At 39.1% G+C, this 72,089-nt stretch overlaps 1 protein-coding gene across 1 annotated transcript; it reads left to right on the plus strand.

Annotated features, from left to right (window-relative positions):
- The first annotated feature begins 36,995 nt into the window (after positions 1 to 36,995).
- On the plus strand, positions 36,996 to 39,905 carry nanos1 (nanos homolog 1). The gene has a single exon (XM_028801520.2). The coding sequence runs from the start codon at positions 37,165 to 37,167 to the stop codon at positions 37,885 to 37,887; it is 723 nt and encodes a 240-aa protein (XP_028657353.1). The 5' UTR covers positions 36,996 to 37,164; the 3' UTR covers positions 37,888 to 39,905.
- The last annotated feature ends 32,184 nt before the right edge of the window (positions 39,906 to 72,089 follow it).

Consider the following 72,089-nt stretch of genomic DNA (forward strand, 5'->3'; position numbering starts at 1 on the left):
TTTTGCATTCCATATAAGTAAATTATGTCTCAAAATGAAAATTCAGATTCACTGTTGTCATTTGTCTTTGCTATTTCATTCAAGTATTGTCATTTCATTTAAACAGATTTGCATGCTTTATGATGTGGTTTATTCAAATGATAATGAAAGCCGGAAAATTAAAATGTGTTTTTCAAAATACATCATTATGTTTCATGTTCTTATGTTGAGTAGGAAGTGTAAATTCAAATATAGCAATACATTACCATTTTACTTATTTCTTTTTAATCTGAATTTTGCCAGCAACATACTTATGTAATTTAGTAGAATATGGTGATGATTCTCATTTACACACAAACCATGTTTTTTCTAATAGGTCTGCTTTAGTATTGTGTTTCTAAACTCATACTCTTGCACAATTGTTTTCTAGCTCAAGTACTTCTTTGTCAACAATTGTGATAATATCAGAGACAACAGCAGCTACTTTATAGTAATTTGTTGTAATATTAACCTAACATTTACATTAACAAAAATCCATGAAAGTATCTGGTGTACTGGACTGCCAAATGAACTAGACTGTTGCATACATGAACTATAAGAAGTATAGCAAACTGAACAATGTTAGGGTAAATGAATAAACAAGTGTCGCTTGCAAACCAATTAGCCCTTTTCACAAATTTTTAGAAGGAACGCATCAACAGGAAACCCAAACTTCTTTTGGTTGGATTGTATTCATGCCAGTACTCTCCATTCAATTCCAAGAGTCAATTTTAGCAGTGAAAAAAAATATTGTTAAAAATACAAAGCATTAAAAGTGTACTGTACAATGGCTATAATTTTGTTTGTGAAGATATTCCTTTATAATTAGGAATGGAAGTTTGTTAATTTTCTTATGGCAATATAACAGTTTTGTCTAGCCTGTTTTTTTTTGTTAGCTTGCTGTGTTTTGACAGTTGTCAGTATATTTTAACACAAAGAAATTAAGTAAATTATCTTTAATCAATAATTGAAATGTATTTGAGCTATGTTAACCTAGTGACCATTTATCTTTGTATTGTTTCAAAAGAGTTTTCGTGTTTTTTTGTATATGAGTTATTAAGATACTGCCAAAAATGCACAAACTTACAACATGGGTAAAGGTTACGATCAGACATAGGCAGGTGAATGAGCCTATGGTGTCCTGGATAACTGACTATCTGTGGGGCAGACCACAGTTTGTGAGACTTAAGGGCTGCATTTTTGATACAGACGTGAGCGACACTGGAGCACCACAATGAACAGTCGTGTCTCTTTTTCTCTTCACTCTGTACACCTCAGACTATAAATATAACACCATGTCATGTCACTTGCAGAAATATTCAGATGATTCTGCTCTTATGGCGATGTATTGATAAAGTGGATGATATAGTGTAAAGGAGTCAGATGGAGAACTTTCTTAAAGCATAAAGAATTGTCTGCACCTTAACATCAGCAAAACCAAAGAACTGGTTATATACTTAAGCCACACCAAAGAGACTCTATGTCTGGTTGCTGTTCAAAGAGTGGTTGTAGAAGTGGTGCATTGCTACAAGTACTTAGGAATCCACATCAATGACAGGTTGGACTGGTTTTGGAACACAGAGGAACTATATAAGAAAGGGCAGGGTAGACTCTTCTTCCTTAGGAGAATGCATTCCTTTAATGTGGAAAGTGACATCCTTAGCATCTTCTATAGCTCTGTGATGGCCAATTGCAATTTTCTACACTGTGGTAACATCATTTCAGGAGAGGCTCGGTTATGGGACACACTCTGGATCCCCTGGAGATAGTAGCAAAGGAGAAAATTGAAAGAAAACTGAGTACCATTATGAACAATGCTGCACATCCTCTCTCTGACACACTAACACTGAGGACTTTCAGCCAACAAAACCTTCAGCAGAAGTGTGTCAAAATACACTACTGGTATTACTTTATAGCAGCAGCAATACATCTGCATAATGCCTCACTGTGACTGTGACAGCCAAATCAGAAGTTTTCTTTTCTTTCTTTTTAAATTTTTCTTCCTTTCTAGTCTTTCTAATTTGTGTTCAGACCATAATGTGCGTGAATATAATTTATCTGTCTATTTATGAATTTATTTATTTAAGGAGCTTCTCTAAAAGGCCAAATTTCCCCTTGGGGACAAATGAAGTTCTATCTATCTATCTATCTATCTATCTATCTATCTATCTATCTATCTATCTATCTATCTATCTATCTATCTATCTATCTATCTATCTATCTATCTATCTATCTATCATGAACAACAAAGAAGAATCTGCAAAACAAAAGTCAGTCAGAGCCTGGAGACGTGGCAAATATCAGAGAACTGGATAAATGGAAAACCTGGTAGAGTATAATTACCATGAGCAGCATAACATGACATTCTCACACTTCCTTAATCCACGTCTGAGTACAGGGTGGCTTGGGCCAATTTTGGCAGCACTGGGCATAAGAGAGAAACTAGAACTGAACACTCCATTTCAGATCCCACACATGCACACATCCATACTCACATTCAAATTGGGCCATTTTTAACATGAGACATGATAATAACCTGCGCATCTTTAGATATGCATAAAACAAACAAAAAAAAACATATCACCTGGAGGAAAACCAATGCAGACACAGGAACAATATGCAAACTCCTGCAGCCGGGTGCAGCACTTGGACCCAGGATGCTGGATCAGTCAGGCAGCAGTGCCAACCACTGCATCATATCCTCATTCCCATAAATAGATTTTGAAGTATAAAGAAAAAGACAGATGAGCTCTAAGCCTGTAGACAACATCTTTTGAGTGTGGTCAGTCATGTCTGAACTGTCTTTCAGAAAACTGACTAACAGTGACAGATGCTGATTCAGGCAGGGATGGAGAAGAGTACATATTTATCCAAAAGAAATACTGCAACCCCTCTCATATTACAACAAAGCATAAAGTTCATACAAATAACACTGAACGTTTGTCTCTTATGTTACTTTATCTGTAGACACTGAGACACTCTGTTAATGTTTTTAGAAACTGTTGTCTATAGCTGAAGCAGAAGCTTTGAATGCAGCCATGTTAATTGTGGGAGAATTTAATCGCTGTATCCTGGACCATCAACTAGCTTTTGTGCAATACATTACATGCTACCTAGAAAATCATGCATCTTATAATGTGTTATGGTAACTTTTGATCATGCTTACCTATCAAAGGTTTCAGAAATATGAACTATAATAATATAATCCAGCAGAAAAAAAATGAAAACTAGACATTGATCTCTTGAAGTGATTGAGATTCTTCTGTGTTGTTTTGAATCCTCTGATTATTATCTCAAAAGCAGCAGAGGATATCAGTGACTTAAGGACAGGCCTTTCCGAATATATACACATTTCTGTAACAATTCAATTTAAAACAAAAAAGTGCTCTAACAATACGTGCCCAGGCCTGAGTTGGTTCCTGCCTCTGCAATACTAAACTGGATTCATCAAGTCTCATAATGTATAGATGGATGGATGAATGAATAAACCATGAATTACTCTATATTTGGAAGAACATGTATATTAGACAAAAAAATAAATAAAGTTAGAGATAGCAGGGAGGAAAAGAAAATTATGCATAAGTTGATTAAGAGCTAGAGTAAGCATGCAAGGCAATCTATAAACATAAGCTAGAAAATGTTTCATTAATTATGCAAAGAACGTCTGGCAGGAATTACAAAAAATTACAAGTTATAAGCCCAAGAGCTACTGTATGACTACAGATAATAACCTTTTTTGTTCTTTTCATGTGTAAAAACAGATAAAGCTCATAGTTCAGATAAAATCGTTTGTAAAGCCTTTAATACAGTACCTGTCCAGACCAGTTAGCAATCTCTTTTTAGAGAGTATTTCAGTGGTTAATAGATAGTCATCCCTGACCTTGAAACACATTAGTAATTGTTCCAGTACTGTAGCACAACAGACAAAAGGTAATGAATAATCTATGTCCCTCTTTTCTAATTTCAGTACCAATTATGTATTTTCAGCAGATTATGCTGAAACAACTTATCCCTTTGGTCACACCACTTTTCAGTCCAAATCAGTATGTTAACCTGTCATCAGGGTTTGAAGAATATAGCCCATTAATCAGACTAAGCAATAGCTTTGAACATATAGAGCAAGCTCAAAATTTAGTTTTAACAATACTTTCTTTCAGCCTCATCTTCTCAGATGTTATAAAATGTGGAATTCATTCATTTTTATTCTCTGATTGTTCACATTTCTTATGATTCACAATAACATTTACTCTTACAGATTTTTGACACAAGAGCTCAACTAGTTTGTGTTCTCAATTCTATATTGAACATTATATATATTATATGTATGTTGTGGCAGACGGCCGAGTGCCTTGCCCAGTTGGGACGCCTTTCTGATGACAGCAGTACATCGCCCGGAACACGAGAGGGCAGCCCCACAGGATGGCATCGGGGCCACTGACTTGTAGCTTGTAAGCTCAACCCTGCTGGGGTCCGTGGCCACCACCCGTGGAGCTGCCAGAAGAGGATCTGTGTTCCCATGCAGCACTTCCGACACACCTAGAGTTGCTGGAAGATGATCGGGGAGCACCTGGAGCACTTCCAGGTGCGGGATAAAAGAGACCGCCACACTCCATTTGGGGAGCCGGAGTCAGGAGGCAGAGGACAGAGCTTGCAGGAGTGGAGTGGAGGTGGCAGAAAAGAGATAAAGAGAGAAAAGGACTGACTTTTATTATTGTAGCTGATTGGTGATTGTGCACGAAGGCTAATTCCACAATGTGTATATATATATATGTGATACAATCTCTGCCAAATAATACAAAAAGTATACAACACGTGTTCCGCCCTAGCCCCAATAAGAAAGGACTAAGAGGATGTTGCAGATGTTAGCTGACTGGCCGACCAACCACAAGTGTTACCTGGCAGGTAACCATCTAAATAGTCAGATTGCAATTCAGAACTAGAACATACAGTACATACTGTATATATACTGTGCATTCCGGAATTATTATTATTATTACTATTATTCATTATGTTGCAGGCTTATGCAAAAATCATTTAAAATAATTTTTCCCTCACCAAGCAACACTCAATATCCCCAGAATGACAAAACAAAGCAATTTTTTGATCATTTTTGCAAATTTATTAAAAACAAAATCTGAAATAACACAAGTACCTTTGCTGTGACACTTGACAATTGGCTCAGGTGCATCCCATTTAATTGATTATCTTTGAGAGGTCCCTACACCTTGTGTGGAGTCCACCAGTGGTTGATTCACACAATTGGATGTGATTAGGAAAGGCACACACCCATCCACTGTGTATAAGGTCTCACAGTTGACAGTATGCATCAGAGGAATAAGAGGTTAAAGGAATTGCCTGTAGAGCTTAGAGACAAGATTGTTTAGCGGCACAGAGCTGGGGAAGGTTATAAAAAATTTTAAGTGTTGAAAGATCCCAAGAGAACGGTGGCCTCCATAATTCTTAAATGGAAGAATTTTGGAACAACCACTATGCTTCCTCCAGACCAAACTGAGTAATTGTGGTAGAAGGACATTGTTAAGAGAGATGACCAAGAACCAAATATTCACTTTGGCTGAGCTTCCCTGTGTTAGAATTGGATTCTTTCTTTAAATTTTCTCTAACTTTCTATAGCATTTCCCAGCAAAGTATACAATGTTTCTATGGTTTTATACTCCAAAGAATTCAAAATTGTCATTAATAACATTAGATTTCTCCTTAGAAATCTGTATATTTTTTCATGTTGTTCCACGATGCTATTTTTGTTTTGGTGCATTTGTATCCTTGTTATTTTGACGATGCTCCCATCATACATCGGGAGGCTGCCACTGCTGATGTCATCATCCATCCATCCATCCATTGTCTCCCGCTTATCCGAGGTCGGGTCGCGGGGGCAGCAGCTTGAGCAGAGATGCCCAGACTTCCCTCTCCCCGGCCACTTTTTCTAGCTCTTCCGGGAGAATCCCAAGGCGTTCCCAGGCCAGTCGAGAGACATAGTCCCTCCAGCGTGTCCTGGGTCTTCCCCGGGGCCTCCTCCCGGTTGGACGTGCCCGGAACACCTCACCAGGGAGGCGTCCAGGAGGCATCCTGATCAGATGCCCGAGCCACCTCATCTGACTCCTCTCGATGCGGAGGAGCAGCGGCTCTACTCTGAGCCCCTCCCGGATGACTGAGCTTCTCACCCTATCTTTAAGGGAAAGCCCAGACACCCTGCGGAGGAAACTCATTTCAGCCACTTGTATTCGCGATCTCGTTCTTTCGGTCACTACCCATAGCTCATGACCATAGGTGAGGGTAGGAACATAGATCGACTGGTAAATTGAGAGCTTCGCCTTGCGGCTCAGCTCCTTTTTCACCACGACAGACCGATGCAATGCCCGCATTACTGCGGATGCCGCACCGATCCGCCTGTCGATCTCACGCTCCATTCTTCCCTCACTCGTGAACAAGACCCCGAGATACTTGAACTCCTCCACTTGGGGCAGGATCTCGCTACCAACCCTGAGAGGGCACTCCACCCTTTTCCGGCTGAGGACCATGGTCTCGGATTTGGAGGTGCTGATTCTCATCCCAGCCGCTTCACACTCGGCTGCGAACCGATCCAGAGAGAGCTGAAGATCACGGCCTGATGAAGCAAACAGGACAACATCATCTGCAAAAAGCAGTGACCCAATCCTGAGCCCACCAAACCGGACCCCCTCAACACCCTGGCTGCGCCTAGAAATTCTGTCCATAAAAGTTATGAACAGAATCGGTGACAAAGGGCAGCCCTGGCGGAGTCCAACTCTCACTGGAAACGGGTTCGACTTACTGCCGGCAATGCGGACCAAGCTCTGGCACCGATCGTACAGGGACTGAACAGCCCTTATCAGGGGGGCCGGTACCCCATACTCTCGGAGTACCCCCCACAGGATTCCCCGAGGGACACGGTTGAATGCCTTTTCTAAGTCCACAAAACACATGTAGACTGGTTGGGCAAACTCCCATGCACCCTCCAGGACCCTGCTAAGGGTATAGAGCTGGTCCACTGTTCCGCGACCAGGACGAAAACCACACTGTTCCTCCTGAATCCGAGGCTCGACTATCCGACGGACCCTCCTCTCCAGGACCCCTGAATAGACTTTTCCAGGGAGGCTGAGGAGTGTGATCCCTCTGTAGTTGGAACACACCCTCCGATCCCCCTTCTTAAAGAGGGGGACCACCACCCCGGTCTGCCAATCCAGAGGCACTGTCCCTGATGTCCATGCGATGTTGCAGAGGCGTGTCAGCCAAGACAGTCCTACAACATCCAGAGCCTTGAGGAACTCCGGGCGTATCTCATCCACCCCCGGGGCCCTGCCACCAAGGAGTTTTTTGACCACCTCGGTGACCTCAGTCCCAGAGATGGGGGAGCCCACCTCTGAGTCCCCAGGCTCTGCTTCCTCATTGGAAGGCATGTTAATGGGATTGAGGAGGTCTTCGAAGTATTCCCCCCACCGACCCACAACGTCCCGAGTCGAGGTCAGCAGCGCACCATCCCCACCATATACAGTGTTGACACTGCACTGCTTCCCCTTCCTGAGACGCCGGATGGTGGACCAGAAGCTCCTCGAAGCCGTCCGAAAGTCATTCTCCATGGCCTCCCCAAACTCCTCCCACGCCCGAGTTTTTGCCTCAGCAACCACCAAAGCCGCATTCCGCTTGGCCTGCCGGTACCTATCAGCTGCCTCCGGGGTCCCACAGGACAAAAGGGTCCTGTAGGACTCCTTCTTCAGCTTGACGGCATCCTTCACCGCCGGTGTCCACCAGCGGGTTCGGGGATTGCCGCCACGACAGGCACCGACCACCTTACGGCCACAGCTCCGGTCAGCTGCCTCAACAATAGAGGCACGGAACATGGCCCATTCGGACTCAATGTCCCCCACCTCCCTCGGGATGTGGTCGAAGTTCTGCCGGAGGTGGGAGTTGAAGCTACTTCTGACAGGGGGCTCTGCCAGACGTTCCCAGCAGACCCTCACAACACGTTTGGGCCTACCACGCCTGACCGGCATCCTCCCCCACCATCGAAGCCAACTCACCACCAGGTGGTGATCAGTTGACAGCTCCGCCCCTCTCTTCACCCGAGTGTCCAAGACATGTGGCCGCAAGTCCGACGACACGACCACAAAGTCGATCATCGAACTGAGGCCTAGGGTGTCCTGGTGCCAAGTGCACATATGAACACCCCTATGCTTGAACATGGTGTTCGTTATGGACAATCCGTGACGAGCACAGAAGTCCAATAACAAAACACCGCTCGGGTTCAGATCAGGGGGGCCATTCCTCCCAATCACGCCCTTCCAGGTCTCACTGTCATTGCCCACGTGAGCATTGAAGTCTCCCAGCAGAACGAGGGAGTCCCCAGAAGGTATGCCCTCTAGCACCCCCTCCAGGGACTCCAAAAAGGGTGGGTACTCCGAACTGCTGTTCGGTGCATACGCACAAACAACAGTTAGGACCCATCCCCCCACCCGAAGGCGAAGGGAGGCTACCCTCTCGTCCACCGGGGTAAACCCCAATGTACAGGCTCCAAGTTGGGGGGCAATAAGTATACCCACACCTGCTTGGCGCCTCTCACCGGGGGCAACTCCAGAGTGGTAGAGAGTCCAGCCCCTCTCAAGGAGATTGGTTCCAGAGTCCAAGCTGTGCGTCGAGGTGAGTCCGACTATATCTAGCCGGAACCTCTCAACTTCGCGCACTAGCTCAGGCTCCTTCCCCTTCAGAGAGGTAACATTCCACGTCCCAAGAGCCAGTTTCTGTAGCCGAGGATCGGACCGCCAAGGTCCCCGCCTTCGGCCACCACCCAACTCACACTGCACCCGACCTCCTTGGCCCCTCCCATAGGTGGTGAGCCCATGGGAAGGGGGACCTACGTTGCCTCTTCGGGCTGTGCCCGGCCGAGCCCCATGGGTGCAGGCCCGGCCACCAGGCGCTCGCCATCGAGCCCCACCTCCAGGCCTGGCTCCAGAGTGGGGCCCCGGTGACCCGCGTCCGGGCAAGGGAAAACGCCGTCCAAAATTGTTTTTCTTCATAGGAGGTTTGTTTAACCGCTCTTTGTCTCATCCCTCACCTAGGACCAGTTTGCCTTGGGTGGCCCTACCAGGGGCATAAAGCCCCGGACAACAGAGCTCCTAGGATCATTGGGACACGCAAACCCCTCCACCACGATAAGGTGACGGTTAAAGGAGGGGCTGATAATTAAATGGCCACGTGAGATCCCTCTATATCCAAGATCTGTATTCTAAAAACATATTTTGGATTTTATTTTTGTTTTAAATCTTACTGGTTCCTGAAACTCTGCTTGGTTTTATTTACTTTAATTTTCTGGTTAGCATTTAGGATTGGTGAAATATTGCTTTGTCTTTCTGGATTTCAACTCTGGTGCATATTTTTGGCCATGTCTCATTCTCCTGGCCCTTTTAAATAAAATCTCCAGTCTCTCATTGAAAAGAGAGCAATGGGTGGAGATGAGAGAAGCTTCAAGAAGGGCAATTATCACTTCAACACTCCACCAACATGGACTTAATGTCCAGATGAAAGTCTTTTCTCAGTTTAGAGACATATAAAAGATGCTTGGAGTCCGTAAAAAGGCACCCAAAGAACTCTAAGACTGTGAGAAACAAGATTTTCAGTTGTGTTAAAATCCAGCTATGTGAAGCTTGTCACATCATACCTAAGAAGATTCCAGGATGGAATCACTTATAACTAAGAACTGAATACTTGTGTCATTGTGATATTTCAGTTTTTTATTTTTAATAAATTAGCAAAAATTTCTAAAATTCTGTTTTTGCTTTTTATTTTCTGAGGTATTGAGTGTGGCATGGAGAGGGAGAAATGAATTTTATATGATTGTAGCACAAGGCTGCAACATAACAAAAAAACATAAAAGTGAAGGGGTCTGAATGTTTTCTGAATTCACAGTATGTACGTGAGTGCTGACCTCTATCTCTGACTCACATACTTTTAAAATATAATGATGAGAATGCTGCACTAATAAGCCCTGGGACAACTCTTAAAGTATATTAGGCACAAAGAATTAAAGGCTGTGTAAAAAAAATTTAAACTAGCTATTTATGACAAAGACAAACTTATCTATCCTGGTATAATATTTTACTTATTTTGATAATTAGAAAATAAGTTCATTTGTGCATTGCTGGACTTGGCATCAGTAAATCACCGGATATGCCTAAAAGCATCCACCAACATTTTCCCAGAATAAAGCTTATCCATGTTGTACCCACGCCTCGTAAGTACCCCTGTTTTGCATTGCCTTTTGTATTCAACCCACACCAGCCAAAAGAAATGAAAGAGGGCTTTGTTAGCGTTAATGAATTATAACTTGTTGACTTTGCATTATTACAGGAATCAAATGCTAGAGTAAAACAATTAACTAAACAGCTTAGAACGATGCATGGAATAATTAAATAATGAGTTTTCACACAACAAAATAAAACAAGAAATGGCAATGAAATAAAAAATGTAGGTTCATAGTACAGTATTTTTTCTGTAGTCAATATTACAACTATGTATAAAACCAGTTATTAGCACAAACACACACAAACATATATATGTATAAATCTATATACATAGTAATGGGAACCATGGGGTGATCAGTGACCCATCCGAGTTGGTTAATGTCACCTTTCCTTGGCAGGTGATGAACACTGATTTTAACAATAGGCATTTTCCCACACATGAACTTTATTTTCAAGAGATAATGAGTTCCTGTATGATGTAGGCTCTGAACTGTAACCTTTGCGCAAAAAAAGTGACATGCAAAGAAAAGTGATGCAATAATGGGAAGTGAGGCCTATGTGAGAATTTGCAGCGCACCGGGAGGCAGCTATGAAGAGTGACTTGGTGTGAAGTGTGGAGCGATTGGTAGTTCACAGGAGACCCCTGAACCTTACTGATTTGAAGTGATCACAGATTTTTTGGGAGAGAGTATTGCTTTAATGTGGTGCATGGCGTGCCACACCAGGGAGACGCCTGTGAAGAGTGATGTGGTGCAACGTGTGGCCCTCCATCTTCACCAATAACTCTCCAAAGTCCCAAGCTCTTGCAGTGGGAATTCTACAAAAAGTTCCTGAGTTTCTAAAAAGTATCTGTTCCTGTGATGGGAAAAAGTCTAATATGTTCCCACAGGGCTTCCTGAGAACTGCAATTGGGTCCTGCATCACTGTTGAGGACCATTAGGTATTGCTTGCAGGAGCAATGTGAAAGTAGCCTATTTCTCCAGTGGCTTTGCCTAAGTCAAAAGCAGTTCTGGGTGGTATTAGGTATTGTGGAAGTGTTCCAATAGTATCCTTTAAAAAGAGAATTTTGCCCAGCCAGTCTAAAGTTGGAGGTTTAGGAGTGGTGAGAGCTTACCTGGTGTGAAGATAAGAGGAAAAGGAAAGCTTTGTAAAGACGTCTGTTATAGGGAGATATTTATATAATAAAAGACATTTACATTGTTTATTTGGACTGGTTCAGCTATGTCTTGGGATAGCAGTACAGAATGATCCCTACAGTTCATAATACATACATATATACCATATACAATGAGAAGCACTGGGTATAAGTGTTAGGGTGCTGTCTTAACCTACACCTCTTTGAGGGTGTTGTGAGGAAACCAGAGTACCCAGAGAAAAATCCACAAAGACATTGGGAGAACATTCTAAACCAAGAATTCTGTATGTGTGAGACAGCAATGATAACCACAGCACCAGTGTGCTGCCTTCATATATGTGAATTAAACACAATATTACAATACACTGTACATGATAACCAGGCAGGAGCTACAGACATTTTCATGATCTTGGTTTGTAACTTATACCTGTTTACTATGTCTTAATATTTATGGCATTCATATTAGCTGTTTGCCAATTAAACGATTCCCAAAGCTAAATATCTGCTATTTATTAAGTATTTGCATAAATATTCCATTTTAATGCCTACATTAGGCTTTGCACTTATTCCCAGCTGAAACAAAACATTATAGAGAAATGGCTAATTGCATTTAAAAACAGCTAGTCAAAATGAGCAAGGCAGTAACGTATTAATTAATACCACATTTGTGTAAAACTACAATGAAAAAATAGCTAATCCTCTTGAGTTATAATTTTCATTATGGGCTTCTTCATTCTCTTTCATCTCCTTTAGAGTTGCTGAAGCTGAAATATGCCTCAAAACTTTCTTTCACGCAAATATAAAGTAGTTGTTAGTCAGGATTGACTGCAGTCTACAAATTGGTGTTTATCATCTTTGTTAGATGTGCAATCCCCGAGCCAGTTTTAGTTACAATTTGGAGTAGAAAAAACTTAAAACAAAGTAACTGAACATTTTTAATTTCCAGAAGTATTGATAGAATCTGAATAGATTGATATCTGTTAAGGAAGAATCTCTTGCAGGGTTTCTCTACAAATTTTTATTGTTATAAACATATAATATATATTGTGTATGTGAGAGAAGAGACAGAGAAAGAGCAAGAGACTTTCATATAGTGTATAGTAAATGGTGAAGGGAGTAAGAGGTAGCATCACGATAACAGACAACGAAAAGAAATTGTCACTCAAATTTAGTCGGATGGAAGTTAGGGTTTAATATAGTGTCAAATATGATTAAACTGACAGGAAAACCAACAGATGAGAGAGACATTGGTATCCATGGTGGAGCTATAAAAGCTGTTTTGTTAGGAATATATTTTTTGATTTTAAAGTTACGGGGTAAATTGTCAGTATGGTATAAAACATTAACATCTTACTTAAAACAGATCACCCCGCCCCTTCCTATCTAACCAGAAAAGAAAGAAAGAAAGAAAGAAAGAAAGAAAGAAAGAAAGAAAGAAAGAAAGAAAGAAAGAAAGAAAGAAAGAAAGAAAGAAAAAGAATTTGCTGTTAGATGAAGACTGAGGACTGCATAAATAAATGTCTGACAGATTCTTAAGATATTCTGGGACTCTCCGTTGTAAAGTGAGATTTAACTTTTCTAAGTTTTAAGTAAAATAAAACAGTGTTAGGTTAGGTGGTTTAAGTTTACTTCTTGTTGAGCAATATAAGATGGCTAGTATTGTACTGTAAGTTATTGAAATAGGTTTTTCATTAAGCATTAATGTCCCAGTGAGTATTACCTTAAACAGTGCTGTAAGTAGATTGGGGATTATTGTGATTCCAAGACAGGTCTGAGCAGGAGACATTCCCATTAATGTAGCTATGTGAAGAAGGTGTTTAACAACAAGACTATAGATCTCAATCTGGGTATATTTTTAGTCTGCGATAAGAAAGATAGGTGTGATATACAGTTTTGATCTAAATTTGAGTCTGAAGAGATTTCTCCAAGCTGCTAGAACACTTTGGACTCAGCTGATGACAGGGAAGCTTGTTCATCTAGTTAAAAAGTGTAACAGAGAAAGAGAAAGCGGACACAGTGGGGTGCCAAAATGGGTGTTTATTCTGGTGCCAAAAGTGGGCCACTTGACTTTGAGTATACTGAGATTAGAAAACACAAAACTGTTCTAGGTAAGAGAACCAAATAAGTGTAGAGTCAGGAGGACAGTTGCTGTGAGGACTGGTGGAAGAGCCACCCCATCAGACACTTTTGTATTATAGGCTTTTACTTTATGTAGCAATTCTTTGTGTGTTTATAAATAAAACAAAAGTTTTGATACTTTTTTGCTTCCTAAGCATTATTCCAAGTATGGTGATATTATTAAAGGGAAACCTCTCCTATTATAATATATTCATTCATTAATTTAATTATGTTACCCAATCCACTTTTTCACAGTCATGAGGAAGCAGAGTCCATATATACTACATATATACAAATTTACATACTGTGCATTGTGAAAATTGGCCCAGTGACATTAACTTTTTCTTGTTTAAACCTTTTGTTTTCTTGCCTACAGCAGTTGAATAGTTTACCCATCTGGGCACACAAATTGATTATGTCTCTCTTGTTTCATATATTTACAAAATATACAGTATATTTATAATGTGACAGGTATGTAAAATGGGCAGGAACAGAGAGCTAGTGACTGCTTAGTGGCTGCTTGCAGGATGTTCATGAAATGGGAATATTCTTGAAATTATATAACAGGATGGTCCAACTCTTGACAGGTTGTCAGCCATGTATTTAGGAAACTTTGAACTTTTCTGCTGAAAGAAATCAGGTGATAGGACTCAACTTGCATTTGGTCAAGCTGAACAGAAGTGCAGTGTATTCAGGGAAAGATGGAAGGCAAAGTAGGATTCAGAGTGTTTTCGCATAGTTAGAGTGTGTAGCTTTTGTGTCCCATGGTAAAATAAACTTAAACTTGATGATAATGATTCTGTAACATTTTATGTATATGTGGGGGCCTATCTAATGTAGCTCTAAATTGGTTTTAAGTCTAATCTAACAAGGAGAAGTTTCTTTGTAAATCTTAATGACTGTGTATAGGAAACAAATAGCATTGAATATGACATCCCTCAAGGATCAGTTCTAGGTCTGTTACCTTTCATGATTCACAAGCTCCCTATAGGCCAGATAATCTCAAAACACAATGTAAATTATCACAGATATGCTGATGACAAATAGTTTTATTTATCTATTGCCCCAAATGAGCCAAAGGCACTAGACTATCTGACAAATAAACAGCATTATACAGTGGCTAATTTTCTTAAATTAAATAAGGAAAAACTGAACTACTTTTTATAGGCCACAATAAAAAAGTGTAGAAACTGAAAGTAATTAAAAAAATAGAAATACGAAAATCTGATGTAAAAAAAATCTTGAAGTTATTTGACATTCAGAAATTAAGTTTAAGTCTCATATTAATTATGTCACTAGAACCACATTCTTTCATATAAGAAACACAGCATTTGATTGGTCCTTTATGTCCTTAGAGAATGCTAAAAAAAGCTGATACATACCTATGCCTTTAGCTATTTGATTTTTTCACTGCTGAAAGGTTTGAACAACAAGATTGAAATTGATTACAGCTGGTTCAGAATTCAGCTGCAAGAATCCTAACTAAAGGGATGAAATCTGACCACATTGCTCCAGTATTGGCGTCTTTACATTACCTGTGTCTTTCACAATCAATTATAAAGTACTGATAATAGTTTATAAGGCTTTGAACAGTCTTACTCTTTAATATATCTTGGAATGTTTGTCTAATTGAACTCCCAAATGTAACCTTAGATCTTCCAATTCTGCTTTGATTGCTATTCTGAGTGTAAAACATAAAATTATTGAAAACAGAGGTCCTGTCCCTGATGACATCCCTGCAGGTTGATTCTCTCTATTATGTATTTATTTATTTGTGTTGTTTATATCTTAGATATATGATAGAATGCCCAGTGGGGCCTGGGTGCAAGCTTTTAGTCAAAGAATCCCTGAGGTTTTTTTTATTTCTCCACTGATTATCTGACCCGTAGTATAATTATTTATTATATTAATTATATTATATTAAAATTTATAGATTATTTGATTTTTTTTCCACTTATTACCATTTGTAAAGTACCTTGAATTATACTTCGCATTCAAAGGTGCTATATAAATAAATGTTATTTTTGTAAATACTTTCAATATGTTTGGAAAAATGTCTGTGCAATCTGCTAACGGAGATGAAAGCAAGCAGGCCAGGTGTTTCATATGTATGCTCATCTTGTAAATGAAGAAACTTTTCAGTTCTTTCTCACCTGCTGTACAGACACTTTGCACTTTTTAATTAAAGATATATAATCTGTAACTAAGAAAATGTACACCTGATGTGTTGCCGGCATCGTGCTGTTGCTAATGAAACTGCATGAAGATTCAATCCGCTCAGGTTGTATGATTCTATCCATAGTTTTATATTTGGTGCTACTGATTTTGATGCAAATAAATACAGTTTTAAGTAAAAGCAGTAAAAGCATGGACAGTAATACAGGTAAGAGGCTACAGGTAACAATTGCATAACTGGTTTGACATTTCTTTTTATCCCTTATTTTGAAAAGAATCTAAGAGGATAGTTGGTACCCTTCAAGTTAGGTGCATATCATTGGTGATCTAATAACAGAATAAAATTATAGGCAGAATCAGTGCTTTATCTTGCTTGTATACAGTGTTTGCTGTGTAGATAGGATGTCAAAACTGATTTTGAAACTGTCCATGTTCTAGTGGAGTGCATGGAGTTGTAAAACCAAAAGACCGGTGACATCAGACATCCTGCCTTCCAGGGGTGAGAAATCAGAAAACGTTATTTTTTTTCTGGCCGAAAACATTTAAACGGTCTCCTTTGGTGAATGTGGTTAAAGAAACTTAACCTGAGCCCTTTGGACAGCCAGATATGGTGGAGATTCTGTCTCATGAAAATGTGAGGAAGAAACTTATGCAGATGAATTTGTGAAAAAAATCCAAAAATTAAAAGAAAATAGAGATACCGTGAATAAAATATGTTGAGTATGCCACAAATAATGAGACAGGCAAGAGTTTACAGGTAACAATTGCATAGCTGGTTTTGACATTTCTTTCAATCCCCCACCTAATAAAGAACCAACGAGGTTTGTTAGTACCTGTTGCATGTCACAGTTTATCTGATATACAGTGGTAAACAGAGACTGATTTATTAATTTTTTTGTTTTACAGCACAACAATGGGCTTTGGGAGGTTTAAAGAAAAATAAACAGTTGAATTTTTGAAGTGATCCAAACTATAAACTTTTTATATGGCTAATATTAATCAGATATTTATAATATATATTGTTGTGAGGATGTAGAATGCTCCATTTAATTACAGTATCAGAAGGATGAAAATCAAGAAGATAGTGCATTAATGAACACTAACCTTGGTGGGACTCCAAGTTATATATCGTTGGTTACACCAGAAGTGACCTCAGTGGTCAATTCTCTTCCTCCAGTCTAAGTAAACAGATGGAACAAAAGTTAGAGGTAGTGTTATGCTTAATTCCTATTTGTCCATCACAAATGTGTAAAACACTCCTTACAATCACATAACTGACAATATACATTATATAATAAAAATGAAAAAAAGAAAATGCAAAACAAACTCAAAAAGACTGCTGCACTCTGAGGCCTTTATTAAACAGAAATGTTGCCAATTTCCTAACTCCTGGACAGCTAAGCAATTGACCAGCTGAAAGAAAGAAATGCTCCACACAGAAATGATATTTGTTTAAAATGTTACTTTCCCCATGTTGTTATGTAGTGGTGGCCAAGAAAAATTTTAATCTCATGTTTTTTTGGAGAAAATACATATTGAATATTCAAACACAACGTGACCCTGTGGTGACCAACACTGTACTATGGCAAACGATGAGAAAAATGTCCATGGAAAAAAGAAAAAAATTCTCATGTAACTGTGATGGTACAGGTTGGCTCCATGCTCCCTGTTCCTTTTGGGACCTTCTTGAACCTGCAACCATCGATAGTCAAAACCGAGATGAGCCAGGCAAATGAGGATACACACATGCAGTAAGGGATAGGTGCATAAGTGATTTATGCTTTTATTGCAATCCACCAAACAAACAGTATTCAGTAATGCAGTGCTCCATCCATAATAAATAAATAATCCAGTAAAAACACTGACAATTGTGGAGGTTGAAATCTCAAATAAATACACAAAAATTAGGCTAAAATCCTAAGGCGGTGATCAGTTCGAAAATCTCAGTCCCGGGTGCATCCTTTTAAAACCGAGGCCTCCTCTGCTTATCCTGCACAAGATCTTGCAGCAGAGGAGACTCCCAACCAGCAGGTACGACCAAACCTTTTCCACTGTCTTGGGTCTCTGATGTTTATTGCTCCCAGCAGGGCGCCCACTCCAAGCCCCCTTCCCTTCTCATCTTCCACTGCCTCTCCCTGTGGTGTTATGGGTCCACAGCTCTTGCAGCAAAGGCCGTTTTATTTAAATAAATAATCGGCGCGCTCACGGCTTAGCGAGGGAGCGTGGTGGCTGTAGCAAGCCGCAGGGCGATCTGCGGTGTGGGCGGTTCTCACCTAAGTGCACAGGTGAGAGACTGCCCACATCCGTGATTGCTCCTGTGGCTAATACGATACAGCTGCTATGTCCCTCGGTATAAAGGGAAGCGTGAGCCAGTTAAGGGGGGAGAAATAGAAGTAAGAGAGAAAAAAGGTAGAAAGGGAAAGAAACGGAGGTTGCAGGAAGTAGCAGGAGGAGAAAGTCGGTGCGGGAGAGCGAGCGAGTGCAGGCTCGTCAGCAGCTGTACTAGTAGCTTGGGTGTATGGCCGACACCCGAAGAGTAGCAGCAGTGGTCGCTCCCGCAGAGTTGTTTCTGCAGGGCGGGAGTGACCAGAAGATGGATGACTCTCCGCGGAAGGCAGCGGGAGTTGGACTTGGGGCGAGTATTCCACAGCATGAGCGCCCTGGTTGCTGTGGAACCCAAGTCGTTGGCTGGAAGAGCCTACCAGAGCCAGGGATCGGTGAGGCAATCCAAATAGCGGAAGCAGGCAGAGAGAAAGTCAGCTGCAAGGAGGGCGATTCTCCTGTAGAGCGCCCATACGGGTATAGCAGGGGAGTTGCCAGAGGACAGAAGACACCGGGCTTTTTGATTTTAACATTGTTACTTCCTGTACTGTTTTACCTCGTGGTTTTTAGAAGAGTTTATTGATTTTAACCTCCACTTTTCATGTAATGGATTATTTATTTATTTATTGAAGGAACTGCACAGCACTTTGTTTGCACTTTGGATTTGTTTTAATAAAAGCACTACTGCACTTTTTATACACCATTCCTTTGCTCAATTGTTTATTGCCCCACTGTCTAGCTCATCGGTGACATTACTGATGGTGTTGGGTTCAAGGGCTCCCTAACAGCTGATGGGAGCGTGGAGCCGAACCCGCATCGTCACACTCCCCAGACTTATGTGAGAACCCCTATGAGCGAACATTGGGCCACTTCAATTTCCCTGCACAATATTCAGTCAAGTGGCCCTCATCAGCCCCCAAGCATCTGCCATACGCTCTTCCAAGGGACCCTCCTCCCAGCTGCCTACTTCCTCTCCTCTGCACCCTGGCGTCTTGCAATCCTGCCTTCATCTCTATCCATCTGCCCATGTTTAACCTCCGTCTCTCCTTCTCTGTTCTTTCCTGTCTGCCCCTCCTTCTGTCGTGAAGGCTTCTTTTATTGCCTTAATTGAGTGCAAGTGTGTGATGCTGCTCCCTCCGTGGCACGAATGAGACACCTGACTGACACTTGCATTCGCATGTGTATGCATGATTAGTCAGGGACCCCAACCATTCCCAGAGTGGGGACAGCCTGCACTCACCTGCACCTGATTCTGAGCCTGCACGTTCTTTGGCACGATTATTTATTTATATGTCACATTACATTATATATTTTCCTGATCCAACGGACCACTCATCACAGTAACTTATGTCACATAATCCACATATTGGATATCCATTTGCATGGTCAAAACATGCAAAATGTTTGCATTTTTGCTAAAATATTATGAACAGTTACTTGATGGAAAGGCAATGTGCACAGTAAACAGAAAAGATGTCATTCTCTCAATACTGTGCAATTGAATTGAAGAATTTCTCCTCCTTCTCATTCATTGGTCAAGAGTCTTGACTTCAAGTCAAATGCACAGCATTGTAGGAATGACATGTTTCCTTTTTATTGTGAACTCCATCTTTCCAAGATCGAAAATACGCCTTCAACTGTCTGTCTAATCCATTTATCAATCAGTCCATTTTATCTATCCACTTTTTTTGTTCAGAGTTGCAGGGCACTTGACTATGGTAAATCCTGCTATGAGTGAAAGTCTATTCCAAGGCACACTCACTCAAATGTAATCAGTTTAGACAAACGGGCCAAGCAATCTCACAGGTACTTTGAATGTTGAAGAATAATCAAAGTACCTAGAGAAAAAAGCCCACAGACAGAGAAAAAAAGGCAAGAAAACTCTACAGAGCCAGCTATCTAGTCTTCAGGGTCTCTCTGTACCAACCTGCTGATCAAGTCCCGTTTATTTTGCCTTAAACACATTATTAATCATTTCTAATTAAATTTTAAAAAATTACATCTAATTTTGGTCCCAAAGTCTAGGGACTGATATTGCACATTACCTCAAATGAGAGAGGTAGACACAGAAAAGGTTTGTAATGGGCCAGGAGAAACATCATGAAATAGTCAGGCTGTGAATGGTAAACCACACTCTCTCAATGCACTTGGCTTTTCCAGCCCATGTAAATAAAGTAAGTAGGTGGCTTTATTGGAAATCAAAACAAGGACGAACCAATAGTTTTGATTCTCCCAAAAGTAAAAAGTAAAAACTTGTCTAGTCAATGTCTAGTCCACTGAGTGAATGTAAAAGTTAGTAAATCAGCTTTAGAATGGAGCCCACTTCATGGCAGGAATCTGATACGAAGAATGAGTAGAATTAAAAGAAGTAGTTGGGGTCCAAAAGGATTGAATGAACTTGTCCATTACACATTATATGTCAACAACTTAATGTATTGAAGATGCAGTGATGCTCCATTTTAAAATGGATTTAATGCATTCAACTTCTAAACCTCAAACCAGTCCTTTCCTTTTCATGGTCACAACCATGTCTTCCACAGGACATGTAAGCTGTAGCTCCACTAGAGAGAGATATTGGATATTGGTTGTCTCCTTTGCAAAGAGTTTACACCTTCATCTCTTATTAAGCCCACTAATTCCATTTGGAAGTATAACAATGTTACTGATACATTCTTCCACTTTTACTCCATTTCAGGGTTGCACTGGCTGGAGCCTATTCCAGCAGAATCAGGTACAAAACAGGGACCATATATGGACAGGGGACCAGTCACAGTGAATGTACAGACTGCAGAGCAGAATTGGGCACAGGTCAGCAACTAATCCTGTACTAGATTTCAATCCAAGGCTGGACAAACACAAATAGAAACAAGTACAACTGACTCTAAGGCAATATAGCATGTCTAGTATGAAATCCGAACAAATGAAATGCAATGTAAATGAATTGCTCTTTTTATGATTAGGTCCAAACTTCCAGACCACCACATTACAGTGAGATCTCTTAATTACTACAATCTTTACAAAATAATTTTAAACACTAAAAAGTGTAACAGATTGTACAAAACTTGAATCATCTGAAATATGACAAATGAAACTAAAGAAATAAGATAAATTAATATCGAGCACAAAATCTGCAGAAATAGCAACTAATTCCCTTTGGCTCTTGAACATCTCAGACTTCAAAAGGGTGCTCTCATTTTATACCTTTTCAGTAATCTTCATTATTTATAGACTTCTTGAAAAATATACCCCAGAGCTTCAGCTGTGACCATGTACTAAGTTCACTAAAAGTGTCAACTATTTGTATGCATTTGTACATTTGTATTGTTCTCCCTCAGGGTAGCTTCTTCCTGGAACATTTGAGCTACACAGCAAATTTGACAAGATATGTTGCTTAAGGGAAACTTTCTAACAGCAAGTTGACGTCAGTTGATGAAACTCATAAATGATGTTTGGTTTCTCTTGTTTCCTGATTAGCAGCTGTAGGTAAGTAATCCAGTGACCCACCAGGATTTCTTCTGTCTTTTATTTACTACACAGGTTTGAAAGGCAAATTGTTATCTGAAACTACTCTGATGGATGGCACCCTTGAATATTTCATTCTTCATTTCATTTGGTTGTTTTTGGTGAGTCAGAGCATATTTCAGCAGCAAGGCTGAAACTAATCCTTGGGGCTCTTACAGGAAACACAATCAGAATCAACAGTCACTTGTGGCACCTCTCCACAGTACTCTTTACTGTAGGTGGAAGTCTTGACTCTTTCTTATAACATTACTTTAAGCAAATACTGTCTGTTTAACAGATTCTTTTATCACAATCTTTTAAACATTATTCAAGAAATGTTATTTTATGGTATATTTTTTTTGTTATGTACATGAAATGCACATCTTTTGGCACCCTGAATTATAATGTAATAAGCTCATATTTTAAACTAAAGTTTTGTGAGTGTCTTACACTGACTTTTGTTGGGTAAACTGGTTCTGTAGCAAAAGAGTACAACGTTTATTCAGAGTATCAATTTCCCTCACTGGAGTGGAAAATCAGTGGCTAGAAGACGTCTACTGTCACATCCTTTCAAGCTCCGCCTCTTCTGCTGGGCAGGGATAAAAATAACGATCACCCAGCAGGACCTGTCATTTGACCAGGATCATAAGAGTTGACCAGATGCTCCTGCATTTTTCACATGGTCCAACTAGAGGGTGCCCAACTGCCCATTTTGGAGAAATCACAACTTTTCAGCGACAAAACAACATTAAACATGATTCTCCTGTCTGTAGCCCGAAACCTATTACTGCTTCATACTCCTTTTTTAATTTAAAGCCCTGTATGTTAAACAAAATGAAAAAAAAAAACATTAATTGAGAACAAGATCCAGCCAAATTAGAATGTCACATATTTTTTTTCCACTTTTTTAAGAAAACTTGCAGGGCATACTTATCAAGGTTGTGGTCACTTCTGTCAGTAGCAACTCAAATTTTCCTTTCACCACTTTCTTTCTATACCCTAACTATGTGTGTGATATGTTGATTCATGGCTCTGAAATGGTATGGTATGGTGTGAGTGAGAGCAGATGGATGGATGCATATGCATTCACAAAATACCCAGTGGCATCCAAAAAAGTAGTCAAAAAATTCTGGAGTACACAGTGACATGACCTTAATGGCATGACCCTCTCTTGTGATAATCTCTGTATTGATTTATGAGAACTTCTTACTTTATAATCTACAACAAGGTTTAATAATAATAATAATAATTAATTACATTTATATAGCTTTCTTGGTTTTGGTAGATTGCTTACAGAACCAGTAGTACAACACTTTCCACACAATGAGATACTCTTCCACAGATCTTTCATGAGTCAACTTTAAGGAGCTTGCACAAATATAGAGCTGCAATATGCTGATCCAGTAAATACAATGTCTTTTCTCCAGCATTCACAGGTAAAGCCCTCATTGGAGTCAATCTTTTCTAGCAATTTTCAGTTGTATCCTTCACTTACAGTAACTTAGTGAGTTAGTGACAGTTGTGACATGCACTTGTGACCACCATTCATGTAGGCTAACATCTGTAATGACTTGGTTATATTAGTCTTCTGTGTGTGCAAGAACTGACAACCAATGAGCATTCACCCTGAAGTACAATGTATAAAATACTGCTGCAAGTGGGTTTTTGGACTGTGAAAACAGGAGAGAAGGTTTGTCTACCATTACAGTATAGGACAAAGGAAATAAAAATGGTCTGAGACAGTGGCTGAACTGACCATAACAGGATAACATTTGTTAAGCCATCGGCACTGTCAGACAGAACATCAATTGGCTGTGAAAACATGTCAAGCTCTTAATAGTTTGGAACTTTGAAACTGTGCAGAACAGTCATGAGGCAGTCATGTAATCTGTCATCGCCTGCGATTCCTAGTCATGTAATCTGTAATCTTCAAGGTGACAAGATCCAGCAACTGAAATCACTAAGTTTAACATCCTCTCCTACTCAAAACTGTATAGCATATCACTGACCTAACAGAACTAACAAAACAAAATATCCATGGGGACTTGCACTTGTTTCACTTACTGCTGCTAAAATCATATTAGGGCTTCTTACTCTGTGTGGGGCAACTTTTTTGTGCACCATTATGTATAATATTTATTAAAACCAATATACTGCAAGGAGTGGTCAACAATTATCTACACTTCTGTGCTAATTTTGTTTGGGTTGGCTATATAGATATCCCTTGTGCACATATAGAAACATGGTGTGACTGTATTCACAGTGGCTAAGTGACTACCCTGATCAGTCCATTTCTCTTGTTGTTTTCAAAAAGGAATAAACCTGGCCAGTCACAACTTTAAAAATACCATTGAACTTCAGGTCAGACAAAGACATCTCATGATGATGTCCAACTTCAAATGTCAAATCAGTAATGGTGGGAAGAGTGAACATAAGTAGGAATGTGTATGAAAATTAAATAACCATCATTTTATATACTGTCTATAGAGAGCAACACCCCAAGGCACTTTGTAAGTATACACCTTTTAAATTTGCTTGTTGTTGGCTCAGACAGAGTTAAAGGTGGCATTTTACTTGAGTTCCTAAATCAGTAGGCTGAACAGTTTGTATCTGTAATGTAACGGTTTTAAAAGTGCATGCAATTAAGGGTCAACTTCATTTGTAACATTGTGATTATTCCTGCATTTTTCTAAGTCTGACAATGTGTATAAAACCAAACTAGAAAAACAAATAAAAGTGTCTAACAGAGTTAGTTGTTGTCTGTTACAATTTCATAGGAAGAAAATATACATAATGTATTCACCTTTTTTTTACAGGGACGTTCAATTTAACTCAAAAGTCAATCTACCAGATACTGTGTATCCACAGTACACATTGTAGCTAAGGCCAACTGGCACAAAATCCCATAGGGACCCTGGTGCGATGCTGCACAGTACAATTCAAAATATGTCAGTATTTATTAGCATGTGCTTGTACTAAAAAAGACATGACTTTTTGCCTTCTGTAGGTATGTACTTCTGTTTTTCTCCTAATGTAACCAGACTCTGCTGAAACGTATTATGTGTGATTATCCATTTGGAGAATTGAACCTATGACCTCATGCTATCCAGACTTTTGGAAAGTAAAAAAAATGGGTGACTTGGTTTTCTGACATAAAAGAACTTTTAACTATCCGTAAGAAAGCAGTGATGTCACAGGAACAAATATGAAAGCCTTACAATGACTCATTATACTCACAATGGTTTGTTATATGTCCCCTCTGGTTAACTTTGTTCTTTGTTGAATATTTTTAGTTTCCCATTAATTCAAGATTCAAATCATAGTGAATGGCATTTCCTTTCCTGATGGTTCTGATAGTTCTGTTTTTGACATTAACGCATCACTTGTTAAAATGTATGAAAGTGCGCTGTTGATAATTCTAATGACGGTCAAGCACTGAATATTTCCTTTCTAACATAGATCAGTACAAAGGTATAATAATAACTCAGTATCACACTCTCATGCTGTACTGTAAAAAAACAATGTGTGGCCAATCAGTTACATTAAGAAACTGACTACATGACACTTTTAGAGCTAGCTCAAACTCTGAGGATTTTGTTCTATATAATTAAAACTTTCAATTGACTCAACAAGCCGTGAAAGTTGGGCAAGCTTACAAAAAGGTGTTTTAATATTGATTCTTGTAAAATCATAACATAAAAATTCAAGTTATGCCAACTTAAATATTTAAATCCATTTTGTATATTAGATATTTGAACTCAAAAATTGATGCCAAAGGTTCTCAGTGGCTGGAAATTATGAATGTCTCAATTCAATTTGAAATAAATAACTAACAGATATTAGTTTTGCAGTGTGAACACCTGTGGATGTTCCCTTTTATGATGTTACTGGACTCCCAAAACAAAACAAAAAAAATTTAAGAGGCCCAGTTTAATTGAAAAATTAAGTGTTTTTACCAAATATAAATGATCAAGGATGGGCATCACAAAATCAGTATAACTAATAACATTCGAACATTAGAACAATCTAGATGAGAACAGGCAATTCAACCCAACAAAGCTCGCCAATCCTATCCATTATGTCTTCCAAAAAAAACATCAAGTGGAGTTTTGAAAGTCCTTAAAGTCCTACTGTCCTACTAAGTGTCTATCATTCTTTGTGTAAAGAAAAACTTCCTAATGTTTGTGCAAAATTTACCCTTAACAAGTTTACAACTGTATCCCTGTGTTCTTGATGAACTCATTTTAAAATAAGTCCACTGTACTAATTCCCTTCATAATTTAAAACACTTCAGTCATGTCACCTCTTAATCTTGTTTTGCTTTTAATCTTTCCTCATAATTCAACCCCTGTAGCCCTGGAATCAGCCTAGTCGCTCTTCTCTGGACCTTTTCTAGTGCTGCTATGTCCTTTTTGTAGCCTGGAGACCAAAACTGCATACAGTACTCCAGATGAAGCCTCACCAGTGCATTATAAATATTGAGCATAACCTCCTTGGACTTGTACTCCACACTTCGTGCTATATGAGGTGTGATCAAAAAGTACAGTGAATGTTGATGCAGAGCACCATCCAGGAGCAATGCAAAACAATTCAATGCAGGTTCTGACATGTCCATCCTAGAGCCTATTTTGTGGCAAATTTCAACTTGTTTGATACTGTCAGTCATTTGTGAGCCACTGTTGAGTTCAAGAGTGTTTTTCAAGTTTGTTATTAATAATGGATATCGAGCAATGCATTAACATGAAATTTTGTTTCAAATTGCAAAAAGCTCAGGAAACCCATCAGATGTTAAAATCGGTTTATGGTGACACTGCACCGGCAATTACGACTGTTTACAAGTGGTTTGATTGATTTCGCAATGGATCTGACGGTTGAAGATGACAAAAGATCAGGACATCCTCCAACATCAATAACCGGGGAAAATGTTGAAATGGTTTCATTCTTCATCATGACAATGTTCCTTGTCACACATCCCTTCTAGTATGACAATTTCTGTTGAATAAAAACATTACACTGTGTCCGCATCTACCTTATTCACTGGATCTGGCACCGTACAACTTTTGGCGGTTCCCTAAATTGAATATGACTATGAAAGGCAAACTATTTCAATCCACTGAGGACATCCAGGCAGCCACGACAGCCCAACTAAAGACACTCTCGAAAGAAAACTTCCAGAACTGCTTCGCAAAGTGGCAGGAGCGTTGGGCTAAGTACATTTGAAGTGGAGGAGAGTATTCTGAGGGTGACTTGTAGTTGTAAATCTTTTACTGCAATAAAGGTTTTTTATTTTAAAACATTCACCGTATTTTTTGATCATACCTCGTATAACCAAACATTCTGTTTGCCTTCTTAATGGCTTCTGAACACTCGGGAAGTCGATAGCTTAGAGTCTACTATGACTTCTAAATCCTTCTCATAAGGTGTACTTTTGATTTTCTGACCACCTGTTGTGCATTCAAACAAAAGATTTTTATTTTCTTTGTGTAATACTTTACATTTAATGACATGAAATTTCATCTGCCACAAATCTGCCCAAGCCTCTATGGTATGCAAGTCTTTCTATAATAATATACTGTAACTGATTCCAAATTATCTGCTAATCCACCTATCTTGGTATCATTTGCAAACTTAACCAGCTTGTTATTTATATTCCTATCCAAATCATTTATACAATATAGTACAACAAACTTCTAAAACCTATTGCCTCTCTGGACCTACATAAACACACATAGAACATCAGAAGCATATTAACCAGCACAGGCCATTCAGCACAACAAAGCTCACCAATCATATTCACTTCATTTCTCCAAAATAATATCAATTTGCGTTTTGAAGGCCCTTAAAGTCCTACTGTCTACCACACTACTTAGTAACTTATTCCATGTATCTAAGGTTCTCTGTGTGAAGAAAATCTTTAAATTTACTCTTAGGTTTCTGAATGTAATCCTGTGTTCTTGTTGAACTAATTTTAAATCAATAGCCTGTATCTAATGTGCTGTCTTTTAGAATTTTAAAAACTTAACTCATGTCTCCTTTTAACTTCCTATTTTTTAAACTGAAAAAGTTCAACTCTTCTTTAAACTCATAACTTTCAGTCCTGGATTCAGCCTAGTCGCTCTTCTCTGGATTTTCTCCAGTGCTGCTATGCCTTTTTATTTATCCCAGAGACCAAAGGTGCACACAGTACTCCAGATGAGGCCTCACCAGTGCATTATAAAGTTTCAGTATAACCTCCTTGGACTTGTATTCTACACATCTTACTATATAACCTAACATTCTGTTAGCCTTCTTACTGGCTTCTATACACTGTCAGAGTATAGACAGTGACAGGTACACTGTGACTCCTAGGTCATTCTCTTAAGGGATACTTTAAAATTTCAGACATCCCATTGTGTATTCAAATCAAACATTTCTACTTCCTACATGTAATACTTTACATTTACTTACATTAAATTTCATCTGCCAATTATCTGCTTAAGTGTTGTCCATGTCCCTCTGTAATGATTCAGTTTATTTTTCACTAGCTGCCATTCCACCTAACTTAGTACCATCTGCAAACTTAACCAGATTGCCAGATTAATCCAGATCATTTACATATTAAAATAGCCCTAGTACTGAATCCTGAAGGGAACTACTTTTAACACTTAAAAAAAAAATACTGTAGCTATTCCTGAAACATATTGTTGTTTAAGATAAAAGATCAGTTTGGTGTGTTACCAAAGTAACAAATGCTGCAGTTACTGTACAATAATTAACTAGCAATTAGTAAATGGTTCATCATTAGCTCCCTCATACTTAGGCTAACCACACTAGAAGTAACTTTCCATGATAAAAGAAGCAGAAAAGATGATGGAATGTTTGAGATCAACAAGGCAATAAGGAGTTAAGCCAGATGGAACAAAAAACCCCACAGGGAAGCAGCTTGAACTCCTCTCTTAACTGTCTCACCTTTGACCTTTGCAAGTGAAGTACATCAGAAAAAGTACAATAATTGGAGATTTACCCTTGAAACATTCCGAAACAACCCTATTAGCGCTGTGATGTTTCAAGAAAGTTAAAAGTACCTGCTGTCCAATCAGAAATCTATACATGAAACCTGACATGAACTTTCTACTTCAGTTTAAGTGAGTGCTGAAACATCTGTTCTACACATTCATTTACCTATCAAAGAATTATGATTTAAATGTACTATTACTAATTAACAGAGTAAAAAAAGGGCCTGGGAAGATGATTTACCTTGTATGTATGAAAAAATGAACCTATTTTCAAACAAAAATGAAAAACAAAAAAACATCAACACTCTCACCTGAAAGGTCCCATTGAGATGAGGTTATAAAGCAGCTTTTATATACAGAAATACAAAAGGTGGCTCTTTTCTGAATTCTCAGATATCATCATATCCAAAAGTAATGTATCATTAAAAGTCTATTGTCTTCAGAGTCAACCGCAAGAATGTTGCCATGACGTCCGGTACCCTGGAATGCCACCATGGTTTTGATGTCACAATGGCAGATTCTGACTAAGGATACCTCTGTGGTGGGAGAAAAAATGCTCTTCATAAATCTGATTTGTTTTACGGGATTTGTATGGCTAGAAAGAGGTCACTCGTCAGTATAATTTCCTGTGGTCTGCATGTCACATACCCATCTCCAGTAAACTGCTGTTGAAGCTGGCTTAGTTGGTAACTGACCCTCATATACCGTATACATATATATTATACACATAAATATAATGGTTATTAAGTTTTATTTTTATTATAAGCTTTACACACTGTGTAAAAATACAACATACTGTTTCAGACATGACTTTTTCGCTATTTTCATTACTACAACATCATTATTTGTATTTGATTTGAATGATATTGTCTGAGCAGCAATTCATCCATCCATCCATCCATTTTCCAACCCGCTGAATCCGAACACAGGGTCACGGGGGTCTGCTGGAGCCAATCCCAGCCAACACAGGGCACAAGGCAGGGAACCAATCCTGGGCAGGGTGCCAACCCACCGCAGGCAGCAATTCATTAATTTCAAAATATGAAAAGGTTAAAAAAAAACACTCAAATGAACACAGCTAGCTGATGCCAATAGCACCCAAGCCTTATTTTCCACTAACTCTCCAAATATTACTTCTCTTTTACTGTGTTAATCTTACGCTTCACCTTTAAAAAAATTAAATAGTGCAAAAGATTAGACAGCCCCACTAACACAAAAAAGGATTGTAAGTCTTGAACTCGCTACTTCCCCGCCTCAGTCCCCTTTTGATTCATTCAAGCAGACCAGAATCTGCACAGCCTGCCAGAACTTTACTTTGAGAAATAAGAGTCATGCAGTTGAGAAGCTTGGCTTAAAAGGGCGTCAAGGCCAGTTTTTTTCCCATGCTTTTTAAATTGAATCATGTGTTAAACTTGGTAGCTTGCCAGTCCTGCCAGAAATAAGTTGCTGTCCTCATTCAGAAAACAAAAATCTTTTTTTTTTCTAATGCAGTTTCTTCTTTTTTCTCATTATATTTAAGCCATTTTTCTGTGAGTTTGTAATTTACAGTAAAGCAATATTTTTTGCAACAAGATTTACAGCTCGTTTTACACTTTGATAACATATGGACCTTTAAAAGTGTTTTCTGTTTTGCATTTGCTTTTGTCTTCTTAAGTAGCAGATGTTACTGTGGAAAAAGAAGCAAAAATAACATAAGTACAGATTACTCCACCCACAGATAGTGACACAGGAGGGAAATATAAGTATATTAAAGCACAATGAATTTCTGTCCACTGATGACTTACACTAAGATAAAAAAGAAAGTACATTTGATGGCTGCTGTTACTCTTTGTTAAGGTTTCTCATCACTAAAATCTGATTGCATATACCATACATACTTAAAACATCTTACCTGAATGTGAACGTGTCCATACTTAGATGTCGGCTGTGTGATGCATGTGCAGTGGTGCTTTCATTATTAATTTTTATTCCCAATTGTTTTTTTTAGACGATTCACCCTCAGCTTCTCACTCTGTGACCCCATTCCCAGAATGATATGCTGCTTTGAGTTTAGATAAAATAACAGTTGTTTATTAAATTGTGTATATGTTCAGACTAAATGAAAATATGTGCAGCTGGTTCGTTTAATCATTTACCTAATATGTTAAAGGTAGTCACATTGAGATAATCCAAAATTTACATTATGATTCTCTATAAAAAGATTGATTTTAGTTTTGTCTGTTTTGCTTAAAAAACTTTCATTGTCACAATTGCAATGGGTGGAAATAGATGAAAATCTAAATCTGAAAATCTCACAAGAGGTGGTCTGCTGTGGATGGGTTGGGGGTCAACATAAAAAAAGAGTTGTGTATCTTTTCCCTTCTGTTGCTTTTCCATGAATGACCTGAACCACCAAGCAAACTGCCCAGATTCATATGTTTTCAATTATAAGCAGGAATACTAAAAGCTGGTGTTATTTGTACACTGACAACATTAAATGTAATCAACACGCATCTTCCTACCTACCTGTGTGGAAAATCAGATGTAATTACTGTGGTGCCAAATGACCTTATTGTCTGTTTTTAGGTGTGTTTGCATACAAGTGAAAGTATCTGTTGTCATTGCCATGTCTGTAGGTGTGTCTGTCCGCATGAAACAATTCTGCTTCCTGGTACACGTATTCTTCAAACACATTTTTCAAGGAATTTCAGTTTTCGTCAAGGTATCACGAATGGTGTGTTCTGTACAAATTTCTGAAATTCCAAAAATAGAGTGAAATGCTTTGCTGAATTTTCACAATTATCTGGCTTAAAACAAAGAAGCATTCTGTGCTACTTCAATTACTGAATAATTTTACTTCTGAAATTACCTTGACAGACTATATGAACTTGCTTATGTTACACCTGTACATGTCTGTTGGCTGATAAGCCCAATACAAGTTACCAAAATACTAATAGAGTTGTGTGTGCGGCATGGAAATTACTCACTTCAGCAGCCTGGTGACACATGGAGAACCGCAATATTGATTTTAGTGCTCCGTTGGGTTCTTCTTTAAAGAAAATGTTACGTTTAAGAAAAAATGAAATACCATTGGCCGTCTACCTTCCATAACCAATACAACACCAATCAATGCAAAGTTCACCTGAATTGAAATATAGTGTCTGTGAAAACTTTTTCAGCCACTACAAGCATATCTGGGCTTGGTTTTTAAGTATATTGTATAATAAAATGCTATCGAAAATACATTTTAAGTGCTTTTCTAATTCATGTAAATAAACTTTATTATGCCTTTTATTTTTGAATATGTCTCATTTTTACAATAACACAAAAAAATGTGATATCTCTGTCTTTGATATAGTACTGTACATTAAAAAATAAATACCCAATCTTTCAAAAAAATTAACAAAGTGAATAACTTCAGCTAAATGTTATACCATGTGCACATTTTCTAACTAGTTTTAAAAAGTTGGATTTTAGTTTTTCTCTGTTGAAAAACAAGTTCTCATTTTATACCACTGATATGTCTGATTTCACTCCTAGGTTTTTGAATCAGAATACATTGGTTTTTTTTTTTGCTTTTTATGCTTGCACCTTCAAATCATTCTTGTTTGTATTATAACATGCTTTTTAAGTCATCTTTGACAAATCTGTCTACTAAATTAATAATAATAATAATTGATGAGGAGCTGCAACAGACTGAACATGAGTAAAAAGAGACCCAGAACTGAAAAGACTGAGACAAGACAATTTGCAGCTCTTAGCTATTCTTGGACTCAGAACAACTGGCAAAAAAAGCCATGCATGTTGAAAGTATCAAACAAAAATGAAACCTACAGAGAGTAGGATTTACTGGTCATGCCACTAGAAATCATAGACAATCTGCTTTGCCACGTAATGATACTATTTGTGGTATTGATGGGAAACATTTTCCAGCCATCATCAGTCATGGTGTCCTGAAGACATTTTTCCATCAAGAAGTGATCGAAAATAAAATATCCTAACAGACAGTGGAGTAAGCTCGTTGTTAACTGCAGAGGCACGGTCTTTACTGCCTACTGCATGTCTCGTAGTTCCAAGTAACTGTGTAGCGTTTTCACGTTGTCTGGATTATCTGTGATATCCTATTACATATTTCTTCCAATTGGCTCTGAAACATCCTTCACATGGGCTGTTGTTTATATAAAAATCCACCCACAGTAGTTGCTGGAACATAGAAGAGAACACGTAAACTTTCCTTAGGTAGACAGTGCCAAGAATCTTAGATTAAAAATTATTTCCAATTTTGTGCTTTGTTTTAAACATACCTGGCAAACATGGATGCCATGTTTCTTAGAAACCAGAAACTCTACTGCTTTGAAGTAAAGTTACTTTGTAAGTTCTGAGGCTTGTGTTTCATGTTTGGTCTGGTACTCTATTGACTGTATGGCACTGAAGAGACACTTTTTAAATGTATCAATACAGTTTCACTTAATAAGGCAAATATAGGGCAAATGCATACATATCACAATTGTGAAAAACAACATTGACTTCAAAAATATCAAACCAGTCCTTCAGGTTATGTATATCAACAACTTAACTTAATCCTTCCTGAATAGTTGCAAAGTGTATAATGACAATACATTACCATTTTTTATATGCTTCCATCATTGTGCTCTACTCTTTAGATAGGATTTTAATTAAAGTGTTTTAAGGTAAAAAAAAAATCTGCTTGTTATTGAGTGCAGTAGTTTCCATACTTAAAAATTTTAAAACTTAATATACAAGCACACTGGCCTGCAGCTCACTACTGAATAAGATTTGGTTGGTTACTGACTATACAGTAGATAGATAGATAGATAGATAGATAGATAGATAGATAGATAGATAGATAGATAGATAGATAGATAGATAGATAGATAGATAGATAGATAGATAGATAGATAGATAGATAGATAGATAGATAGATAGATCCTAGGAAACTGTGTCAGTTGAAACCATTAAATTCAAAAAAAGCCTGTCTTTTTGAGAAACGAACTTATTTTGAGCCTGGTGCTCCTTGTATTTGAAGTCACTACTTACAGAACGACAGAGTCTCCCCTCTAAATCGACATTAACAAAGGGACAAAGGTATAATTTTCTAAACATACAAGAAATGCATATACAGCTGATTATCATCTGGGATGCACCTGCTGACCCTGATTGTTCCCCGCCATGCACAGAGGTACAATTGTTGCTGCAGTGGGTCTTCCATTTCATCAAGATTGTTGAGTTGCTTAAGCTGCCAAATAGCAATCACACTACTCCAGCAGAGAATATTGCCGTTAACTTGATCCCTTCTCGGGGTTAATGATGTAACGAATATCCTGGCAGAAGTGTAGGATGAGCACTGCATGCATGTGAGGATGTGGAACTGCATGGGGTTGCCCAACTACAGTAATATATGTGCGAATCTGTCCTCAGTCATGAGTAGGATACGAATGATGCACCAGACTTGGAGTACGTAACAAAAACAGCTGCTTTCTTTATTTGTGTTTACCCGTATAGAAGTCACGTAAACCTCGGAGAATGTCTAAGGTATATTAAGTAAAAATCAGGGTTGTGAATCGGCTTTCTGACCCCCTGCAAAACTGGCGTCTCCCAGTCTGGATCACTCTCCAAGATTTAGCATGTGGAAATTGGAGACCGAGGAGCCGTGGAAAAGGCGGCGCAGGCATTTGGGATCTGGACCGCTTCACTCCCAGCCACCAGCCTCGTTACGTAAGAAGACACTCGGTGGCTATACTAAGCCATACGGAGGCGGAACATGAGGAATGGAAGGAGAAAATAAACGACAGGACAATGTACTGGTGCAGTAGGGGTCGAGGAAAAAATGTTCATGTCGCTACTGGTGCCCATAAACTGACAAAAATAAAACACAAGGATTTTCCGTGCGCTTACATGCATTTTTGAAAGACTCCAGCTATTCAAACAATAAATACGTATATTGACAAGGCACATGAAAAAAACACGAAACCTTTTAGAAACATAAACGATAAATTGTCAATGTATCAAAAACTAGATTAGGTGCTAACAAAAGAAACCTGACGCACATAAAAAGATGATGAAACCCGGAGAAAAATGTCTGCTGTGTACTGTAGGTTGTCTTCTCATTTGTCACACGCAACATAAAAGTGCAAAGCGCTTTCTAAACATTGGTAAAGCAACACCATATGGAAAACATTCTCGTATAGCTTTAAATGTACAGCGCCGAAGGACTAACTCTGCACTGATGTTTACATCACCCTTAGCTCTGCTTTTTTTTATTTGTATGTGCTTTAATGCTTTTAGTGGCCTGATTTATTAAATACACTTGTTATCTTTCTAAAAACAAAGTCCTTTTAGGATTTTATTGTAGCTGCAGATGCCTTGTGTGCGATTAACTGTGAAATGCGTGAAGCTGCCTGGGAAACGATTCCTGTTCTGGTAGTGAGCAAGTCAGGACTCCTGGCGATCGCAAAGCGCCGCCACATGGTGCGGAAACTCGCCTAGAACTGCAAGGTACAAATATAGACTCTCATAATACTAATAAGTATATATACTTATCCAGTTCTTCTTAGAAATTTATAACGACACAATGTTTAATATACTCAATATAGTTGCAGTGATAGAAATAATAATAATACAATTTCTGCATTACGTAACACTAGTGTTCGATTATTTTCCATATATGTCAACACTTTAAAGTGAACGAATTTATATAATATAAACTTGCATTATTGTACTAGATTGGCTGGTTCTTGCTTTGGTTCAACACGCTACTGCATTATTATGCTCGAACCTGAAACGGATTAATCGAGTATGATAATTCAATAATAATAATAATAATAATAATAATAATAGTTCAGTTAAATGGAGAGTTAAAGTGTTTGGGAGTACTGAAAGAAGAAAAATTGAAATATTGATGAGAATATGTAATAATAATATACATTATTATGATGTTTATTTGATTAGGTTGTAAGCAAAACCGAATAAATTACTAAAAAAGAATCACAACAATATTTAATTCTTAATACAATAACAGCGATCGGCAGTTTTCTTTCTGATTCGTTATCATCTGAATTGCTAAAAACCTTCCCACACTACCCACACCTCCCTTGGATAGGCACAGTGGCGCAGCGGTGAGCTCTAGGCTGCCACACAGCTCCGGGGACTTGGATTCCATTACCAGCCCGATCGCTGCAGATGCTTTCCGTGTTTTCCCATCGACTTCAAAAACCCATTCCAGGATTAGATGGAATACCTCCCGTTAGCGTCGCAATCGACTGTATCTCCCAGAGAGTTTGTAGTAGAAATGAGGGTTCAGATAAAGTATGAGTAAAATTATGTCCTATAAAACGATTTTTCGAGACCATATTCTTCGACTCACATTTTGAAATCTGTTATTTGCTTTTCTGAAAAAAATGTCCATTTTCGGAGCCAAGTTCTTAACATCTGGGGAGAAAGTGGGAGCCGGCTACAACACAGGAGGGTATGCTAATGATTTGTAGGTTTGGGGTATTAACACAGTAACAATACACACATATAAAGTACTACAGAAAATAATTGGTAAAAGCAGCTGTATGGCATTGTTCTAAGTAAACTGAACCATTCAACAAAAGTACATGTTGTGGATGTGAGAACCCACCGCATACACCGATAGAGCGTGGCGTAGTGAGTAAGGCTATGAGGTTCAAAGCCTGAGGTTTTGGGTTCAAAACCCGCTACTTACACCATTGGAACCATAAGCAAGTCACGTCACTTGCCTCCAATTGGAGAAACAAAAGCAATGTAACCAATTGTATCTCAAATGATGGATTAAAGGCATCAGACAAATAATAACAGGAGAGTATTGTACGTAATTGTATTATTTAACATAGCAAAAAAATTACACCACACTTTTACTGATTTCTTGTACACTTTCCCTCTTATTGGTACAAGCAGATTTTATGATTCGCTGGAGCACAATTCATAAGAATTCAAAGCCGAAAAGGGAATAACGTTCGAAACAATGTACAAATTGAAATACACGTCATGTGTTGTTTATAAAAAACACCATTTTACATTATTGTTATTATTGTTGATGTTGTTGTTACTATTACTTTTGCCGCATCCACTGATATCTATGAAGCAGTAGATAACGGTGATTTTATTTCTTGCTCTCTGTGCCTTGCCGTAGTCCAAACAGCAGACAATAGCCGTCTTTTACATTACGCATGTAGAGGAGCTCTGTTTGTTTTCTCTCGTTCGGCAGAGCAGTTGGGGGGCGTGTGAGGGGCAGAGGAGGAGTTTGGCCGGCAATGCGGAGCGCCTCTGTAGCGCAGTTCCTTAGCGCCGCCTCGAGTTCACGTTCAAGCGAATCCGCCCCGCTTTTTCCTCGCATCTTTTGAAAAGAATTTTCATCAAGCTGCTCGTAAACTTGGATTGAAGGACAGAGCCCCGCCTTCATTGGAGCGATACATCCCACAGGAGCCTTAAAAACAGCCGATTGTATGCCTAGCGCTTCAGAAGCAGAGAGAAAGCCACAGAACGGCAGAGTTGTATGTGAAAAAGAGAATCAAAACAAAAAACAAGAAAAAAATAAAGCTCTCAGTTTGGATAGAAACACAACTGTGGCGTCTATCTAACACAGCGCCTACACGAACTAAGCGGAACAATGGATTTTTTAAATCATAACTATATTAACACAGGCAGCTCGTATGACTACACGTTTAATTTCTGGAATGACTACCTGGGACTTTCTACTTTGGTCACTAAGAACAATAACAACAAGAACAGCGCGCCTCAAAGCCCGAACTCCATCACCGAGTCTCTGAAGGCCAGCCTGGGCTTAGACGACTCGCCTCCCTGCTCCTGCTCGTGCTCTTGCCTGCTGGGGGGCAGCGGTGAAGCCGGCCACTTGGACTGTTGCTGCTGCTGCTCCTCCTCGGCCAGCCCACCGCCGACCTCCATCCTCGATCTGGAGGAACGTTTCTCTATCTTCAGCCCCTTTCAGAACCAAAGCGGTGGGGGCGGCGGTAGCATCCTCCTACCCCAGGATAGGGAGTCTGGGTTCGGGGGGGCGTTCGCTGGCTTTGACCTCTTCGGAGTGGAGAGGAAAATGCGCAAGCCTGCGCCCAGGAATAAGCAGGAGCCGAAGATCTGCGTGTTTTGTCGGAATAACGGCGCACCGGAGGAAGTGTACGGCTCTCATGTACTCAAGACGCCCGACGGGAGGGTCGTCTGCCCCATCCTCAGGGCTTACACGTGCCCCCTATGCAGCGCTAACGGCGACAACGCGCACACCATCAAGTACTGCCCGCTGTCCAAAGACCAACCACCCCAGCGGCAGCTGAAGGGCGGCAGGGCGGTGGGCGGCAAGAGATTGAAGATCTTCTAAGGAGAGAGAGAAAGAGAGAGACCCGATCGCACGGGGAAATTGCACTGAACATTTCTGCAGACGACTGTTTGAATTTGCGGCGCTCCCCCTTTCTGTTTGTTTGTCCTTCTGTTTGTTTGCTGCGCTTACTCTGATCACTTAAAACAGAGAGAGAGAGGGCGAAAGAACCCCAGTCCGTTTTTTGTAAGTTTTCTTCAGTGTTTTGTTTTGTTTCCCCCTGGGCGTTTCCTGTGCAAGGTTTGCTGCCCGTTAGTTTGTGCAGATGTTTTATTCGACTGTTAAAAGTAACAACATTCTGAGAAAAACATCATAAAGCACCTTCATTTTCCTTGTATGATCTTTTCGTTAAGGAGCTATACACATTTGTACTAATCTTAGTCTAGGCATTTTTGTAATATTTCATTAACTTGTCTCATTTTCCTGATCGAAGAACCAAAGTTTAAGCAAAGAATTGTAGAATTGTAAACGTTCCGATATTTTTGTGTATGTGCGTGTTTTTTATTTCACAATGTTACAGTAGACTTAATCAATTGTCTATACAACTTTGAGGTGTAGATCTTTCTTTTTTTTTTTTACACAATTTCAATCTATGAAAGCAATTTGCATTAAACTACAAGAATCAGAAAAAAGCTACCTTACATAAATGGTACTCTTCCAAGCACTGGCCAGTTTGGGTAACATAACCCTGGGTGTAGTTACCTTGCCAAATTAGTTTCCGTGGAGCACTTGGGGTGGGGGATCTTTTTTGGGGGTTGTTTCCAGCATAAGGGGCTACTTCCATTTCAGCATATCTTTACAGATATATGTTATTTCCTTTGTTGCCTTTTTAATGTTCCACAGTGAATAACAGAGACAAAAAGGTACTGGAAATGTTTACAAGCAAAGGAGGAGGGAGGATCAACACTGTATTTTTAATTTACTGCTTTATCAAGTTTTTTTTTTTTTAATTTTTATTTTAGCAGTGCAGATTTGTTTTCTGTTATCAGTCACTGTATTTACTTAGGTTGATGCAAACTTAAAAGCAAGTGGGAACAGTTTGGGGCTGGGGAGGGTTATGTTTGCCATAACCACAATAAAATTATGTTTCCAGGAACTCACACACATTAAAAAAATTATTTACATTTTTTACATAAAAAAATTAATATAGCACGAATGTAATTATTGAATGTTATATAAAAAAGCTTTTTAAACAATGCATTATTATTATTTTTTGGCATTATGTATGTGCAACTTCAATCCAAAAAAAATGCAAAAATGTAGTGAATGTACTGAGAAAAAAAATAATAATACAGTGAAAGGTGATACTAGCCGGACTGCACATTTCATACATTTTTTTTGTTTACCAAAGGAATACAATTTTAATTGAAATAAGAATAAAATGTAATAAATTTGCTGTATTGTGTACATATATATAAATATATATAAATATTAAAAGTGTGTAATGTTTATTCAGTATTTTAACATTAATATAACAGACTTAAGAGGGTGCTACCTCAACAGAATTGTTTTCAGATAAATACAGATTTGTACTTATTGTAAAAGGTCAACATTTGCAGTTTATAAATATAGTGCTGACATTTATAATAAGGGTTTTTAATAGTATTTTTTGGATCTTTGTATAACATAATTGTATTTTTTTTGCATTCTACATTTGGGAGTCAATTTCCAATTAAGCTCTAAGCATTGTTAGCCAAAAGGCAGGATGTTGTAAATAATAATGATAATAATAATAATCATGAATTTTTTCCAAGTTGTGTTGTAAAATGTTCATTGTTTTGAGAAGAAAGAAAGAGAGAGAGAGCGTGAGAGAGAAAGAGAATAAATGAGAGCGTGGATCATGTTTTAAAAATAAGAATAGAAAATTTGCCAGTTTTAACTGAAGTTTTTAATTAAAGAAAACACTGTTGAATTTTGTTATTTATATTTTGACACTATTTTCTGTATGCTGCAGTGCAGAATTTAAAGAAATTGAATTCACTACAGAAATAAACAGCTTTATCAAATATTTTAACTCTTAATACAGTGTGTGTGTGATTTTTTTTTGTTTTATTTTGTTTATGATTAGTTAGCAGTTATATTTCATAATCTCCGAAGCGAAGTGTGCTCCCCTGAGGCTGCATTTGGCTACTTTGAAAGCAGATTTTTTTTCATGAAGCCGCCCACAATTAAAGAATCTGTGTATCTCAGCTTCTTTGGAGCAAATTGTGTTCCATATTTTAAAGCCTACGTTTCAGCTTTGCCAGTTTTTTTGTCTTGAGTCCAGAAATGCATTGCTGCCAAAAACAAGCTTGAAGACTCCTCAGTTACACAAGACAATATGCTGGCATTCTGCGATGAAATAAGTTAGTTTTATTATGTTTAACGGTAAACAGTGTACATGGAGTACAACAGAGGTTATCATCTTGGTCCCTCCAAAGTTAAACACAGTCTGTTTGAAAATGAATTTGTGTGGACTGCATACTGAAACGAAACAACTTCTCTGACGCACGGTTAATTAATGTACAGTTTCTCTCCATTTTGATTTCGGTCACATCCAGTTAATCATGTATCATTTCAATGCAGCGTTAACAAAATTGTAGAGGAAGAGAAAAATGACATGTTATAGGGTGGACTGGAGCAGAATAGCTTGGTTTGATAAATTTCCATTACCTCTGTGTGTGTGTGCGTGTGTGCATGTAAATAGAAAAAGAAAAGCTGGTGCGCAAATATGTCACATTCTTTTAACATTTTGCAATTAACATTGATATACAATATTAGGAGGTTTGGAAAGAGCCTTGAAAACATCTGGCAGATGTAATGTAACAAATGCATTTATTAATAGAATAAATCTGATTGATATATAAATACACACCATATAGATAGATGCACTATGTATGTACAGCGCATCTTTTTGCAGTTTATGTGTTACACACAGAATCATTTTTCTACCATTTCTGGGTAAAGCAGTCTGCAGCATAGTGAAGCTTCATTGCATGATCATTTGTATTTTATATCTGAAAAAGAAAGACAAAAACAAATTGGCTGGATTTTCTTTTTCTTTACTTAACACAAACTGCTGATCAGAAATCAAGATAAGGATGTCAAGTCAGAAAAAGTGGAATTGCAGTTTTCATCACCTAACTGCTATTGTTAATGGTTCATCTGGGTGACAAAGATATTTGAACACCAGAGTGGTTTTTCTGTACTGAAAGCCTTCAATGTAAACAGACCCAGTAATCACAGATGGACTGCTGATAGCCAAGTGTTGTTCGAGTTCTGGTCAGTGGGTGTCGGTATATCTCCTTTAAGAGAGCAAGGAAACAGAAACACACACACACCCTTCTTGTGAAGAAAGTTTGCATTCAAAAGTAAGACCCTAAATCAAGAGGAATGCACATGCCAGGGGGGTTGACAAACACATAAATCTACTCTTGTTAAATTCCATCTGCTGAATTAATGCAAGGGCCGTTATTTCTCTCTCTCTCTCTGTCTCTGTCTCTGTCTCACTCAGTTTCTGTGTGGATCGGTTCCTTTGCTCTCACTCTGCACACACTCGCTGTTGGCCCTATAATATGTTCTGACCCTTTTGCTGTCTAAAAATAAAGCATCTCTTAAATGCATCCAAAGATGTGAGCAAGCAGCCTTTCAAGAAGAGGGGCAGTACTGACCAGTGCTTACGTGACAAAAGCTACTGGTTCATGCTCTGTGTTTGTTTACTGCCTTGCTATTAAGGAGGCATCGCAGTGAACATCATGGTACACTAAACAAACAGATGGCGGCCTGAAATCTGGGTATATTCTACAAATCATGGATGAAGCACCAGCTTGTTACCCCATTACCAGTGAACTTTAATAAGCCTCTGTGTCTTGCATTACCATCTACATTGCCAAAAAACTTTCTTCAAAGTGCCTTTTGTTTCATATATGAGAGTTATTAGGCCACTTTTAAAATTTATTATAGAAATGCAATTTTTTTATTTCTTGCACATCAATATAGAATCAACATTTTATTCTGAACATTAAGTAGGTTATTATATAATGCAGGGTAGCTTTATAGCACAGTAAATAGTACTTGTGCCTCATGTTTCCAGCATCCCAGATTCAAAAGCCTCACTGGTTGTCCATGTGGAATTAGTGCGCTCTCCTTGTGTCTGCTCGATTTTTCCTCTGGGAAGTCCAGTCTTACCACTAACATCTCCAAAGATGGCTGCGTTAGGTTAATTGGATACTCTAAATTGGCCCTGTTTAAGTGTGGATTTGTACATGAGTGCACCCTGCAGTTGATCAGGTCTGGTGTCTGTTTTGCTGCTGATTTGAGTATGTTGTGTTACCAGCAAATGTAAATTGCACCAATAGTGGTGGTGTGGCCCAGCAATTAGTGCGCCTGCCTAAAAGCACCGTTAACATTATTACATGTTTTACATGTCACTCTAAAGATCAACAAATGAAAGGTTAAACTTTCAAGTAGTAAATTTATTTTTAGACATTTACTGTTTACTTATTTGTTTGTAAGTTAGTAATTTGTTGTTAACACAGTACATAACATTTTGAGTTCTAAATTGAGATGTCATACACTGTTAGCATTGAATCATGTGTACTTAATTAAATATGATATTCTTTCTGAAATCAATAAACAATCAAGCGATAATGTGTATTTTCATTAATGTTCAAGTTATTTTATTATATGTAACAAAATATTTTGTTTTCATTATCACAGCTCCACTGAATTTGATTTAAAACCTGTGCCCAGTTATTGTCTGTGTGGAGTCTGCAGGTTCTCCTTGTGTCTAAGGGTATTTTTACTGGTACTTACTTGTTCCTCCCACATCTCAAAGACGTGCATGTTAGGCTAATCGGTGTCCTGTATGAGTGAACATTGGTCTGTGTGTCTTGCAACGGACTAGAGTCCCATCCACTGATGGTTTTTGTCTTGCTCTCTGTATTGGCAGGATGGACACCAGCACCCATCCATCCATCCATCCATTTTCCAACCCGCTGAATCCGAACACAGGGTCACGGGGGTCTGCTGGAGCCAATCCCAGCCAACACAGGGCACAAGGCAGGAAACAATCCTGGGCAGGGTGCCAACCCACCGCAGGACACACACAAACACACCAAGCACACACTAGGGCCAATTTAGAATCGCCAATCCACCTAACCTGCGTGTCTTTGGACTGTGGGAGGAAACCGGAGCGCCCGAAGGAAACCCACGCAGACACGGGGAGAACATGCAAACTCCACGCAGGGAGGGGAAGCGAACCCAGGTCCCCAGGTCTCCCAACTGCGAGGCAGCAGCGCTACCCACTGTGCCACCGTGCTGCCCCACAAGCACCCTCGGGGCATAAACTGAGTTAGTAGAAGGGTGGACACGTTGCACCTTAGAGATGAAGTGGACACAATGGATAGAGCTATACCTTGCACCCCTTGGTCTCCATTTCTTGTAATGAAGCTTGCAGTCACTCCTGTTGTTTTTCTCCACTATAGATTACCATTGGTTTTTATATGCTAGCATAACCAGATGCTGTTAGCTTTTTTGATACAGCACGAACATCATTTTTGTCAGTTGTTGATTAACCATTTCCCCGTGGAAGTCCTTATTAAGCAAATGTATCTTTGTGTCATCTATCCAATTGCAGACCCATTTTTTTTCTATTTCAGAGTCGCAGGGTAGTAGAGTTTGCAATGCAGAAACCATCCCTGCAAAAGCAAACAATGCATCATGGTGCAAATTTATGCACAAAATTGCACTCATTTATTCTGGGCAGATTTGCAGTCTACAGTTAACAAGAATTTCGTTGGTATATAGGAGTAAAACTGGGGGACTTGGAGGAAGAACTCATACAGACACAAGGCGACTGTGCAGAATTCATACAGAGATTGATGCAAGCTCAGCCTCTGCTTCAGCTGTACTACTGCTCCACCATACAATCCTTCATGTACAACAAATTTAACCTGTATGTTGCTCTGTACCTCTGCCTTGTATTTTTTACAGATGTTCCCTTGCATGCTTGTGCATTCATTCACAGAGTCTTGAGAAACCAGGACATAAGCTGTTTTTACATTCAGGTTTGTCACCATGTTGCTAAGGCAAAAATGGATTAGTGCCCAGAACCCTTTAAAAAGGCCTCATTCTTTCAGCAGGTCACTTGAAAGGCAAACAATTCAGGGGATTCTGTGGCTCATTTATGGTATATAAGAGTAAACAGACACTCAGCAAAGTAAAGTTTCCATTGCAGTATGGTAATCTTAGACTTTCTGGACTCATTACTGATCTCAAAAGTAATTACTGGCATAGCCAGAACTGACCTAAAGAAGTGTTTAAAGCCACAATTGCCCCATGGGTCTAGAGCCTAGAAGTGAGGTGAGCTGAAAGCATTTTGGTCAGTAAGAATTTTACTGTACTTTGTACATGTGACATTACTGCTACTACTAATCATGACAGTATGCTTTGTTCTTAAAAATGGGATTATCTGTGACTAAAACACAGTTAGCCATTTTTGTTTATAATTATTGTGGATTTTTACCATTGGATGCTTATGTTGTTTTATTTTTCTGAAAACATTGTGATTCCTCCCTGTATTTGTGTGGGTTTTTCCGGGTGCTCCAGTTTCCTCCCACAGTCCAAAGACATGCAGGTTAGGTGCATTGGCGATCCCTAGTGTGTGAGTGGTGTGTGGGTGTGTGTGTGTGTGTGTCCTGTGGTGGGCTGGTGCCTTGCCCGGGGTTTGTTCCTGCCTTGCGCCCTGTGTTGGCTGGGATTGGCACCAGCAGACCCCCGTGACCCTGTGTTAGGATATAGCGGGTTGGAGAATGACAGACTGACATTGTGATTCCATACAGTGGGCTCAGGCTTCTCCTTTTCTTTTTTCTAACACTAGCCAATACCAAAAATCTCTACTGTATATGTTAAAAAGTGAAAACAGAATAAATAAAGATGGAGCACTTTTAGCATCTACACCTGAAACTTCACTAAATGAAAGATGAGGAATGGAAATGAGTACCAAGGTTGGAAGTAGAACTATCATCCAAACCAAAAGTGTATGTCAAAATTATTTCTTAATAATCATGGATTAATACAGGTGGAATCCCATTTTAATGAATGTCATGGGGCCATAAAAGTATTTTCTTATAACGGAAATTTTGTTATAATGAACACGGGGAAAATATGTATAATATGTTTTGTGACTGGGGTCACCAGCAATTCACCATCTATAATGGCATCTGTAGCTGCTCTACTGCATCTGGTAAACAGTAAACCAATGGCAAAGTAACTGATTCCCCTCTGCAGGATCGACCTTAATAATAATACATTTTATTTATATAGCACCTTTCCCATGCACAAGGCACTTACAGAATATAAGAACGAATGGCAGGGTATACAGTATATAGCATTGTACAAACCAGATAAATAAATAAAGAAGATTACGACGGTGAATTCAGAGAAAAAAAAAACAGACAACATAATTGATGGTCTAGCACACACACATACAGGTTACATGAGCATCTTGACAGAGAAGTAAACTGAGAGAAAGGTAATAAAGTCAAGTAGAGCTAAAAGCCTTCCTGAACAGATGAGTTTTGAGTTGTTTTTTAAAAGAATTCATGGAGTCAGCTGACCTGATTAATTTCGGTAGGTCATTCCAGAGTCTGGGCGCTATACAGCTGAAGGCCCTGTCACCCATGGAGTGTAGATTAGTGTGGGGTACAAGAAGATTGCCAGAATCAGAGGAGCTTACTGTGTAATGTGCTTGTCACACAATGTTTAGAACATTTAACACCAGGCTTTGACCTGCTCTTCCTTGCACTCTCCTGATCTCTCTTCTCCAGGCTGCATCTGCCACAGCGGTGATTCTGAGCTGCTGGTGTTCTAATGAAAGATGAGAGCTGAAGCAAGACGCTTGGCCATGTTGTGGCTCCTATTCTGAATGAAGTCTTGAGACTGTGCTTGCCTTCTCTATACAGAAATAAAGTACTTGTATTTTCCTTTAAAACCTGGACTCACCTTCCTGTCTCTTGTACAACACTGTTACCCAAGATTGACAATACCTGTATAAAAAAAAACAGCGCTTCTTAAACTGCAAAAAATATTTTATTTGAAAATAAAACATTAGATGTAACATTTTTGTATAGAAATACAGGTATGAATACAGAATGAAAAAGATACGTTAGATGTAACTTTTTTTATAGAAATACATGTATGAAAACACAGGATGAAAACAAGATGTTAGATGAAGGTGTGATTCCAAATGCTTTTGCCATGTCATTTTTCTTCATTCCTAGAGCTTTGTCCATGATTGTTAATTTTTCTTTCAGCATAAACTGCCGCTGTTTCTCCATTTTTTTTCACCTCAAAGAAAACTTTGAAAACCACTATGAAACTTGAACAGTACAGTATCCGCACACGACACAACTACCCATACATACGCTAGGTGGAGCGCTGACTCAGAATTTGGCTGTGTGAATGATGTCTTGCCTGCATTCTCAACGACATTGCCTGAAACCGGAAATTTTGCCACAGTCTCTTTCTTTGAGATAGGCAGTTGCAGGGTTCCCGAGACTTTGCGCGGAAAGTGTTGGCACATCAGTAACCTCCTTAGCGTTAGACCCGAGCATTACTCAGGCTGCAAAAACAGTGGTTTTAGCGTTAGTCCTGAATATCACTTAGGCAACTGTACAAATGTGTCTTGTGTAAGCATTAGAACTGAGAATCACTCAGGCTGTGTAAGTGCTCTCAGTGCTGCCGTTCTTTGAAGAAATTATGTCTGAGTGCAGGTTTTCGCTAATTATGTAATATCTCCACTTTACCAACAATGGTGACTTTGATGAGAGTACACATCCAGGACCCAAACTGAAGACAATTTGGGAGATATACTAGGCCATTATAGCAAAATTTTGGAGATTTAACATTCCAGATCGTGATGTCAGCATCGATAAATGCAATGCTTTTTATGTTTTTTTTTAAATAAAATGCAACGCTAAGGAGGTTAAGTATTTTTTGCAACACATTATTATTTTCAGTGGCCATTCTTTGTCAAAAAACATTTGTTCTACTAACATTTACATTTTGTTAAAAAAAATGTGTTAAACATGAACAAAACATGTTTAACAAAAAGTATTTGTTATTCTGAAAATTTCATTACTTTGGTATTCACTATAACGAGATTTAACCTGTATTAATTTGTTATAGAGAACTGTGTTTAAAAATGAAGCGTTTTCTATACATTTTTAAAACACTTTGTCCAAGTGGAACCCCACATCCATCTGTGATAGAAAAGGCCTAAGAACTTGCCAGATACTGTATATCCATTTTTGGATTATTGAGTATTGACTTGCCTCTTGAGATTGCACATTAATTGCAAAATGGGGTATCCATGTCCTTCTAAGAAGGAAAAAACAAAAGGCAAAATATTGTTGTGAGATTTAGTCATTTTAAAAGGAGACCTGCTGTGAGCTCTATGTCTTCGTTGACTTTACCATTCATCTTTCCTCCCTGTACCCTTGCTCTCTCTGCTTTGTAGACAGCTGGACAGTAATAACAGAGCAAATCACACTTGTGATCATATATTTTCTTTCACTTTAAAAAAAGATACTGCCTGTTCGAGCTGGATTGATAAAGCAAATGTGTTCTTCAGTGAGAAAGAAGGTTGAGCTGGTGTAGCAAGCAATAAGTACTGAACAGACATTAGATAGATAGATAGATAGATAGATAGATAGATAGATAGATAGATAGATAGATAGATAGATAGATAGATAGATAGATAGATAGATAGATAGATAGATACTTTATTAATTATAGGTATACTGTACATCCAGTGCTTGACTGGGAGAAAGCTGGTATGGCATATCAGTGTGTACTTCCCTACTTCAAGCCCCATATCCATTCATCCATCCAACATCCTAACCTGCTTAACCAAGGCAGTGTTGCGGCCCAGCTGGACCTTAGCCTAGCAAGCATCAGATGCAAGGCAGGAGCAATCCTGGAAAGGGCACTAGTCTGTCAAACACACATGGGCTGTCATTTCAGCCTCACAGTACCAGGTTCTACATCGAGTCTGCATGTATTTACAGATTGATTGACATCAAGGTTCATTAATTTCTTTAATCTAAAACATTCTGCTCAGTTCTTTAATTACTTTATCGTTGGCAAGAGTGACACATCATACACAAAAAAAATCAATTGGTTTGTAGCACATCAGTCAGCTTCTCCATACACTCTGCTTTCTTATGAATATTTTTTAATATTGTACACTAGCAAGACATGACATGGGAATAGTGGATTTTTGCTTTAAAAAAGGCTTTCAATAAAAATACAATGCAGTTTAATCATTTCAGTTCAGATTTATTGTTATGTGTACAAAGTACAATGAAACTTCTATGGACGTTTTTTTTTACTATGCTGCATAACCAATCATATCATAAAATGTTAACATGGTTGCTAGAAGGGTGCTTAATTCTTTGTGAATTTACAGGTACTTTTCTTATTAATGGATGAGCCTAGCAGTTTGAGAGGACGGGTACAGCCTACTGAGGTCCGCCCAAAACGATGGGTCTGGTTGGTAGGTAAGATTTAGTTCCTTTTTAATCTCTAGTAAAAAATGTCAGTACAAAGTATGACAAAAATATGTTCTTTTCATTTATTAGGTGAGAATGCTACATGGATGGTACATTCTGCCAGATTCAAATGAAGTATTTTTCATAAAACAGATGGCAGCTGTGCTAGTAGAGTAGGCTACCTTTAAGGTCTGGAGTGATAAGTTTAATTAGTATCTCATTAGCCATGGTTGTCCTGTAATGCCAGAGATGGAAATGAGTGGTAAGTAAAGTGTCACCATTAGCTTGCTCACTCTTTCAGGCTTGATGGCTGCTCATCATCATCATTTTCAGTTGTTGTAAGCAAGAGGGAAATAGCCAGCAATTTCCCCTGTGGGATAACCTTAATTTTGTGCTATTCTTGCTACACTAATGTGCAGCTCTAGAACTAAGAACAACATTTTGTCAGATAAATAAAAAAATAAATAATGCAAAAAGCTCTCTGATTTATTACTCAATGACTTTTTATTTTAAAAGGTATTGTGAGATTCATGTATTTTCACAAATTTTTTACCCAGCACAAGACTCTAAAGATGCATCATAATTTCTTCATCCTAAGTGACAAGCATTGTTGGAGTCATATAGATAAATAAATATTTGACAATAGTCCCAGTGAGCCTTCTAACTTTTCCAAGTAATGTCAGAAGATCTCACGTGTTGCATATGTTTATAAAAGGTAAGTGATATATAGGCAGTTTTTTTCCTTTCCTATATCGGATTACTTAAAACTTCAGGATTTATTTATCTGATCCTTTTTCATTTACTTGTTTTTTTGTTATTATTTTTTCTTCTATTTTTGTGTACCCTAATTTAGGATCTGTAGATATACCAAAAGCAATATGCCATTTCATGTTTCACATTTGTAACTCAAACCGTACCGTATATATGAGGTACCATACTTTTTTTAACTCTGTCTATTAAGGATTTCAAAAACAAATTACATCACTTTTCTACATAGTCACCTTCGTTTGCGATGCAATTTTCCCAGTGTCTTTCCAGTTTTTAATGCCCAATTACTACTCCTCCCACCTTCACCTATTCCAACGAAAATACAAAAGTGTGGAAACTTTTTCAATGTCCCTCGTGTATAAAGTATATATATATATATATATATATATATATATATATATATATATATATATATACATATAGGGCGGCACGGTGGCGCAGTCCTTAACTAGCCTCCTCATATACCTCAGAGGTATGGGAGATCATCAATGGATTGAGGAGTAATATAAGTAGGTTAGTTCTGGACTGTTTGAACTGCAGAATGAAGGAGGAGGGAGTTTAGGGCAGGCCAGGTTTATAACAGCATAAAAGAACAAACAGTAGTATTAATAGACATATACAGTACATGTGGGTGGCACGGTGGCGCAGTGGTAGCGCTGCTGCCTCGCAGTTAGGAGACCCAGGTTCGCTTCCCGGGTCCTCCCTGCGTGGAGTTTGCATGTTCTCCCCGTGTTTGCGTGGGTTTACTCCTGGCGCTCCGGTTTCCTCCCACAGTCCAAAGACATGCAGGTGAGGTGGATTGGCAATTCTAAATTGGCCCTAGTGTGTGGGTGTGTTTGTGTGTGTCCTGCGGTGGGTTGGCACCCTGCCCGGGATTGCTTCCTGCCTTGTGCCCTGTGTTGACTGGGATTGGCTCCAGTAGACCCCTGTGTTCGGATTCAGCAGGTTGGAAAATGGATGGAGGGATATATATATATAATTTTTTTTTTTTTTCTGATAGTTCATGTGTACATTTATTATTACTGCTTCTATGCCTACCAGTTCCAGGGACCCTTCTCAATTTCCTCCTGCAACAGTTTTATCTTCTATGAATATATTCTGAAGTTTTTAATTTCTGAGCTTGTAATGATAATAATAATTAATAATAATAATTCTTTACATTTATATAGCATTTTTCTCACTGCTCAAAGCACTTTCCATGCAGGGAGAACTCAGGAAGTGAACCCACAATCTCCTTACTGCAAAGCAGCAGAATATCTTGAAGAACATTCTAAAGCAGACAGGTAACCAGGTTGGTGATTGAATAATAAGGCCATTGTGTTTTGTAGATGCCAGGGCTACAGAAGCATTTCTTGTAATCAGCCGCAATATGTTAATACCTTTTGGCAGAGTATCATTGATTACTTACATAGATACTGTTGTGTGAAGTTTAAACCGTACCAGTGGTTTGGGAGAAATATCAGCCGAATTGGGGGTATTTCATATTTCATGGAATAGTTCAATTGACTGGTATACCATCTTGAGAGAGGAGCTGCAGGATACAGTATCTCCATTATGTATAGCTACAACCTTGGACTGTAAAAGTACAATGGAAGCATTCCTATATCAAATATTCAGTATCCTTGCAGTCATTACCCTGTTGTTGCAATACTTTTATGTCCAACTTTGATTCTGAAGATGATCTGAGAATGAGGTAAAAATGGATGCATTCTTCTTAAAGAGCATATTGGTAACTTGGACCTATAAAAATAAGAAAGAGGTTATTGGCAAGGGAAAGGCTGCTTGGAGTGATATTTGAAAAATCTGATTGTTCTTTTTAGTTCATCTACATATACCGTTGGACTGGTCTTGTGGAGCCAGGCATGTTTCTCAAAGAAGAACACACATCTGAGGACAACTCATTAAAATGTTTGTAGTGAATAGCATTGAAATCTGGTGCTGCAAAGGCTAGACCCACAAGGCTTCCTCCTAAAACACCCACCCCTAGTTCCTCCAGTCTGTGCACTTTAAAGTGCTGGGTTTTAGACAGAGAGCAAAAGAAACTGGTCAAAAGACTTGAAGCTGAGAAAAAATAAAAGCTAAAATTGTTCAGGTGTTCAGTAGCACACAGTAACAGAAGCTTAATGATTAGTTTGTGCATTTGAATGAATGCTGTGTTCTGTCTGCTACAATATCTTACTGTTATTTTTACTGTTGTATCACTATATGTTATAACAGTGAAGAGACTCTAGATACTGTAAGCATTTTAGTCTATGGATATACTATACCCTTAGACATAGGGTGTGAAGTGCGTAAATCCGGGAGAGACTTGGAGTAGAACTGCTGACCCTCTGCATCGAGAGAAGCCAATTGAAGTGGTTCAGGCTTCTAATATGGATGCATCCTGAACACCTCCCTGAGGAGGTTTTATAGACACGATCAGCTGTAAGGAGACAGCAGTTAAGACCTAGGGGTTTCTGGAAGGATTATATTTCCCGGATGACCCTGGAATGCCTTGGGATCCAACAGTATGATTTGGCAAGTGTGGCTGGGGAAAGGAATGTATTGGTTCCCGCTAAAACTGTTTCCAATGTGACCTGGTTTTGGATAAGTGGTAGAACTTGAATGAATGAACGATAAAACACTGCAGCTATGACATTCATCAACATGAATACATTATGACAATATAATCCCATTAATATTATAACTGAGATATGGCCAGTTGACAACAGTGGAGACTTAAACAAAAACTCCAGTCAGATGTAATAGACAAATCACTAGCAAATACAGACACAGTCAGTTCTGGAGACCTGTGCCAACTGGCTGCCCAACACCTCTTGGGGATTCTATAATACAATATAAGTTTATGTCTAATAAGATGATTAAATCCTTTCAGTCTTGGATTTTAAGTATCTCTGATGTCTTCCCCATTGGCAGGAGTAGCAGTTGGCAATATATCAGTGGCACCAAGTGATCATCACAGATCAATGTTTCCATGGCATATTAAATACTGTCATCACCTCAGACCACAATAAATAATTGCAATTGTGACTCCATTTTACACAAAAGGTGAGCACTGCAAAATAATAAAAGCAATCAAAACACATTGTGGAAAAATTAAACCAGAGCAATAATGTTGTGTTCTAATTGGTGTGTGCTCCACACATGGAACAGGAAGTGAGGCAGCAAATTTTACAAATGGTTTTTAGGAACCTTTGGGAAAAGTAGAATAAGTCTTCTCACTCTGTGTTCTGATATTTAAGGTACCATATGAGCAGGTTTTGCCTGTGCATTGAACAGCTAAGGAATGGGATTGCTTCCTATTTGACATAATAATAATAATAATACATTTTATTCATATTGCAAATATCCCATGTTCAAAGTGCTTCACAGAAATTCAGAAAGAACAACATGGCATATGTAACATTGGATACAAATAATATATGCATAAAACATGAAATACAGAGAAATACAAACCATTGAAATGGAATAAAATACAATAAACCAGAATAAAATACAAAATACTCCCGGAAACCTCTGAACAAATAACATCATTTGTGATACAAACACCAATTATCCTGAGCATATAGATAAAGCAGGTAAACTAAAAGAAGGTAATAATGTCAGGGTAAGTTAAATGCTTTCCTGAACAAATCAGTTTTAAATTATTTTTTAAAAGAATGAATTGAACCGGCTGATCACATTAATTTAGGGAGGTCATTTCAAAGTCTTGACGCTATGGAATTGAAGGCTGTGTCAGTGTAAGCAGTGAATTCACCAAGAACAGTCGAAGAACTTACTAAAATACAAATAGTGTGCATACACTTTGGGAACCTACTGACTGTATGTATCCAGAATTGCAAAATAGATATTTGATATTGTGATTTCTGAGACTAATTATGTTTAGCGTACATTTATGCAGCTGAAGCAAGGACAGTTCTTTCAGGAAGAGACCTTAAGAGATTAGAACAGGTGCATGGCTCACAGATACTTGAAAAGAATGTACTACATTGGGATCTTAGAAGAGCACAATCCATATATAGTTTATTCAAATAGCTCAGTTGGTAGTTACACATACCTCATATTTGTCACAAATAGTTCACTGAATATGCTACATGTGTATAGTCAGGTACCCCTCAGCACAGATTTGATGTCTACTCTATGCCAAGACGAATGCCTCCCCAAAACATAAGGCTGAGTCATGGTGATTGCACTTCGGGACACTTTTTGATGTGTCGTCCCATTGGCAAGAGTCCCAAAAGAGTTTAGAAACCTCACAGTATTATACTGCAATGTATGTTAGGAGCGAAAGCTGCAGTTTAGAGTAAGTTAAATATTTCCTTTCTTTTGTACTATATTTCTTTTGTCTTAATGTTTCCACCATGGTTACTGAAGGAGTATATATAAACTGCTCAAAAAGTTAAAGGAACACTTTGAAAGCACATTAGATCTCAACAGGAAAAAAAATCATGCTGGATATCTATACTGATTTGGACTGGGTAATGTGTTAGGAACAAAAGGATGCCACATCGTTTGATGGAAATTAAAATTATCAACCTACAGAGGGCTAAATTCAAAGACACCCCAAAAATCAAAGTGAAAAAATGATGCAGCAGGCTAGTCCTTTTTGCCAAAATTTAATTGCAGCAACTCAAAATCATACTCAGTAGTTTGTATGGGGGAAAGATGACTGCAGCAATGTACAGAGACATCCTGGATGAACATCTCTGGAGAGATCTTAAAATGGCTGTGAACCGACGCTTCCCATCCAATCTGATGGAGCTCGAGAGGTGCTGCAAAGGGGAATGAGCGAAACTGGCCAAGGATAGGTGTGCCAAGCTTGTGGCATCATATTCAAAAAGACTTGAGGCTGTAACTGCTGCCAAAGGTGCATTGACAAAAGTATTGAGCAAAGGCTGTGAATACTTATGTACATGTGATTTCTCAGTTTTTTTATTTTTAATAAATTTGCAAAAACCTCATGTAAACTTTTTTCACGTTGTCATTATGGGGTGTTGTGTGTAGAATTCTGAGGAAAAAAATGAATTTAATCCATTTTGGAATAAGGCTGTAACATAACAAAATGTGAAAAAAGTGATGCGCTGTGAATACTTTCCAGATGCACTGTATGACATGCCTTATGGAAACAGTAGTATTTCAGCAGTGACATTAAGTTTATTGGATTAACAGAAAATACTGTATGCAATATGCATCATAACAAACTTAGACAGGTGCATAAATTTGGGCACCCCAACAGAGATATTACATCAATACTTAGTTGAGCCTCCTTTTGTAAATATAATAGCATCTACAGTAGATGCCTCCTATAGCCTTTGATTCTGGATGGAGGTATTTTTGACCATTCTTCCATACAAAATCTCTCCAGTTCAGTTAAATTTGATGGCTGCCGAGCATGGACAGCCTGCTTCAGATCATCCAATAGATTTTCAATGATATTCAAGTGAAATGAATATGGCTTGTCTATATGAGCATTTGCATACAACAAGCGAGTCTGTTTGTGGCGTGAGTGCAGAAAGGGCTTCTTTCTCATCACCCTGCCATATAGATGTTCTTTGTGCAAATTGCACTAAATTGTAGAATGATGTACAGATACACCATCTGCAGCAAGATGTTCTTGCAGATCTTTGGAGGAAATCTGTGGGTTGCCTGTAACCATTCTCACAATCCTGCGCATATGCCGCTCCTGTATTTTTCTTGGCCTGACAGACCTGGGTTTAATAGCAACTGTGCTTGTGGCCTTCCATTTCCTGATTACATTCCTTACAGTTGAAACAGACAGTTTAAACCTCTGAGATAGCTTTTTGTAGCCTTCCCCTAAACCATGAGACTGAACAATCTTTATTTTCAGGTCTTTTGAGAGTTGCTTTGAGGATCCCATGCTGTCACTCTTCAGAGGAGAGTCAAAGGGAAGCACAACTTGCAATTGACCACCTTTTCTCATGATTGGACAGTTTTTCACATTTGATTAAATTTCATACAACTTAATACTACTTCACTAAAAATCTTTGTTCGGAAAACACCCCAGTACTCAGATGTTCCTAGGAAATGAAAGACATACCACTGTTATCTTTTTTGTTGAAAGTAGAGTAAATTATTATGCAGGCTGAGAGGGGTTCCCAAACTTTTTCATATGACTGTAATACGCTACTGTGGCTGTTTGTTTGTCTGTCCAGGATTTAAAATCACCTGTAGCTCGCAAACTGTTTGATGTAATGACCTGGAATTTGGTACACATATACTATGTAACCTCTACTATCCGCTTTCGGGGTGATGATTGACCTCCAAGGTTATTCCTCTTTTTATTTTTATTTTATTTTATTGTAGAATCAATTCTCGGCAGCGGCACACATATAAGGGCGCCATTCTCACCCCTACCACCTCTGCCGTCACTACCCCTACCTCTTCATATGTTATATCATTCTTGAGGCAGATTGAAGACTTAAGTGTCAGCTTAAGTGAAAAAATTAAAGAAAATGTACTAAGTAATTGCAACACAAACACTGACTTAATCAGTTTCAACACAAAAAGATGCTGAGGAAAGAAGAGAAGAAGCGGGCCGCTAGAGTGGAGAAAAGAAGAGCTGCTCAGGAAGTAGCAAGCGCATCGAGCAAACAAATGCTAAACGTACAGAGAAAGAGTAGGAAAACTATAAGTCAAGTGTATTCACTGCACATTATCATGCAGTGTGCCGTTACTGGTGTATGCATAAAATGAAATCAATGAACTTGGAATTCCTTTGGGATTGCTTTGCACTTTATCATTGACACCTCAAAAAGAGAACTGTTTCTTCTGAAGTTCTCAGGAACTGAAATAATTCCCACACACCTGTTGTATATTGCAAAAACTGAACAAAAGCAAATTTCTCAATGTTACATAAAAGTGAAACTTTCAAGCTGCATTCCAAAAATATGATAACCTTTTGAACTTGCCTGGAGCTTCTGATGCAAACTGTATTTGGTTTAGGGAGCATTAGGAGAGTTATGTGTTTTTATTAAATAGGAATCTTATATTAACATCAACTGAAGGAATAATTTTGAAGTTTAATCTTTTAGGTATTTGGTAAATTAGGTTACCATAACCTATTGATAACACTGGAATGAGAATTGGATTTCTGTGTGTTCATTTTCATAGAATATAACACTTATTTTCTTTAACTTTCTTGTTAGATTTTCTCTTAATACAGAAGTGTATACAGTACCTCCTAAATCAAACTTCATGCAATGCCTTTTTGACACATACGTGTTTTGAGGAGAGTTTGCTCCTGGCAATATTCACTTTAATGTGGGAGAGCTGAGGAGTGATAATAAATATCATATAATTCAAATAAAGAATTTCAAAGAATTGGCAATTTAGAAAGGTGAAGGAACTCGTGAACCTTCAGATGTTCTTATTTAATGCAGAAAGTTTTTGAAAATAGCTTGTCTTCAATACTGGCAGCAAAGCTGATGTTTTTTTCCTTTGTAGATGATATTTTTCCCTTTAAACAGTTCATTACTGTAAAAAGTGTCAAGTATACTCAATAGCAAATTTTGTAGTTGATATGAAAATAAGATTTTATCTAAATTCACTCTCCTTTCTATAAAGACAACCCACTACCAAAGGCTTTGCTACACACTTTACATCATAGTTTGCACTCATAGCTGCAAAAATACATGTTTATTTTCATAGTTTCAAGACAAGGATGCTCAATTACAAAAGAGATTTTAACAACCTGAAAATAAACAGTTTAGGCGGATTTTGGACATCAGAAATGTTGTAATATACCTCAGAGGTTCACTGATGAAATAATAAAAAAATACAACCTGGAAAATAAGATTTAATTAACAAGGAACTTATGTATAATTAAATACAACAGTAATTAAGAAATGTATTAATAAAACATGTAAATAAATTTCACAAAACAACATGAAACAATAGACTGTATCTGAGACAACAAATGGCCTGTCTCTAGCCACCTTTGTCATTCAGGGAGCTTTTCATCAAGCAGAACAGTGGAAATGTGTTTCTCACTGCTATATTTCTTGATATTATTTGTCTCTCAGTTAAGCAAGCAAAAGTGAAGATCCACCTTAAGAGGTCAACTATAATGTCTGTTCCAAAGATATCCACTATTTGTTGCCTCAAGGACTACAAACCTGTCCCCTTAAAATCCATCATAATGGACATATTTGAGCAATAGATAGCCATCTTCCTGCCTTACATTTACTTAGACCTATACCGGTTTGTGTATAAAGTAAATAGATGTGTGGCAACTCAGCACCGCTGAGGCTTTGTGATATTGTTCAATATTTATATTCATCTAGAATGAATGTCTAGATCCTCTTTATTCACTACAACTCTAATTTTAACACAAATATCCTTCTCAAGGTTTATGAGGAAGACATATATCAATTACAGAAGTACAGTACAGTTTTGTAGCTGATATGAACATAAGATTTTATCTAAATTCACTCTCCTTTCTATATGGACAACCCACTACCAAAGGCTTTGGTACACACTTTACATCACAGTTTGCGATCGTGGCTGCAAAAATATATTAATTGATATTGTATTCCCTTTTGATCAGAAGCAGATGGTAAAACTGAAGGATGTCATCTCTCCCCTACTCCATCAAAGGGGTCGGATGCCCCATTGGGTTGTGTCTTATCATTAGTTCTTTATTCATTGGATATAACAAAGCTGGATTTAATTTACCAGCTTTATAAGAATGATAAGGTTTGCAGACAATACCACCACTGTTGGGGTTATCTCAACTTCCAGTCAAACAGTGCTGCCTTTGAACCCGGAAGCACTCCGGGCGTACACCATCCCTGGTCCGGCAGCACTTCCTGGTGTGGCGGAAGCGCTGCCTTCCAGGGCTCCACCAGAATCCAGGCACCCCATGGCGGTGACCACGGCCCCCATATGGGTTGAGCTTCCAAGCTCTGCTCCCATGGCCCCCCCATTGTGATAGATGGCCAGGAACCCTGCCCCGCTGGGACGCCTGGAGGAAGGACGGACTGGGAGAGCGGCACTATTCTTCCCTGGGTGCATGGACGGTCCTTGAACCCTGGAGGACAGCGTTTGCCAGAGAGGAGTGGAGGCGGCCGAAAGGAACAAGGACTGAACTAAATATTGTAAATAGTGTGAATAAACGTGTGTGTGTTTTGGACATTTGGGTGTTGTGTCTGTCTGTGGCCGGGCTATCTTTTACTTGGCATCCCAGGTTCAAGGCAGAGACCTGTCTTTAAAAATTATTTGTAAAGTAGCCAGGCACAGCAGTGCGAGATGCACGCGGGTTCAGCATGGCACAAGGTACGCGCGCTCCTGCGACACACACACGTTTTGCACTAATAGCTCAGTCTCCACTAGTAGCACTAGGACCCTGAAGACACCGCACCTCTAGGATGGGTAAGAAGATGGCCAGGCATGGCCTAACGACAGCAGGCGGGCATAAAGAAGAAGAGGGATTTCCAGAGGTAGGTACCGGATCCAGGCGGGGATTGGCCTGTGGCATGTATCGCGTTTTTCCAGGTGCCTACCTCGTAGAGGGAAACCATCCGGAGGTGTTTGGCTGGCCGGAGGACGTCACTCCCAGAACCGATTGTGTGGCGTAGTCCGAGGAGGACCAGAGCCTGCTGTTGCGGAGAACATCCCAGCTTGTACAGGAGTGCCTGGAGTCCCAACCCATGGGGAGTGGCCTGAGAGAGCAGGCTGTGGCGAAGGGCCTGGGGGTTCCTCGTCACGCAGGTAAGGGGGCGGAGGGTGTATGCCGGCCCCCTGCACGTAGCATTATGCACACATTATGCATTATGCACACAGGGGCAGTGAACCTTCCCTCCTCATCGGAAGAGCACCTGACTGAGTCTGCGCAGGAGGCGCAGCGTCTGTGTGGCTCAGGGCTGGCAGGTAAGGGCAAGCGAAACATGAGTTCCCTGTCGGCTGAATTAACGTCTGTGCTTGCAGCCGTATGAGAGCTGGAGGAGGTCCTTCAGCCCGTCTGGTCATTTTCTCAGGTAATCTGCGGCCCTCCGAAAGACCATCCAGATGCTGGAGGAGAAGGCGATCGTGCCTCTAAAAACTCTATGGGAGTGGGTGGAGCGGCGCAGTACTGAATTCTCCAGCCGGAGAAGTGGGACCTGTACCATACATGAAAGAGGAGGGCTGAGCGAAGGGGTGCCGGTATCGGTTTGTTCCAGTCACCAAGTAGCCAAGCCTCCTATAGTGGACACAGGGCAAGTGGCCGATCGTGCTGTAGGGGCGAACCCGCAGGAGGTACATGTGAGGAGCTGGCTAGCAAGTGCCAGTTGCCAATGCACACTGCTCCAAAAGCCGGCGGCAACCTCGCGGAGGTCCATAGGGACGCAGACGGCGCAGGGTCTCTTTTTATCCAATAAGGAGACCCAGTCTGTCATTGCGTCCCATAGTGAAAGGAGAAGGATCCGGAGACAGAGGACCGGACTTCCTGACAAGGGGCAGGCTGGGCCCATACGCCCACCTGCAGTCGAGAACCGCCTTCTGCGGGTGCAGAGGGAATCCCCAGGCCTGGCTGGGGACAAGGCGAAGCACAGAGACCTGTCCTGTTTCTGTGTCTGGAGGGCACAGAGACATGGAGGAAAGCGCCAAAGCTTTAGTTGCAACAACCGCGGTCACAGGTGGAGGCGCTGTCCATATATACTCACGGATGATGCCATGAGGTGGCGTTGTGGTCGCGTCTCCCCGCCCTTTTCTTATTTATCTCTTTTAGGGCGGAACTGTGACCCGGGACATGCTGGCACCCCAACCTGTCAGAAGACAGCCCTCGCGGGACGGGCTGCTTCACCCTACGGGCTTCAGGCGGGGGTGGAGCAGTGTGATAGATGGCCAGGAAGTGCTGACGGACCAGGGATGGTGTATGCCCGGAGTGCTTCCGGGTGCAAGGGAAGCACTTCCACCACCTTGGGGAGTGCTGCCGGAAGGTCATCATTGTGCACCTGGAGCACATCCAGGGCAAAATAAAATGGACCGCCTCACTCCAATTGGGGAGCCAGAGTCGGGTGGAAGAGGACGGAGCTTGCAAGAGAGGAGTGGAGGTGGCCGAAAGGAACAAGGACTGAGCTAAATATTGTAAATAGTGTGAATAAAAGTGTGTGTGTTTTGGACATTTGGGTGTCGTGTCTGTCTGCTATCTTTTACTATATATATACACAGGTGCTGGTCATAAAATTAGAATATCATGACAAAGTTTATTTATTTCAGTAATTCCATTCAAAAAGTGAAACTTGTATATTAGATTCATTCATTACACACAGACTGATATATTTCAAATGTTTATTTCTTTTAATGTTGATGATTATAACTGACAACTAATGAAAGTCCCAAATTCAGTATCTCGGAAAATTAGAATATTGTGAAAAGGTTCAATATTGAAGACACCTGGTGCCACACTCTAATCAGCTAATTAACTCAAAACACCTGCAAAAGCCTTTAAATGGTGAAATACATCAGTCTGTGTGTAATGAATGAATCTAATATACAAGTTTCACTTTTTGAATGGAATTACTGAAATAAATCAACTTTGTCATGATATTCTAATTTTATGACCAGCACCTCTGTATATATATATATATATATATATATATATATATATATATATATTTTCACGGCATTCGTAGTCTGTGTCACAATCTGATTGTATGGGTGGTTACCTACCAGGTAACGCTTGTGGTTGGCCAGCAATCTGCTAACATGTCGTGTACTCTTTGCATTTATTTGACAGTAAAACTATTTCAACCATATATATATATATATATATATATATATATATATATATATATATATATATATATATATATATATATATATATATATATATATATATATACTCATATATGTAATATCCAACTATAATGTCTGTAATATCTGCAAAAGTCAGAGGAATTCTAGTAGAAGAAAGCAAGTGTAATGTAATGTAAGCAATATATTCCAAAAAGTGAAAGATCAATCAGTTACAAGCATAGAATGAATCTATGAAATGAACTGATCAGTGCAAAAATTAAAGAAAAGCTTGGCTGATCCATATCTGATTTATGTTTTCAAATTGTGTGGGATTTAATGTTGAATGTTGATGGACAGTTATTATCATAGGAGCATGAAGAATGATGCTAACATATACATACATGTATATAATATATGTATATTTAATGGATATACATTTTTGACTGACTGACTGTTTTTAATTGTGTTCTTAAAGCACTTAAAAAGCAATGAAGAAATGGAAAAGTAGGAACATATTATTCTAAGGCCAGCTGTCAATAGTGGAGAGAAAAACAAATTCCAGTTTTCATAGATTTCCATCTGCACTTGGCCAATTGAATACCATTTGAAGGAAATAAAGCACAAAGATCTGCTTACCTGCTGATAAAATGCTATATTAATATTTTGATAGTGGTAAATAAGTTTATCCTATCCCTTTCCTAAAACGGTGAAGATTATCAGGAGTCAGGGATACTGACAGAGCATATCATCAGTGTACTTCTCAATTGCTTGTTTAGAGCCATTCTGATTAGCATTAGTGCACAGCAGTCTAGTAATCATTTCAGTGGCATTTAATTAGCACACATTAACATTGTTGTGGAAAATGAAGAAGTTAAGTCACAAGCCTATGGTGTCTAATAGCAAACTCAGATTTTTACAAAGTGTTATGCTTACAAAGGTTAACAGCTATATGAGATCAAACTCTAGAAATAGCAAGCTGAGGTTTGGCAAAACACTCCTAATTTTTGAGTAATGGAGCTCATTGGTTTTGTTAATATTTAACCAAAGTAAGAATGAAAGACAACTGATGAAGCACTAGTATATTAATTTGTGTTCAGCTATGTAATAATATTAGGTTTCACTTCAGAAGTTTCAGGCTTCAAATGCTGCATTCCTAAAGCAGGCAAAATGATTTCCTTTGATATGGCACCTGTTATTGCCTATCTTACCTTTGATGTTTAATATAAAGCTAGTAGCATTGATCTTTCAAATCAATTACTTTGCTTCTGGGAAACACCAGTTTGCTGAATTTTTATATTATAATCACAGTCCCAGCAGTTAAAAAGCTAGTGGTTCATTTTAAAAGGGCACAATGAACAAAAATATGCATTTGATAAATCTGTGACAATGTTTTAGTTTGTAAAAGATATGGTGCTAACCAACTACTGATTTTAAGATTTCATCCTAAATTACATAGGCAAGACTAATTTAACTATTTTCAAACTTTTTGTGTTCAGTGCTAACACTTCTCAGTTGGGTTTATACTGTAAAGGCATTGGACTTAACCTTTTTTGACGATGGCTGTCTGCTTTGTGTCCTTTTCTTCTGAAATTGACTTCAGTCTCTCAGGACCCTGTACGATAAAAAGCTGGTTGAGTAATCAGGTAGATAGATATACAACAAATTGCTGCTTTATTGGTTATGCTTATCTAAGCCGGGGCAGAACCCTCTTTTACCTGAAGAACAGTCTGAATACTTTGAAAGCATAGATTCAGCAAGGTGCTGGAAATATATTTTGGTCTGAACTGACTTAACAGCATTATGTGGTTCTGTCCATCTTTTGGCCTCAAATTCATACTGCAAACCTTCCATTCCACGTTATCACAAAAGGTGCTCTATTATCGAGGTAAGAAGGTGGTATCGTGGCAGCAGAGCCGGCACTAAGCAAAAAATGAAACGGCTTGCGAGAAAGTGGTGTTTTAAGCCCTCGGTGCCTTCTGTGATTCTGGGAAATGTGAACTCAATCTCAAACAAGATCGACGAACTGGCTGCGCTGGTGAAAAATGTCAGAACCCACAGAGAATGCAGTTTGTTGTGCTTTTGCGAAACGTGGCTAACTACCACCATCCCAGATGCTAACGTGGAGCTACCCAGGTTTAGCACAGTTAGAGCGGACAGAGATGCAAGTACCTGCGGGAAGCACAAAGGAGGAGGACTCGCTCTCTATGTTAATACACGGTGGTGTAACTCTGGACATGTTAACGTCAAAATCTCCACTTACTGTAGGGACATCGAACTGTTGGCCATAAGTTTGCGTCCCTATTACTTGCCCAGAGAGTTTGGACACGTTATTGTTGTTATCGTTTACATCCCTCCTCGGGCGGACGTGGAGTCAGCGAGTGACATCATCCATTCTGCTGTTGCTAAGTTACAAACGCAGCACCCTGAGGTGCTTGTGCTAATCGCTGGAGACTTTAACCATGTGACGCTGGACAAAACATTACCTGCCTTCTCCCAGTATGTGGACTGTAACACCCGGGGAAATAAGACTATTGATTTACTGTATGCAAACGTTAAAGATGCATACAGCGCCACCCCGCTGCCTGCGCTTGGGAAAGCAGATCATAACCTGGTTCTGCTTCAGCCTCACTACAAACCAAGAGTGAGGGTCCTACCTACAACCACATGCTCATTCCGGAAGTGGACACCGGAGGCTGAGAAGGCTCTGAGAGAATGTTTTGGAACTACAGACTGGGATATCCTGCAGGGATCACATAGTGAGAACATTGAGGAGGTTGTTGACTGCACTACAGACTACATCAACTTCTGTATGGACATTGTAGTTCCAGTAAGAACTGTACGCTGCTATGCTAACAACAAGCCATGGATTACAAGTGACATCAAGGGCCTTTTGAACCAGAAGAAAAGGGCTTTTAAAAGCAGTGATCAGCATGAGCTCAAGCGTGTGCAGAAGGAACTCCGAGTCCAGCTCAGGGCGGCGAAGGAGCAGTACAGGAGAAAGCTGAAGCAGAAGTTGCAGAATAACAGCATGAAGGAAGTGTGGGATGGGATGAGGATCATCACTGGCTGCAGCTCGAAGCGGGGTGCCACCATCGAGAGAGACGTGAAGAGAGCAAACCAAATGAACAACTTCTTTAACAGGTTTGACCACCCTAACCCACTCTCACTCTCACCTCAGAGTACTGCACCCTCCACACATCCTTCTGCTGATACCAGCATAGGAGAGACATCCCCACCCATAATTACAACAGCGCAGGTGAGCAGAGAGCTGAGAAGACTTCGTGCCAGCAAAGTAGCAGGTCCAGATGGAGTATCGACACGACTGCTGAAGGTCTGTGCATCGGAGCTGGGGGGGTCCTCTACAGCGCATCTTCAACATGAGCCTGGAACAGGGGAGAGTCCCAAGGCTTTGGAAAACATCTTGCATCACCCCAGTCCCAAAGGTATCACATCCTAGTAAGCTGAATGACTTCCGGCCTGTTGCTCTGACATCACATGTGATGAAGACCTGAGGCCACAGGTTCAACACACCCTCGACCCTCTGCAGTTTGCATATCAGGAGAAGGTGGGAGCGGATGATACCATCATCTATATGCTACACCGATCCCTCTCCCACTTGGACAGAGGCAGTGGTGCTGTAAGAATTATGTTTCTAGACTTCTCTAGCACCTTCAACACAATCCAACCTCTGCTCCTTAGGGACAAGCTGACAGAGATGGGGGTAGATTCATACCTGGTGGCATGGATCGTGGACTATCTAAAAGACAGACCTCAGTATGTGCATCTTGGGAACTGCATGTCTGACATTGTGGTCAGCAACACAGGAGCGCCACAGGGGACTGTACTTTCTCCGGTCCTGTTCAGCCTATATACATCGGACCTCCAATACCACTCGGAGTCCTGCCACGTGCAAAAGTTCGCTGATGACACTGCTATCATGGGCTGCATCAGGAGTGGGCAGGAGGAGGAATATAGGGACCTAATCAATGACTTTGTTAAATGGTGCGACTCAAACCACCTACACCTGAACACCAGCAAAACCAAGGAGCTGGTGGTGGATTTTAGGAGGCCCAGAACCCTCATGGACCCCGTGATCATCAGAGGTGACTGTGTGCAGATGGTGCAGACCTATAAATACCTGGGAGTGCAGCTGGACAATAAATTAGATTGGACTGCCAATACTGATGCTCTGTGTAAGAAAGGACAGAGCCGGTTATACTTCCTTAGAAGGCTGGCGTCCTTCAACATCTGCAATAAGATGCTGCAGATGTTCTATCAGACGGTTGTGGCGAGCGCCCTCTTCTACGCGGTGGTGTGCTGGGGAGGCAGCATTAAGAAGAAAGATGCCTCACGCCTGGACAAACTGGTGAGGAAGGCAGGCTCTATTGTTGGCATGGAGCTGGACAGTTTAACATCTGTGGCAGAGCGATGGGCACTGAGCAGGCTCCTATAAATTATGGAGAATCCACTGCATCCACTAAACAGTGTCATCTCCAGACAGAAGAGCAGCTTCAGCGACAGACTGCTGTCACTGTCCTGCTCCACTGACAGACTGAGAAGATCGTTCCTCCCCCAAACTATGCGACTCTTCAATTCCACCCAGGGGGTAAACGTTAACATTATACAAAGTTATTGTTTGTTTTTACCTGCATTATTATCAATCTTTAATTTAATATTGTTTTTTTTTGTATCAGTATGCTGCTGCTGGAGAATGTGAATTTCCCCTTGGGATTAATAAAGTATCTATCTATCTATCTATTAGAGTGAGATTTGGGAGCTGAAGTCACTGTCATGTTTTTGGAACCTGTCTGAGGTGATGCATGCCTTGCACAATGGTGCATTACAGCAGTATCCATACGATAAACTTTAAACTGTGCCCATAAAGAGGTCAGCAACAAAGCTTAGGTATGCTGAGGCCTTCAAATGACACTCATTTGGTACTAGGGGTCTAAAATGTATAAAGAAAATATTCCCCACACAATTACACTACCAACATCAGTGTGAACCGTTAATCAGAGACAGAATATATCCTTGGATTCATGCTATTTATGCCCAAATTTTCAACCTACTGTCTACATGTTTCAGCAGAAATTGAATTTTTTGCCTAACAGGAGAGATTTTTGTCCTTTTCAGTTGTCTGGGTTTTGTGAATATTTGACACATGCATTCACATCATGTGTTCTTAGCTGGCACGAGTGGAGCATGCTTTGTTCTTTTGCTGCAAAAATCTGTGTGCTTGAAGGTCTGCCATACACTAAGCAGTTGTTATATGAGGATTTGTGGTCTTTCTGTTAGCTTGGACAAATCATGCAATTCTTCTCTGGCCTCTATTATTAACAATGTGTTTTTGCTCAAAGAGCTGTTACGCAGTGGATGCCTTTGTTCATTGCACCATTCTTTATAATCTCTACTACAAATGTCTGTGAAAATCCCAGGGCTGGGTCCATCATATCTGTCACCAACATTCATACCATTTTCAAAGCTGTTTAAATCATGTACTGTATCCTGCCCATTCTAATGCTAACAACTAAACCATTTAACCATGTCTGTATACTATACTGTATACAGGGTCAGTCAAAATTACGTTAACACTAATGGTACTGCTGTGTGTATATGCTTATATACAATTTTTGTGGACAATTTATGTGCCACATATGGTACAGTACATGTGTTGAACATGATGGAGAATAGTTTGAGACATTCCTGTAAATCATTTTGTGAATAAATTGTTTCTGCCGTTCAAATGATAACATAATTTTTACTCACCCTGTATATGCATTAAATGTACTAGAAGAATTCTACCAACATTCTGGGATCAAGATTGTTCTGCATAAAAGTATATTACTTTATGTAAATGCCTCTACACATAAACTTACAATTCCTTGTATAGTAATTGTCTCATGTCAGTTAACATATCTAAGAGTTACAATTAGACAATGGTTCAAAAATGTATTCAAACTCAGACTTTAAGGTAGTAAACATGATCTCAGTTACTTGTTACGTTTTCATATAACGTTAAGTGGAAGAATCAATATTATTAAAATACATTTTTATATTAACTTTTACTTTAAAAAATAGCTTAATAGTGACCCCTGTTATTTGGAACATAAAGAAGCCTCAAATTAGGATTTACTTTATCCACTTTATAAACACACCTTACTCTAAGCAGGGTCGCGGGGATCCTGATTCCCATCCCAGCAAGTTCAATGTGCAAGGTAGGTACAATCTCTGGACAGGGCACCAGTCCATCTCAAGATGAACACACACAGACATACCAATTTAGCATTTCCAATCCATTTAACCTGCATGTCTTTGGACTGTGGGAGAAAACCAACCAAGACACAGGGAGAACATGCCGACTCCACGCAGAGAGGACCTGGGATGTGAACCACAGTGACCTAAAGCAGAGGAAGGCAAAATGTTGCCTAACTTCCAACTAATTTTCTACTTCTGAATTGTGCTTTAAAATTCTAGTAGTAATCACATTTTAATGAACTCATTACCACTCAGCTATAACTATGAAGAGGAAATCTTTCATCACCTTTTCTCTATAGACTTTGTGCAGCAAATAATACTAGCTAATGTCAATAAAAAAGAAACCCATTGGTTCAACAGTCATTTAAAATATCATATTGATGCATATGGTAGTAGAGGGCTGAGATGTTACTCTCAATTTCACTTTTACAATATAATCCTCTAGTATTGCCTTTCCTAAAATATATATTACTTTAAAATATGGAATATAAATGGTATTGAGACCATCTGAGGTTTACATTTGTATAATACATTTGTATTCTTCAAATAACTCTGTCTAATATTATTTTCCATCAAAACATTATTGCTACTTCATGGAAGTTGGATATTTCTATACCACTTTTCCTAAAATTTCACCACTCTCTTCTGTAAGCATTTTACTAATTATATGTCAAAACTATAGTAACACATGCAAAACAATGCACCCTAGATATTTTTGAGAGAGCATTTGGAGCACAGACTCTCAATTAGATTTTTATATAATGAATAGAAATTGACTTCAAATTAAACAGCATGATGAAGAGCAGCTCAATATTATACACATTTCTCTCAAAATGTATCCTGGACAAGATTCAGCTTGTGGGAGATGTCATCAGGGATGTCATCTGCCTCCAAGTTTTTGAGATTTTCTCTGCTTAAACCCTATTTGCATAACATCTTTGCCTATCTATCAGAATCACAATAAACACTAATCTATTAATTTGGAGTGATAATTGACTGTTTAATGAGCAATCACTTGTTACAATATACAGTGTACACCTAACATGTCATCTCACGCCCCTATTTTCCGCAGTACAGTGGGAAATTATATGTAATCTTACAGTATATTATGCTTATTTTTACATTTGAGAAACATAAAAGTTATACCTAATGGTAACCCCATTATAACTTTATGTCAGTATTCTTGAACAGTGACCTTATAATGACTTCAGTCCGTTTTTTGCATTCTCTTATTGGGCAGGAGTAGGTATTTCTGAACATATCAGTTAGATAGTTTTATTATTGTATCAATGTCAATAGTGAAGAAGAAGGAAAGTTGTTTCATGCCACTATATGTTGTAGAAACGAATGCATATATGCCTGTAATGTATTTTTAAAACCAATTTTTTGTTTCATCCTGTACTTTTACTATATAGTTCCAGAGTGCATTCTTTACTTTTATAGTAGAATTATTTCACTGTCACTAATCAGATTGAAAATAACACCAACAGATACCAATACATTTCTTAAAATTCACCTGCATCTCTGTCAAACTGATGAGTATTGTGTGCATCATATGGGGACCAATTTTGAGTATGCAGAGGTGAATGATTTGATATGACACAAGGACTTTTTGTTGCAAACACAGTGGCACAATATGGCAAAAAGTGTATTAAAACATACAAGCCAGACCAGAAACTCTCTGAGTCTGCCACCCAAGATAAGTCTCACCATAGGCAACCAGATCCCAAACTCTTCTGGCAGGCTTTAGCATGTCTAGGCCCAAAAAATGGGGAACAGACTTTTAAAGTTCAAAATCCAACATGAAGAGGATTATTAATATTTTGCTTTGTGTATTGTATTTACCCAGTTTTTTGGCTAACCTGACTGGAAGGGGGTCTCTCTCTGAATTGCCCTTCCCAAGATTTCTTCCAATTGTTTTTCCTAGAAAGTTTTTTTTTATTATTATTTTATTGATTTTATTGAAATAACACAACATCCCATACAAATAAATCAATTTTTACAACAATAAGATCGAAAACAAATCAACCCCCACCCCTGAGAGAGTTAAGCCAGCAGAGTGAAACTTAAAGCTAGTAAAAATAAGTAAATAGATGAATTAATAAGTTAATAAAAAATAAATGGAGAAGAAAAAAAAAAAAGAAAAAGTGGAGAGAATCTGCTTCCTCTGTGCTTTAATAGCTTATTCTAAAATGTTATTGATTAGATCCTGCCAGGTTTTGAAAAAGTCCTGCACAGATCCTCTAAATGAGAATTTGATTTTTTTCCAGTTTCAAATAGTATATAATATCAGTTACCCACTGACTTAAAAGAGGTGGGCAAGGACTCCTCTAGTTGAGCAAAATAAGTCTACATGCCAATAGTGTAGTGAAGGCAATCGTAGTTTATTTGTCCTTCTCCACTTTAATCCCATCTGGGAGTACACCGAACACACCTGTTAGTGGGTTATGAGGGATTGTGACAACAAGGCCGTCTGATAGGCATTTAAAGATTTTGGTCCAGAATGATGTTAATTTAGTGCAGCCCCAAAACGTGACCTAGTGAGGCTAGAACTTGATTGCAACGTTCGCAGGTTGGATCTTGCCCTGGAAACATCCATCCATCCATCCATTTTCCAACCCGCTGAATCCGAACACAGGGTCACGGGGGTCTGCTGGAGCCAATCCCAGCCAACACAGGGCACAAGGCAGGAACCAATCCCGGGCAGGGTGCCAACCCACCGCAGGACATACATAAACACACCCACACACCAAGCACACACTAGGGCCAATTTAGAATCGCCAATCCACCTAACCTGCATGTCTTTGGACTGTGGGAGGAAACCGGAGCACCCGGAGGAAACCCACGCAGACACAGGGAGAACATGCAAACTCCACGCAGGGAGGACCCGGGAAGTGAACCCAGGTCCCAAGGTCTCCCAACTGCGAGGCAGCAGCGCTACCCACTGCGGCCCTGGAAACATTTTGGACAATTTTAAGCAAGACAGATGTGCTCAATATATAATTTTGAGTTGAATAATTGTATGCTTTGCCCATATGGAGCTCGAGTGAATTACCCGCATTGCTACCTTCCACTCCTTTTCTGAGATGTTGAGTGAGAGATCCTTTTCCCAATGTCCTCTTGGATAGAAAGTAATTTTAAGTAGGATTTGGTGTTGGGCTTGGTTGGAGGGCTGTCAAAAGCAGGGCCTGTTAAAGCACATTAAGGCATTCCTTAAAAAATGCTCTTCATGGAAACTCTAAAAACCTCTTCTTTAAAGGGCAAGGCCAATATCGAATCTTTGTAAATAGTGAATTCAGAAATTTTCTGGAATTACGCATTAAAAAAGAAAGAGAGTGGATTAAAAAACTCAATACATATGTCCCAACACGTTTGAATGAGAAATAGGCTTTTAGGATTCATGGACAAGATTATTAACTTATTAATACTTATTAATATATTTAATTTTTTAAACCTTTGGTCAGTGTACCCCTGCACAGGCCAAAAGGCATTATCTCCTACTCCAACCCTGAGATCAACAAAAACAGTAGTCAGTAGTGATGAAAACTGTTTTAATTATGATGCAGTATGACTGTAATAATTCACTGGTGCTGGCATGATGAGTTTTTCAAAACTCTGAAATACATTTGCTATATAGTTCCTTATTCCAAATCAACTCCATGTTCACCTATCATTATATGCCAAAACAATCAGTATGGTACAAGTGAAATAATACTCTAGGGCAGTGTTTCCCAAACTTGATCCTGGGGAGCCCCTGTGGCTGCAGGTTTTTGTTCCAACCACATTCCTAATCTGTGACAAACAGTGACTGATTTCATTTAATTAGCTGGTATTTTTTTTCTCTTATTCTACATTCAGAAACGTACAGCAGCATGATTTAACATTCATAAAACATTTATAAATATTTCTGCTTTTGCTATAGATTTAAATGGCTAACTCTCTTTTGTTGATTTCATTATACTTTGCCCTTTCTCTGTGCAGTTTTTCCCCTTTCGTTGTATCTTAATAATGACAATTTAAAATGAGCAAATCAGACACCCAGGCAAACAACACTGAATAATCAAAGGTTGCAACTACTTTAGAGTCAGGCCCACTAATTAGTAAATAATGGACTAATTAAACAATTAGAACACCTTGAAAAGTAGAATAAAAATCAAGATGAAAATACTGTTAAAAAGAAAAAAAAAATACATTATTCCTATAAAACTGCTTGGTACATTTTTAATATATTTTTTTTTTTTTGCAAACTTAGTTTTCTAATTTCTGTGTTTATTGTTGCCTAAACACAGAACTTGGGAAATATCAGTTCACTTTATTAGCCCAGGAGTCCAATTAAAAAAAGAAGCTGATTGGAACAAAAACCTGCAGCCACAGGGGGTCCCCAGGACCGAGTCTGGGAAACACTGCTGTAGGGCACGGGTGTAGAACTCCAGTCCTGGAGGGCCACAGTAGCTGCAGGTTTACATTCTAACCATCTTCATCATTAGTGACCAGTTTTTGCTGCTAGTTAACTTCTTTTGCCTTAGTTTTTATTAACTTGACTCAAGCCCCTTAGTTGTCTTTTTTTACTTACTTAACAGCCAAACAATAATGAGACACAAAACAAGCCGCCACATGACCAGCTCACCTGTGCCCATCATGCAATATCTGAAAATAAAGAAAGGTGATGGTCTCTGTAGGGTTGATCTCTCAGGTCACCAAAACATTTTGACAGTGTTCTTAGAAAAAAACAGAAAAATGAACTGTTCTGGAAATGTCTGCTGTTGCAGAATGATAGCAGCAACAGGCCATGAAATTAAATAACAGGTTTAATTAACAACAAGAATCAGCTTCTCATTAAGAGATTAGTTGGAGTGAGATTGGTTGGAGTTTGAAATCCCAATTTAGCTTGTCATCTATTGGCTCGTTTCACAT

Source organism: Erpetoichthys calabaricus, chromosome 5 (assembly GCF_900747795.2).
Source record: "Erpetoichthys calabaricus chromosome 5, fErpCal1.3, whole genome shotgun sequence".
Taxonomy (NCBI): Eukaryota; Metazoa; Chordata; class Cladistia; order Polypteriformes; family Polypteridae; genus Erpetoichthys; species Erpetoichthys calabaricus.

Coding starts and splice junctions, on each gene's coding strand:
- nanos1 (XM_028801520.2), top strand. CDS start 37,165: ATGGATTTTTTAAATCATAACTATATTAACACAGGCAGCTCGTATGAC.